The sequence below is a fragment of the Rhinatrema bivittatum genome, chromosome 2 (genome assembly GCF_901001135.1).
Source record: "Rhinatrema bivittatum chromosome 2, aRhiBiv1.1, whole genome shotgun sequence".
NCBI classification, from domain to species: domain Eukaryota; kingdom Metazoa; phylum Chordata; class Amphibia; order Gymnophiona; family Rhinatrematidae; genus Rhinatrema; species Rhinatrema bivittatum.
In genome coordinates, this window is record NC_042616.1 from 457,981,438 (window position 1) to 458,053,526 (window position 72,089).

A 72,089-nucleotide genomic window follows, 5' to 3' on the forward strand; every position below is an offset into this window, starting at 1 on the left:
GACGAAAATCGGTTGGGTTGAGCACGAGCATGGGATCCGCGAAAAAAACAAAATGGCTCCAAACCTAGCACAGGTTCAGCTCTCCACAGAGGAGGAAGGAAACAGTTAAAAAGTACTGCAAACTTCCAGTTTAACTGCCCAGGCCTTCAGAACCCCTGCCCTGAGGCCAAAAACTCCCAGGAGCTACTTCCCCGCCCCGAGGAGGCTCCGGGCACTAGGATGCTCCTCCTCCCCCAGCCGAGCACTGCCTAAAACGTCAAGCCTCAGAGAAAAGCCCCTGCAGAGAAAAAAACTGAAGGCAAGAATTTCTTCTTTTTTTAAACTCTGTAAGTAACAAAAAAATCCCCATGGGGTACTTTCCTTTAGAAAGTGCTGGAAGAGGGCTTCGGGGCGTGGAGGGAACCAGTCCCCTGGCTATCCAACTCCCCAGAATCCAAGGGCTCTATAGCCGAGGATGCCCAGCTCCACCTAAGGGATGGCCTGCGATCGGAATCTCACACCTCAGGGAGCCCTGCAGACCAGACCAGAGCTGCTGGATGCACGACCACCATCTGCTGGAGACAGAGAAATACTGAGGACCTGCAGAAGGCACTAGTGTTATAAAGCCGTGCCTCGAAGGTTTATTCTCTGCCTCCATCTGCTGGTGGGAGTGCATAACCCACTGGTCTGGACTGATCTGGGTATGTCCAGGAATCTGCAATTCCTGGACATACCCAGATCCTGGAGAGCAGAATGGGGAGAGGTATGGGGGCAACGCATCCCAGCACAAAGCCGCACCAGGGAAATTGATGATGCAGCTATGCAGGACCTATTAAACAAACTAGGCAGTCTCCTAGTATAGAGGTGCTCAAACATGTCATACCGCCCCCCCCCCCCCCCCCCAGCCAATTGGATTTTCAAGAGATCCTTAATGAATATGCATAAAATATATTTCCATACACAGGAGGTAGTGCATGCAAATAAATCTTATGCATATTATTAGGGATATCCCAAATACCCAACTGACTGCAGGGGCCATAGGACCAGTTTGAGCACCCCTGTCCTAGAACACCAACATTTTTTTTTGGGGGGGTGACAAAATCCCACCAGCATGAAGCCAGGAGGGCTGCTGTGCCACAGCCAATGTCACTAAAGAAGGATGAGAACTAAAACCACTTCCGCTGGTAAGAGGAAGTGGTTTCAGGAAGTACTTTAGGAGAGATGAGTGCATGATTAAAGGTTCACCTAAAACACTGAATATTCTTGGACCAGTCCTGCAGCTGGATAGGCGTGTCGGCTGACATCGGCCAAACAGATCACCACTCCCACAGCGGTGCAGCTACCTAGAAGCCGAGAAACACGGACGGACGTCAAGTGAGCCCAAGCCTCGACTACCTAAGCAGTGCTGCACATTCACATTCAGATAACCTTATTGTTCCTAAAATAATATTTATTTATTTCTTTATTTGTAGGGTTTTATATACCGCTATTCGGTAGAGCCATCATAACGGTTTACAAATCTGCAATTATCAGAATAATTAATTATTCAGAATAATTAAAACAAAAGGGTAGAAAAAGAAGGGGGAAATGTATAAAATGCAGACGAATGAGGTGGGATCTGTCCAAGGGAAGGGAGGATGTAACTAGACCAAAAGAAGAAGAGGTGGTTTGGAGCTTGGAGCGAAACGAGTAACGGGAAAGACTCAAATTGCACACGCCCTGCATGCCGGAAGAGCTAGGGGGCGGGAATAGGAATAAGACTTCATTAGACCGCGCCTACCTGATTTAAATACGCAGGCTTATTTAACGCCTCAGCGTGAGGACGTCTGCTTCTACGCTTACGTTTGATGTCAGAGGTTGGCGCGGTCCGTTCGAAGTTGGGTTGTGGGCGAGGCCTTTCGTTGTTTCTATCCCGCCTTCCGGAGCTTTAACGGTTCAGAAAGGCTGAAGTGAGGCTGAAAGCGAGCGAGCAAGCGAGGACGGACGCGCGCTGCGGCCACCATGTCTGTGCTGAAGCCGTTCGACAAGATGCCGATGCTGAACACGGCTACCGTGCTGGTGCGTGCCCTGGGAGATGGGTTAAGGGTGCCCAGGAATCGACGGCGAGTGTTCGGCTCCTCGTTCAGCACGTGCGCCGGATGCATTTATTTTGTTGCTTTGATTTTGGAATAGTAACGGGGGGCGGGGGGGAGACCTCGGCGTGCTCAGTTGTCACTTGGCCGCTAGGGTTGATGTTTGGCGTTCGTGACGTAAGGCTTAGTCGCTCGCGGTTGGCCGCGGTCTCCGTGGTGGCGGGTGAGATTTCGGGCCGCCTTCATGACAGGGATGGTGACACCCTAAAAAAAAAAATTCTATTGGGGGGGAAGATGAAACAGCTCTGCCAGCTTTAAATTTTGATTTTGCAGGTGTCTAAGACAAGCCTAACTTTTAGTTTCTTTTTCGCTGAATTTAGGCAATTGCTCCAGATACCCAGAAATGCCCTCAAATCATGATTGCCTTCTATTTACAGCTGTTCATTTGCATTTTCCCCTTCCATAAGGATGACCACGTATCTTGGTCTGGTGGATCCTCATTTATCCATTTAATTAATATAAAACATTAAGACACTAAGAAAGGAGTTTGAGAAGACGCTTGCCACAGATGTAAAAACGTTTAATGTATGTCAAAAGCAAGATGCCTGTTAAGGATTCAGTTGTGCCACTAGGAGAGATGATGGAGGACAAGGCTATTGCAGAAAAAATTCAATTCTTTTGCATTCTTCTTTTCTGAAAAGGATGTTAGTGAAATACCCACACTAGAAATGTTCTTTGAAAGTAATGAGTGAGAGGGACTTAAGCAAATCACTGTGAAACTGGATGTCATTTTGAAGACGTTTTGTATACAGGTGGAAGTTGAAGTTATTCTAGAGAATTGGTAGGACTCCGACTAGGAACTACTGTCCCAGAGAATATTGACGAAGAAAGTGAAGTAAACAGATTATATATTCCTGTGTATTTAACATCAGATTTACAATGACTATGGTATTCAGTGCAGCATTTGAATTGTTAATTTGGTTTCTTCCATGGCTTTTGTAGCTAGAGATGCTCTTCTGGGCTTCCATTGTGGTTGAAACTGGCATCTGTTGGGCTATGACACCAAGAGCCCTTCATTTGCAACTATATGGGTGTTCTTCCCCCCCCCCCCCCCCCTTTTTTTTTTTAAACATTTCTTCCCACCTTCATTTAGCTCTTTGCAGTGACCATACTCTTTCTGGAACCAAGTGCTTGTGCACCATGAGGCTGGACATTAGGAGTTGCCATTGTGCAATACTCAAGAGACACCTAGATAGGATTTTAGACAGTGCTGGGGAGGAGCCGGCTGTTGTGGTACATGTGGGCACCAACAACATAGGAAAATGTGGAAGGGAGGTTCTGGAAGCCAAATTTAGGCTGTTAGATAGAAAGCTGTAATACAAAACCTCCAGGGTAGCATAAGCTGAAATGCACCCTCTTCCACGCGCAGGTCCTCAGAGGCATGTAGAGCGCCGGAGTCTAAATGCGTAGACGAGATGATGGCGCAAGGAAGAGGGATTCAGTTTTGTAAGGAACTGGGGAACCTTTTGGAGAAGGCGGACTCTTTTTCGAAGGGATGGGCTCCACCTTAACCATGGTGGAACGAGGCTGCTGGTGCTAACCTTTAAAAAGGAGATAGAGCAGCTTTTAAACAAGAACAAAGAGGAAAGCAGACAGTTGCTCAACAGCGCATGATTCGGCGGGAGGTATATTCAAAGGATACTAATGACGCATTAGAATTAGGTCATCCCAACAGTGAGGTTCCAATAATAAGAAAAGTAGTCCAAGTGCCTGTAATTAAAAATTCACCTGAGTTAAATTCTGCTTTTTGATAGGGATAAACTGGAATGAAAATACAAACAAAAAAACACACTTTGAAATGTTTGTATGCTAATGCCAGAAGTCTAAAGTAAGATGGGAGAATTTGAATGTATAGCAGTGAATGATGACATAGACTTAATTGGCATCTCAGAGATATGATGGAAGGAGGATAACCAATGGGACAGTGCTATACCGGGGTATAAATTATATCGCAATGACAGAGGAGCATCTGGGAGGAGGGGTGGTGCTTTATATTTGGGATGGCATAGAGTCCAACAGGATAAAGATCCTACATGAGACTAAATGCTCAATCGAATCTTTATAGGTAGAAATCCCTTGTGTGTTGGGGAAGAGTATAGTGATAGTATACTACCGTCCACCTGGCAAAAATGGTGAGATGGACAGTGAAATGCGAACAGAAATTAGGGAAGCTAACGAAATTGGTAGTGCAGTAATGGGAGATTTCAATTACCCCATTATTGACTGGGTAAATGTGACATGCTAGAGAGAGTTCCTGGAAGGAATAAATGACAGTTTTATAGAACAGTTGGTTCAGGAACAGACGAGAGAGAGAATAATTTTAGATCTAACTTTAAGTGGAGCACATGATTTCGTGAGAGAGGTAATGGTGGGGCTGCTTGGCAAAAGTGATCATAATGTGATCAAATTTGAATTAATGACTGCAAGGGTGATAGAAAGCAAATCCATGACTTTAATGCTAAACTTTGATAAAATGAAAAATAGAAAACTGAAAGGAGCAGCTACAAAGGTAAAACGCGTGCAAGATTTGTAGACTTTAAAAAAACCCAAAACAAAACCCCCATCTTAGCACAATTCAGATGGGTTCCACACATTAAGTAAGGTGGAAGGAAGGCAACACGATTACTGGCATGGTTAAAAGGTGATGTGAAAGAGGCTATTTTAGCCAAAAGATCTTTATTCAAAAATTGAAAGAAGGATTCAACAGAAGAAAATAGGATAAAGCATAAGCGTTGGCAGGTGAAATATAAGTCCTCGATAAGACAGGCTAAGAGAGAATTTGAAAAGAAGTTGGCCGTAGAGGCAAACTCGCAGTAAAAACTTTTTGAAATATATCTGAAGCAGAAAGCCTGTGAGGGAGTCAGTTGGACCGTTAGATGATCAAGGGGTTAAAGGGGCACTTAGAGGAGATAAGGCCATTGCAGAAAGATTAAACAATTTCTTTGCTTTAGTGTTTACTGAAGAGGATGTGGGGGAGACACCTGTTCTGGAGAAGGTTTTCATGGGTAATGATTCAGGTTGACTGAACCAAATCACAGTAAAAACCTAGATGTGGTAGGACCTGATTGACGAACTGAAGAGTAGTAAATCACCTGGACTGGATGGTATACACCTGAAAACTGTAGAGTGGCTAATGTAACCCTAATATTTAAAAAGGGCGTCAGGGGCGATACAGGAAACTACAGTCCAGTTAGCCTGACTTCAGTGCCAGGAAAAATAGTAGAAAGTGTTCTAAAGATCAAAATCACAGAACATATGGTTTTAATGGAACAAAGTCAGCATGTCTTTACCCAAGGCAAGTCTGCCTCACAAATCTTCAGTTTTTTGAAGGGGTTAATAAACATGTAGATAAAGGTGAACTGGTAGATGTAGTATATTTGGATTTTCAGAAGGCATTTGACAAAGTTCCTCATGAGAGGCTTCTAAAAAGTAAAAAATCATGGGATAGGTGGTGATGTCCTTTCGTGGATTACAAACTGGTTAAAAGACAGAAAACAGAATAGGATTAAATGGACAATTTTCTCAGTGGAAGGGAGTGGGCATTGGAGTGCCTCAGGGATCTGTACTTTTCAATATATTTATAAATGATCTGGAAAGGAAGACTAGTAGGTAATCAAATTTGCAGATACAAAATTATTCAGAGTAGTTAAATCACAAGCGGATTGTGATAAATTGCAGGAGGACCTTCTGAGACTGGAAAATTGGGTATCCAAATGTCGGATGAAATTTAATGTGGATAAGTGCAAGGTGATGCATATAGGGAAAAATAACCCATGCTATAATTACACAATGTTAGGTTCCATATTAGGTGCTACCACCTAGGAAAGAGATCTAGGCTTCATAGTGGATAATACATTGAAATCATCTGCTCAGTGTGCTGTGGCAATGTTAGGAATTATTAGGAAGGGAATGGTGAATAAAATGGAAAATGTTTCTATATCGCTCCATGGTGAGACAGCACCTCAAATACTGTGTACAATTCTGGTCGTCACATCTCAGATATAGTTGCGATAGAGAAGGTACAGAGAAGGGCGACCAAAATGATAAAGGGAATGGAACACTCCCCTATGAGGAAAGACTATAGAGGTTAGGACTTTTCAGCTTGGAGAAGAGACGGTTGAGGGGGGATATGATAGAGGTGTTTAAAATCATGAGAGGTCTAGAACGGGTAGATGTGAATCGGTTATTTACTCTTTCAGATAATAGAAAGACTAGGGGGCACTCCATGAAGTTAGCATGTGGCACATTTAAGACTAATCGGAGAAAGTTCTTTTTTACTCAACGCACAACTAAACTCTGGAATTTGTTGCCAGAGGATGTGGTTAGTGCAGTTAGTGTAGCTGTGTTTAAAAAAGGATTGGATAAGTTCTTGGAGGAGAAGTCCATTACCTGCTATTAATCAAGTTGACTTAGGGAATAGCCACTGCTATTACTAGCATCAGTTATTCTCCAACCTTCACCAATACAAGGGAAAACTTGTATTGTGGTGTCTCTCCTGTACGGTGGCTCTGTTTAAGGACAACCAATTTTTAATTGTCCTTTTCATTCGCCCCGTCCATTACTCTTTATTATTGATATCTTGTATAGAACCAATTTTTATTCTTTCTTTTCTCTTTGACTATTTTCGTAAAATCCCACCTCCCTGTTTGCTGAGGCGACCCAACAGTTAATTCTTATGTTTGAATACTTATCAAGGCTGCCGTTTCTGTTCCTTCTCAGTGGGTCGCGTCTGCCTGCCCGACATGGGCCATGTTTCGGCACTAGGTGCCTGCTTCAGGGGCTACGGGAGGGAAAACTGCTGTGTCCTCTCCGGGTACACAGCGTTTGTGGTGTCTCCAACTATAAAAACCAAAGCGTTTAGCTCTTACTTAATCATTATTGTAACTCTACTCATTTGTTAATTACCACTATCAAGTCTTTAACACTTACGTTTGTTGTAGTTATTCAGTTATACGTGGACGACGCCTTACTTCCATGTCTAAGGCGCGAGTGCCTATACTGCACTTTTATACTTACCGCGGGTTTTCAAACACCTCCCCTCACTGAACCGAGGCTGACGCCGGTGTGTTTAATTAGGGTGATATCTCTAAAAAAGACCGTGCATTCATCGAGGTGTACATTCTATATACCCCAGCTCTATAGAATGAGGTGCTATCTTCTATCTGTCCTAATCGCGCCAGTCCCTTATAACAAATCCAATTAATAAATGAATCATTGCTTTGCGTGTTGTCATGCGGACCTGATGGGAGACTGAGCACTCCCACGTCCGCTTACAGTCAGGGGCTACAGTCGCGCTAACACTGGAACGTAAGGGAGGTGGGCAGATACAGCAAGACCATTAAACTAAGCAGTGACCCCGATAGGATTTATTAAGGTGTAATTAGTAGCTGATGGATCCACCCTTCATCATAGATGGAACCCCGCCCACCAAGTTGAAGACAGCAGCAGACGTCAGAAGTTCTCCACTAGGTCCGCATAACAAAGTAAAAGGTAATAATCACTAATGGAGACATGGGTCCATAGAGAACATAGAGAACGTGGTGATTTCACACCATTACTAAGTAGAGCAGTATTAAACAATATAGAGCCTGGGCAAAAATCACATGCATAATAAGATTTAAGGTAATCAGAAGGGTCGGCTCTCCCGTAGCCCCTGACTGTAAGTGGACGTGGGAGTGCTCAGTCTCCCATCAGATTTTGGAAGGAGAATTTAAAATGGAATATGGAAAGCCCTGTTCTCTTGCAGTAATACCAGATGGTCCCTTCCCTAGTTGAGAATTCCCGAGGTTATTGCCTTGGTCTGGTAGCTGGGTTTCCCAGTGTGGACTTAGCTGATTGTACAGCTTAAATGCAGTTGGTGCAGGAGGCTAAGTGCAGCAGTGATGGCACATGCCCTCTCCCTGCGCAGCTGGAGACACTCTGTACTCAGCTGATAAGGCTGCACTCTAGTAAGTTTAAAAAAAAAAAGAAAAAGTAAAGGCAGAGACAATGTAGAGGGGTTTGCAGGACTTCATCCAGTCTCCATGCTCTGTGCGCCATTCCAACGTTCATTCCTGCTCCCATGGGGCTTAGGGGAACTGGGCAGTCTGGCGGGTTGAGTGGCCGTGGTGGGCTAGGCTCTGGAGTTAGGCTTCTTTCCTGCATGCTGCGCAGTAGGCCATGGCAGCTTTTTCGAACCTTAGTGAATTATCCACCTTATACTAAGTTTCTCCATGACAGGATGGTCTTATGTACGCACTCTAAGTTCCTGCCTAAAGTGGTGATGGACTTCCATTTTAACCAGTCCATCATCCTGCTGACATTTTCTCAGACCCCATTCGCACCAAAGCAAACAAGCCCTGCACAGTTTGGACTTCAAAAGAGCCTTAGCCTTCTGTCTAGAGCAGACAGAAGCCCATAGATAGTCCACCCAATATTTTGTTTCTTTTGGTAGGAATAAGTTGGGCAATCCTGTTGCCAAGCACTCTTTCCAGTTGGCTGCTAGACTGCATCTCCTTCTGTTAGTCCCATGTGAGCCTGCATCTTGGGGACCATCTGAAGGCTCACTCTGAGCCATGGCAATGTCGGTGGCCCACTTGCAATTAGTTCCCATGGAGGAGATCTACAGAGCTGAGACATGGAGTTCTCTCCACATATTCTCATCACATTACTGTCTAGATAGGGATAGTCAACGTGACAGTAGGTTTGGCAAATCTGTCCTTCAGAACGTGTTTGAGGTATAGAACCCAACTCTGTGCTCACTTTGGGCCTGTCTGTGTTCAGGCTGCCCTCACCCTTGTTACCAACAAAGCAGGCAGAATGGCTGGAAGCTGTGGTCACCTATGGCACTGTATGACCTCATTAGGACATCCTCTAAGACAATGTCGATTGTCTTGGCCAGGAGACTTCTTTTGGTTGAGGGACTGGTCAACACATGTTTTGTCCAAGTCATTGGTCCAAGAATCATCCCGTCCCGTTGCAAGTATTGGAATTTCTGGAAGTGTGCTTCGATACCAAGTTGGGGAAAGTTTTTCTTACAGAGGAGCGTATTGTCAAGTTGCAGTCACAAGTTTGCAGGTTGGAGAGCCAGGTTCCCTGGGTCTGGGATTACCTACAGGTTCTCAGCTTCAAGGCGTCCATGTTGGAGCTCATGCCTTGGGTGTTTTGATCATATGAGATCTCTGCAAGCGGCATTACTTTCCTGGTGGGATCTGTTGTCTGTACGTTCAGCTTCTACTGCCACTTATGGAGTTAGCCAGATCCAGAGTCTCGTGGTGGCTTGGTTGGGACCACTTGTGTCAAGGGGTGGACTTGGCAGTGAACAGTGGTTACCACAGACGCCAGCCTCCTTGGTTGGGGAACCATCTGTCAAAATCAATTGGTGCAAGGCCAGTGGTTGACAGAGGAAGCGTCATGGTCTATCGCTTAGAGACAAGAGCGGTACAGTTGGCGCTGAGTGCATTTTGAGGATTTGTATTCAAACAACCAACAAGGACTGAGATGCACAGGCTGGGTAAACAAGCGTGGGAGTAGCTTGCTTAGTGGTTACTACCCCAAACCAATTAGCTAGACACTTCACTTAGATGTCGCTCCAGCACTGCTATCTACGATGGGGGTGGAAGGGAAATAAAACCAAAAATTATTTAAAGGGATAAGAGTAACAGAAAAGTATGAAAAAAAAAGTGTGAAAGCTTGCTGGGCAGACTGGATGGACTGTTTGGTCGTCTTCTGCCGTCATTTCTATGTTGTGACCATCCAGTCAGTCTTGTCCAATAATGCAACGACTGTGGTGTATATCAACAGGCAGGGTAGTACCAAGAGTCGAGCGGTGGCTGAGGAAGCTCTGGAACTAATCCAATGGGCAAAGCAGCATCTGGCACTGATAGCTTCTCACATAGCCAGGACTGGCGATGTGCAAGCAGATTTTCTCAGCTGTTAATAGCTGGATCCTGGAGAGTGGGAGCTGTCAAAGGAAGCGATGGTGCTCATCTATTGCAGGTGGGGCAAGCCCCGCATGGATTTAATGGCAACACAGAGAAATGCCAAGACACCACACTTCAGTCACAAGAGAGCATGGAGCAGAGTGAGTCGACACCTTGTTTCTTCCTTGGCTGTGGGATGTTCTGCTGTATGTGTTTCTGGCATGGATGCTGGTGGGCAAGATTTTGCGGCAGGTGGAGATTCACCCGAGATGTGATTCTGGTGGCTCTGGAGTGGCCTTGGACGCCTTGGTTTGCAGATCTGATCAATCTGGTGGTAGACAGCCTGTTGAGGCTCGCTCATCTGCCAAAGCTTCTGCACCAAGGTCCCATATTTTCAGATCAGGCGACTTGCTTCTGTCTTGCAGCTTGGCTTTTGGGAGGAAAGGTTACTCTGAGGATGGTATTGCTACTCTTACAGGCTAGAAAGTCTTCCACCTCCTTGGTGTATGTGAGGGTCTGGAGAGGTTTTGAAGATTGGTGCATGGAGCAGGGAATTGACTCTATCTGAGCTTCTGTAGCACATATTCTTACCTTCTTGCAAAGAGGTTTGAAGTTCAGGTGGCAGTCTTAGGTTGTCTTTGAGGTGAGGTCTACGGGGTGGTTGTGGATGCACATCTGGATGTAGTGCGTTTTTTTTCTCTGAGGGGTGAAGCATTTGCACCCTCCACTCCAGTTCAGAGGCTGTGTCCCCTCCTGGAGCCTTAACTTAGTCCTGAAAGACGTGTGTGGCGCTGTTTGAGCCTCTTAAAAGGGTTACTATGAAAGATCTCACTTTGAAGGTGGTTTTTTGGTGGTGGTTTGTTCCTCCAGAAGGATTTTGGAACTTCAAGCCTTGTCAAGGAGAGATCCTTTCTTGAGCACTTCAGATTTGGGAGTTTCCTTGTGGACAGTTCCAGCTTTCCTGCTGAAGATGATATTGTCTTTTCACTTAAATCAGTTGGTGGAATTCCTGGCTTTCCAGAATTTGGAGGCTATAGCACCTCATGCGAAAGAGTTATGGCTTTTGGATGTCATACCTCAACAATGTACGCATCTTAAAGTTACTAACAGCTTCCGGTTGTCTGATCACCTTTTTTGTGCTGTGGAGTGGTGCGAAAAAGGGGCATAAGGTGTCAAAAGCCACGATTGCACGGTGGTTGAAGGAAGCCATTGGCCCCATGTATATCTGTCAGAGGTGTCCGGTCCCTCAGGGCTTAAAGGCTCATTCTACTCATTCCCAGGCGGCATCCTGGGCTGAATGTCAGCAAGTGTCACCGCAAGAAATTTGCAGGGTGGCTACTTGGAAGTCTTTGCACACTTTCGCCAGACATCGTTTGGATTTCCAGGCCCCAGAAGCCATGGACTTTGGGGAGAGCATACTTTGAGCAGAACTCTCGCAGTCCCACCCCGGTTAGGGAAGTTTTGGTACATCCCAGGAGTCTGGCCTGATCTGGGTATATACAGGGAAAGGGAAAATTGGTTCTTAATTGCTAACCTTTGTTCCTGAATTACCACAGATCAGTCCAGAGTCCTGCCTGGTTGAGGTAGGAAGTTTAGGAGAGTCCACGTGATCGATTGTAATTATTCTGAAGAATGGCACAGGTTTTGTTTAATCCTTCATGTTTTTAATGTGGACAAGTTACTTCCCACTGCTCATTCAAGGGATATTAATTTGTGGTTGTTATTAGTGTTTCTACTATCTTGGCTTTGGTACAGTCAATTCTTTTTTTTTTTTTAACAGATTTTCACATTACAAAAAATAAGTTTTTTGCAAGTACAGAAATCAAGTAAATATTCATTTGTAACATTTTAAAGCAATTAATACATAAACTACTTCCATTTATATGTCCATAAATCAATATAGCAACTCTTAAAATGATCCGTAAATTTAGAGAAAAATATTCATATTAAGCAATTTATATTTAACAAAGTAATGTGCACGTAACCCATTTCATCTTTTATATATTTATGGGAGATGAAGTGGTAGGTGTGTTTGAATAAAGGATCTTAATTGTTCTACAGTAAAAAATATATATACCTCTGCCCCCTCTTTAACCTACATTTACATGGAAATTTTAACATGAAGGTAAAGCCTAAGGAAATAGTTTCTTGACATAGAGCTAAAAAAGCTCTACATCTTTCTTGGGTTAAGGAGGAGAGATCTGGAAAGTTTTACATTTTCATTCAAAAAGGAAGTTGGAAATTTCCTAAAGTAATTTTTCATGATAATTTGAACATCTAATTGAGATATTAATGAGACCAGAAGAGTTGCTCTGTCCAAAACCTCTTAAGTTTGAACTTTCTAGTATTTATTTATTTATTATTTATTTATTTTATTTAAATTCTTTTAATATACCGATGCTCAAGACCAGGTCTTATCGTACCGGTTTACAATAAACTAGGGGGTAAACCAGTTAACACTGAAAGCGAAAGTTACATTACAACAGGGAATGTGGAACAAGGCTGTTAGAAAAAAGGGATTCATTTCTAACTGGAGAGCAGTGCATGTAAGCAGAGAGTAATTGCTTACATGGTAAGAATTATATACAATTTACACAGTGGAGTCGATTAGACAAGTTATATGAGAGCGCAGTTAGCAGCAAAACAGTTCCTTTGTGCGGCGGAAAGGGGACGCAACCGTGGGGTGTTGGTCCGTGTGGATTACCATAAGGCTTCTTCAAGGATATGCTTGGGCGAACAGCCATGTTCTTAATTTTTTTCTGAATGTGATATGACAGTGTTCCTGGCGGAGATCTGGTGGGAGAGAATTCCAGTGATGCGGACCGGCAGTTGATAGCGCTCGTTTTTCAATGGCGTTGTGTATAGCGGATTTGTTCGGGGGAACCTGGAGGGAGTCTGTATGCAGATCTGGTAGGTCTTGCTGAGGAGTGTGGTTTGAGGGGTATGGTGAGTTGGAGAGAGGATTGCTGAAATATGGTTTTGTGAATGATGGTCCGTGTCTTGAAGAGAATTCTGTAGCGGATGGGTAGCCAGTGAAGTATTTTTAGAATCGGTGTGATGTGGTCCATACGGCGAGAGTTTGTGAGTATCCTGGCTGCAGTGTTTTGCAGCATTTGAAGAGGTTTGGTAGAAGAGGCCGGGAGACCAAGCAGCAGCGCATTACAGTAATCAATCTTTGAGAATAGTATGGCTTGAAGGACCGAGCGGTAGTCATGGAAGTGCTATCCGGTCCTGCGCTCCTCCCTCGGATCGGGTCGGCCCTCCCCGACCAGCGCTACTGGTCAGTGGACCGGCCAGAAATTTCAGTCAAATTTTCCTGAACGTTAATTCTGTATGATGTAGTAACAGTTCTAGGCAAAAAATAACATTTTCCTAGCGTGTAGCAGATGGACTCAAAACAAGTGGGTATAGTGTGCTCGTGCTGCAGTTGGAGACGGATCTGACGTCAGCACGGGTACATATACCCCCGCAGGAAGTGCAGCAATTCAGTAATTTCCGTCTCCAAAGCACTTTGGAGCTACCTCACGTTCGCTGAGCGTTTTCCAAATTCTAACGACTAAATTCATAGAAGAAACCTACCTGAAGATGAGCCCCGCACTCCTGTGGTGATACCATTCGGTCCCTCCCCCAGTTGAGTTTCCCAAGGCGATTTCCGTGGTCCCTCGGAGGTAAGAGCCTCTGTCCGGTGGCCGGTTCGCGGCAGGGACTTAGCCCCCGAGTGAGAAGGGCTCGGGCGCGGCATAGAGGCAGCCTCTGTCCCGGCGTGGACTTGGCCCTCGAGCGAGACTAGTTCGGGCGCGGCCTAGAGGCAGCGGGTGCACCTCTTCGAGCGCGGCGGTGACGGTACTCACCCTCTCCCTCCGCAGCCGGAGACCGCCCGGGTCGCAGCCGGGAAGCGCCGAAGACAAGGTAAGGCATACATCTTTACTTGTTGGTCTCCGAGGAAGCGAGGAGTAGCAGAGTCTGCCTACGTGGCAACCCGCCAAGGGGGTCGCCATTTTGCCTGCCTGCTCGCCGTCGCCTTCTGCCCTGGTTCGTCACCGTGCCATGGGCGCCTGTTGCTGGGCGCACGTGGATACGCGCATATTGGTAGGCGCACATCTTTCGCGCGTATTACAAAGCACAGACTCTAGCCGAGTTAACAGACGAGATGGAGCGTAAGAGAGCCCATGCGTCAGCGGAGCTGGCACCTCCAGAATCAGGCATAAGCCTCTGCTCTGCATGCAACCTCAGAGCCACACAGAGCGAGGAAGCAGACTCCCTATGTGCCCAATGAGAAGAGGCCCTGGGAGTTCCAGGCCAGGACCGGTCTCAGCCCAGCGTACTTGCCAGTTCCTCAGGGAACACCCAGGACCTAGCAGGCAGCGGTGAGCTGCCAGGGAACCCAAGAGACCTGGTGCCCCTAAGGCCAGATCCTGCTTCGCTCTCCTGGGTGGAATTATTCAAGGGGATTCATGCCTTTGTCACAATGCAGTCTGCTCCCCGAATGGGTCCATACGTACCGGATGACCCGGCCCCTGGACCTTCAAGGCCTAGGCACGGCCACTCGCCACCCGGAACCCCCACTTATGGGGATTCAGATTGCCCTGAGGAAGACGACGAGCCCCTCGAGGAGGGATAACTTCCCTCGGGGATTGAACCATATCGGACCATGAGGCGCTTCTTTCTGAAAGAGGATCTCTCAATGCCTGTTGGAACTGGCTCTCCCGGGCCATGACACCCCAGGGGAACCTAGAATGAACCCCCTGTTAGAGGGCCTGTGCCAAATGGCTCACCATTTTTCCCTCCTACAAGCAGCACAGCAGCTAATCGATCTGGAATAGAATGCGCCGGAGACCTTATTCAAAGGGGGTCGGGCCTTGTCTGGCATGTACCCCTTAGTCCCGGCAACTAAGGAGATGCTGGCGTGCCCTCAGGTAGACTCCATAGTTAGCGCAATTGTGAAGCGCACCACCATTCCTGTGGAAGGGGGGATGGCCCTCAAGGATACACACGACCGGCGCATGGACGCCATACTGAAGCAAGCCTTTGAGGTGGCAGCCATGTCCCTACGAATTGCGACCTGCTGCACCGTGGTGACGCGTTCCTGTTTATCACAGGCTAGGAACACCCCAGGAGAAGAGATGGAATCTGCTCTCTCGTTCCTCACTGACACAGCCTCCGACCTAGTCCGTACGGCAGCCAAGGGAGTGTCATCCTCAGTGGCAGCCAGGAGACAGCTCTGGCTACGTAATTGGTCGGCAGACTCCTCCTCAAAGACATGTCTCACGAGAATGCCCTTTAAGGGATCCCTCCTGTTCGGCAGCGACCTCGAGAAACTGGCCAATAAATGGGGCGCCTCTACCAGAAGACAGGCCAAGGAGGAGCCAGCGCCCTTTTCCTAGACCATCCAGAGGTAGAAACTCTCAGCGTTTCAACCCTTACAGGGCTCGCTACCAAGCACCTCGTTCTCAGGCCAGGAACCAGCCCTTTCAGACTAAGCACAACAAGAGGAGAACCGGCTCGGACTCTGGTCCCGGTCGCACCCCACAATGACAATCAGCTGACCCATCCGGGGGTAGCAGCCATAGGGGGCAGGCTAACCCTCTTCTACCGCAGGTGGGTTGAGATTACCTCGGACCAGTGGGTATTACCTGGACTTTCTTCGGCTCCCGCCGGACAAGTTTGTGGAATCTCCTTGCTCACCCCTCAAGAGGGCGGCACTAGAAGTTACCTTGCGGAGGCTCCTGTCCCTAAAAGCCATAATCCCAGTGCCTGCATGGGAGGAAAATTCTGGGCATTATTCCATTTATTTCATAGTACCCAAGAAGGAGGGCACTTTCAGGCCCGTCCTGGACCTCAAGTCAGTCAATCGACACCTACGGGTCCCCAGCTTTCGCATGGAAACCCTGCGGTCTGTCAAGAATGCAGTACAGCCAGGGGAGTTTCTCACATCCCTAGATCTGTCGGAAGCCTACTTGCATATCCCAATCCATCGGGATCACCAGCGCTATTTACGCTTCAAGGTCCTGAATCAACACTTCCAGTTCCGAGCTTTACCCTTCGGGTTAGCCACCGCGCCGCAGACCTTTACCAAGGTCATAGTAATAGTGGCGGCGTCACTCAGGAAGGAAGGAATTCTCGTCCATCCCTACCTGGACGATTGGCTGATCAGGGTAAAGTCACCGGAGGAGAGCCACCAGGCAACCAACAGTTATATCTCTTCTGGAAAGCCTAGGATGGGTAGTAAACTTGAACAAGAGTTCTCTGCAGCCTTCTCAGTCACTGGAATACCTAGGAGTCCGATTCGACACCCAGGAAGACAAGGTCAGTCTGACCGCCAAGAGGAGAGCAAAGCTCCGGAATCGTCTGCAGGCCCTGCTGAGCGCCACCCGGCCCACAGCTTGGGATTACCTACAAGTCCTCGGCCTTATGGCATCCACTCTGGAGGTGATACCATGGGCGCGGGCTCATATGAGACCATTACAACGCGCCCTCCTGTCTCTGGAGCCCACGATCACAGAACTACACCGTACACCTACCTCTACCAGCCAGAGTGCGGAATCAGCTACGGTGGTGGTTACAGCCCGGCCACATGAGCCGGGGGTCACGAATGTCCTCCCCAACCTGGACCCTGCTCACTACAGATGCCAGCCTGAACGGATGGGGAGCACTGCGAGGAACTCACCGCCCAAGGGCGGTGGAACAGAGAAGAGTCGGGTGGAACATCAACAGACTAGAGGCACGGGCAGTCAGGCTAGCGTGCCTGCGATTTGCCCACAGACTTCGCAACAGAGCGGTCAGTGATGTCGGACAACGCCACCATGGTGGCATACATCAATTGACAGGGCGGAACCAGAAGCCAACAGGTATCCCTAGAAATAGCCCCCCTGATGACTTGGGCGGAAGCAAATCTCCAGGACATCTCCGCCGTCCACATCGCCGGGAAGGGCAGCACCACAGCAGACTTCCTCAGAGAAAGCCTAAATTCAGGGGAATGGCAGCTGTCGCCCACAGCTTTCCAGATGATTGTGGATCAGTGGGGGATGCCGGGCATGGACCTACTAGCGGCAGGTCCAACGCTCAAGTACCCAGATATTTCAGCCGCAGGTGGGATCCGCTATCCCAGGGGATCGATGCCCTGGTACAGCCATGGCCTCGGGGGATCCTGCTTATATGCCTTTCCTCCATGGCCCCTGCTGGGCGCCATTATACACAAGATTCAGCGGCACAGAGGCCTAGTTCTTCTAGGCCGACATGATACGACATGATACGAACTCCGTGAATGCCGGTATAGAAAAAAACACAAATAAATAAATAGTGGCCCCGGACTGGCCAAGAAGACCCTGGTACGCAGACATGAGAAGACTACTGGCAGGGACTCCATTTCCCCTGCCTCCACACAGGGACCTGCTGCGGCAAGGTCCCATCCTCCACGAGGATCCAGCTCAATTCTCTTACGGTCTGGCCATTGAGAGGGCTAGACTGAAGAAAAGAGGATACTCGGGGCCGGTAATAGATACACTCCTCCGAGCACACAAGTTCTCCACATCACTAACATATATAAGGATCTGGAGAGTATTTGAAGCCCGGTGCGAAACTCATAGCACCAATCCACATGCCGCTAAAATCCCTATCATTTTGGATTTCCTGCAAATGGACTTCAGAAGGGTCTGTCCCTCAATTCCATCAAGGTTCAAGTGGCAGCGCTATCCTGCTACGGTCCCCGGAGTGACGGCAACAGCATCGCCACACACCCAGACGTTTCACGTTTCCTGAAAGGAGTCAAACACATTCGCCTGCCACTGAAGTGGCCAGTACCCCTGTGGAACCTCAACCTAGTTTTGGAATTTCTAGCAGGACATGCTTTCAGACCACTTCGAGGCCTGTCCCTCCGTTTGTTAACCTTGAAGATGGTGTTCCTGCTGGCTGTATGCTCAGCACGCTGCATCTCAGAGCTACAAGCACTGTCCTGCCGTGATCCGTTTCTCAGAATCACTCCAGAGGCTATCCATCTTCGCACAGTTCCTTCCTTCTTACCCAAAGTAGTCTCACACTTCCACCTCAACCAAACCATATCCTTGCCTACCACGGAAGGTTTGAAGAAGTCGGAAGAAGGTCGAATACTACGCCATCTCGACATCGGCAGGCTGCTGTCCAGATACCTGGAAATGTCAGAAGCAGTACGAAAGACGGACCACCTGTTCGTCCTTCACAGCGGGAAGAGGCAAGGGGAAGCGGCCTCCCGGGCAACCATCGCCCGCTGGATCAAAGAAGTTATCAAGGCGGCCTACGTAGAAGCGGGAAAACCACCACCTCTACGGGTCAAGGCTCACTCTATCAGAGCGCAAGCGGCCTCTTGGGCAGAAACTAGGATGCTGTCGCCTGCAGAGATATGCAAAGCGGCGACGTGGTCCTCCCTCCATACCTTCTCCAGATTCTACCGTCTGGACGTCCAGGCCAGGGAGGACACAGCATTTGCGAGGGCAATCCTGAATGGACCTCAGGCAGCCTCCTGCCCAGTCCGGGAGTAGCTTTTGTACATCCCACTTGTTTTGAGTCCATCTGCTACACGCTAGGAAATGTAGAGATTACTTACCTGATAATCTCGTTTTCCTTAGTGTATGCAGATGGACTCAGCATCCCGCCCGGCTGCCGGCATACATGGGGATTCACCGACTCACAGTAAGCCATGTTTTTTCTTATAATAGGGCATCCACCCTACCGGGTGTCGACTCCTTCCGGTTGAGAACACTGGCGGTCTCCAGCTACTATCAATCGGTCAGGGTAATCCTGTTCATTTAATCGACTGGTCAGTTACACATATATCCATAAAGCTTTTGCAAGGAAGATTACTGACTTGCTGCACTTCCTGCGGGGGTATATGTACCCGTGCTGACGTCAGATCCGTCTCCAACTGCTAGCACAAGCACACTATACCCACTTGTTTTGAGTCCATCTGCATACACTAAGGAAAACGAGATTATCAGGTAAGTAATCTCTACATTGTTTATCGTTGGTAAATTTTCTTCTTCAAAGCCCAGAACCTCGCTCAAGAATCTTTCAGGGAGACTTAAGGAGTTTCTCCTAATATTCTTGGGAAATTTTGAATTCTGATGTTTAAAGAACGAGAGGCGTTTTCGAGAGTCTCTATTCTTCTGGCCAGAAATTCTTTCTTTAACCATAGCCACCTTAACTTTTTCATTTTCCTATTGCTTCACTTCCAATGTAGAAACTTTAGTGGATATTGTTTCAACTTTCTTTTGTAAATTAGATTATTTTGTGAAGCTAAAAGTTCCACTCTTGCTCAAATTATTCACTGTGGTTGCTACCCCCACCATTAGGTCCCATAATGCAGCATTTGTGACGACCTCAGGCCGCTCAGGGATCATTAGGGGCTTAAATTCTGGGATAGTCTCTTGTAATAGCTGCAAGTCGCTTCCAATATGACTTATCCCAGTTGCCCCTTCTCCCAAACCAACTTCTGCTGCTCAATGCCGAGCTGTACTCCCGGGGCGGCTATCAAAGATGCTAGTGCCTGGAGGGCTGCGTTTGTAGTTGAATTCGCTGCAGGCAACCCGGAAGAAGTCCCCTCACTCAGCAAGTCGGGTTGAAACAGTGGCTCTGATCTTCGTGTCAGAACTACTCTCTGATCTGGACTCAGTATGGTCTCCTCTGGTGCCAGGACTTCTCTCTTCGTCCCCTGCACCAAGGGCTCCTCGACTCCTGGATGTAGAACTGATGAGGCAGGAAAGCAGGTAATTTCCTGCTGCATAGTTGTCTGTGGGGGGATTGAGGGATAAACCCTGATCTTCCCTTTCCTTTTCGAAGGCATAAAATTGAAGGAAACGGGTATATTTCAAACTTGCAGTAAGAGAGAACTCCGCTCCTACACTCGATGTGCGGCCATCTTGTATCGCCTCTCCTCGTACAGGTCAGTTCTGAGGGACTGCAAGTGGCACACTAGGTTATATGGCAGTGTGTGTAAAACTGTCTCCATCTGCTGGAAGGGAGGCAAAACCCAGGAGTCTAGACTGATCTGTGGTGTTACAGGAATGAAAATTAGCTGTTAATCAATTTTCCTATAACATACAAATATAATAATGTCTGTATTAATGAATGTTTAACATCAGATGCAGCTATAAGAATAACTTGGCTTATTACCATGGTCCTGTGTAGATGTACAGATTCTTACAGTGCTAGATTGTTCAGATACTACAATCTCATCCTATTTATATATAAAAGCAAGTTTGTTCGCGTGATGTGTATCGACACTATCTGTCAGTGCACATATGCTGGAGGACTGCATAAGTAAGTGGAATAGACTAGTCGCTCTGAGGGAGCAGAGATGCAGAACTGGAGATCACCTGCAGTGTCTGCTACACACAACAGCATGGTTGGCGGAATGCCTTGGCCGTTCTGGCTGTAGATCAATTGCTGGCACTCGGTGGTGCAGTTGGCTGAGAGCCCAGACTCTGCCAGCTGTAGAAGTTGTACAGCTGGCAGGGAGCCCAGGTCCGATCAAAGGGGGTTGCAATATTGTCTAGCATTGGCACAGCTGACAGAGTTCAGGCTCTAGTAACCAAGGGGGATGTGCATTTATTGGAACTGAGAGCTGAAGGGAATATGTAGCCAGCAAGACTTGAAGGGACTGATTAAGAGCTGCCAAGGACTGATAGGGGCTTGTTAATAAGGAATGCAAAGGAGGGGAAGGGACAGAACACTGAACAGAGTGCAAGGGACACAGTAAATCCTTGCGTTCATATTCACCACTCACATGCATACTTCCCATGCGCCCCCTTGACCTAAGCCACTTGACTGTGCAGCACCACTAGCCACTAAACTCCAGGGGAGGATGTAGTTGGAATTAGAAGTGCTATATAGTGTCTTTTGGGAAGGGGGAAGGATGTGAACAGGAGACTGGGTTTATATTCCTCCTCCTTAAGTTTCCTGTTTGTTTAATGATAGGATTTCCCACTAGAATTTATATACTATAAACAGTATATCACCAGTAATATACATCTAAAATTAGTTATAATTAAGCAATTGTTTAACATAGATTGCTCAATTTTCGATAATTGGACAATAATTGGTTTAAGAACATGCAGGATTTCAAAATTACAGCTAAGTATATCACATTTAAGGTTCAATATAGCTGCAATTGTTTGCCAGATATTTCAAAATGGCAAAATATTTACAGTAGAAAAGTGTGAGATGATCCCTGATCAGGGGTGACACAACCAGCATGGACTCATATTGACCATTCTTGATTTAAATAACTTTGGAGGAGTCCATAATGCCTGATGAACCACTAAATTCAAGGAGTGGGTCTAATTGGCAGATGACTCTTTTTAGATTTTTTTATTTATTTATTTTATTTATTGTTTTTGTTATACCGAGTTTCATGACAGGCATCACATCAACCCGGTTTTGATTAAAACTGTTCCCAAGGAATTCCTATCCCACCACATTCTAATTCTTCTTCCTAAAATGATTTGGCAGCCTCATCCATAACTTATAAAATTCCATGGTTGGCTGTCCCGAGCTATAAATTCTGTACCTCCTCTAGCTGTGTTGTGACATACTCGCCTGTACTGTAGCATAGCAGTTTGAGACTTTTGGAAACTGAAATTGCTGCCCATCAGGTTCCATTTCATAGCTCTGTACATTGTAATTTTTTGGCCTAGCACATCAGAAAAGTCTCAATGTCTGAGAGAAACTAGGGACTTGCTTTGCAGTTTAAGACCTTTCTTTACACAGTCAAGCAGTTGCTGTTGTGGAAGGAGTAGATCTACCTTGAGGCATATTTTTTTTTCTTTTCCAGTTTGTGGGAACAGAGGAGTGTCACCAGGAACAACTTGCAGAGGCCATGCTGAAGGAATCTAAAACATTTGATGTGAAAATGTAAGTTTTAGTGCATGTTTTTGTGTTTTGATGGTCTTATCTTTAATCCTCCTTGTTCATATTTCATGAGGGTCTTCAGGGGTTGTTTGTGTGATAATCCCCCAACCTACCTTCTCATCAATACGCCGAATGTTGGACACTTGCTTCCATGTAAAATTTGGGACATGAAGCTTATGAATCTTGCAGAGATCATTGGTAGTGCTGGGTGATGTCGCCACGGTCTTCTGCAAGGGCACACAAGTACATTTTTAATGTGAGCATTACTTTACAAACATGTTAAACAGGGGTCTCCATGGGATGCAAATAGAACACAAGTAAAAATAAATGCACTAAATGGTAAAATGTGAGTTAAACTGAAAAATGTATGCTAATGCAGAAACGTGCATTTAAAAAAAGTGCTTTAAAACAGGAGTAAAGAGGAAAGTGAGGTTGGAAGCAGTGTGACAAATGATCTTGCATGCAAGATTGCGCCCAAGTCAGGATGCCCAGTGCCAATCTCAGATGCAAGGCCATTTGGGCAAGGCATGCTAAGTGAAATCAAAGGATAAGCTCTAGGGAAAGCACCTACAGCCAAATAGTACACTCTTTTTTGTGTGCCTCCCTAATGGCTGTAGTTGCCCATTTGGTCATACTCCTCAACTTCGAGCATTTACCTCAATAATCCTATGTATTAAACTCCTTGGCCTGAGGTGGAGTAAAAGTTAACTCACTTTTTTGGTAGCCATGATAATCTATATTGCTGTGACCTTGAGGTAGTGTCTAGCTGTTTCTACCACACTGGGCACAGCATTAGAAAGAGTTTGGCCAGAAATGTGGGTTTACTCAACCTCAGACCAAAGAAGGAATTATATTTCCGGTGTAAGCTCTTTGGTACTTGCACCTACAGCTGAACAAAACATAAGCTCTCTGGGGAAGGCCCTTTCAGCTGAATGGTATGCACTTTGGTGTTGTGCATCCCAGCTTTGACATATTATTTAGGTGTAGGTGCTTGCCCTAGAGAGCTTAACACATTGTTTAGTTATAGGTTCCAGCTCAAGAGAACTTATGTTGGAAATTTAAGTCCTCCTTGGGTCTGAGATGGGAGTACCACCTGGGCACAGTAGATAACACTGGCCACCAGGAATGTGAGTTTACTCCATATCGGACTCAGGAGTTAAATTTTCAACATAAGCTCTCTGAGGTAGGCACCAGTCAGGATTTCTTTGTGTTCCTGAGTGTGTACTGTTAAGCTGTTGCCTCCTACCCTGACAGCCCATGCTTTGTTTATCCAGCTGTGGATGCCTTCCCAGAAAGATTATTCTTTAATTTTACTTGCCATTCCTTGTCAAAATGGCCTTAAATGAGAGAATGAGCCCACAAGTTGGGATGCACAGTACCAATCTCACATGCAATGTCATTTTGGCAAGAAAATTCAAAGCATGAGCTTTCTGGGGCATGCACTTTCAGCTAAACAGTATGCACTTTGGTGCTCTGCATCTGATTTTGGTATCCTGTTCAGCTGCAAGTGTTCCCCTGGGAAGTTTATGCTTTAAGCTAGCTGTTTGTACCTTCCATAGAGATTATGCTTGCATTTTACTTGCCATTCCTTGCAAAATGGCCTTGGATGCAAGAATCTGCTCTCCGGAGTGGGCACTTGCAGCTAGCTGAACAAAGTGCAAGCTCCTTGGAATGGGCATCTACAGTTAAACAGTGTGCCAAAGTTGGGATGCCTAGTGCCTATGTACTGTTCAACTGTAGGTGTCCACCTTGAGAGCTTACACTGGAAATGTAAACTCCTGTGTGAGGTGGAGTAAACTCACATTCTTGGTGGTCAGTTATTCTGCTGCTGCACTTAATCTGATAGTTTAATAGTGTCTAGCTGCTTCTGTGTACAGCAATAGTACAATATGGCCGCCAGAAATGTGAGGTTTTTTTTTTTACTATTGCTCTGATGCAGGAGTTAAATTTCCAGTGTTAAGTTGTGTCTTAAGCTGTCTTACCTTCAAAGCACCTTACTGCATTGCTGGGGAATAGCTAATACCTTCTTTTCCATGGGATTTGCATGACCCCATACTGATTTTTAATGGTGGTCTTACTCCTGGTTTAGTGTGCATTTTTTAGGAGTTGAAACCCTGTTAAATACCAGAGCTTACTTACTGCATAAAAATTCACACTAAGAACTTAAAGGAGAGGATAGAGGGCTTCTGGTGAGGATGTTGGCACAGAGAAACTTGGACCCTCTGACAGCCTCTAAGGAGACCATAGCAAAGTACTATGGTCCAAACCAGTTTGTTGGAGAGGAAATGTTACATAACCCCTAAGCTGTCCATAAGTACCATATATATGTCTTGCTGTAATATGCTTTGAACTATGTCAAAAGGTACCTTGTAATGGGTATGTCTATCTGTAATGATTTGACCTCCCTGGATGGAAAAGCGAGTGATAAACTATGATTCTTTAATGTAGACAGAGGTAAAAGGTGTAATACTCCTGAGATCTGTACTGGAACCAGTTTGTCCACCCTTTTTCAATATGTTCAGAAGAAGATACGTGGGAAACTTCACACACTGTGTACCTGGGGCTGGTACTAATTTTTTTTTTTTTTTTTTGCTGCCCTGTATGAACAATTATTGTACTGCTCCTTCCTCATTTAGTGTGGTGTGTTTGGTTTGAATTTTTTAATGCTTAATTTTAGTTTTCCAATAAACAGTACACAAAAAAATGGTCTGTATCTCTTCACTGGGCCCCCCCCTTCTCTGCAAAAAAGCCCAGTTCCCTCCAGCAATCCAGACTTTAAAAATTGACACCTTCTCTCCTTCCAAGCCTATCTTTACCTGTCTGCAGGTCTAAAATGGGGCAAGGGCCATTTCCCAGGTACTCTTGCCTACCTGCCAGTATGTAAAACTGGAGTCAACTGGCCCTATGGTTGGTGGCTATTTCCTCCTTAATATATCTGGCAACAGAAACCTTTGATGCCTTCTCCCGTTTGTTGCGACCACGGAAAGCATTCATGATCTTCAAATATCAAAGGAGAACCCTGCGCATATCCAAGACATGAAGCTCTCTGGAATATGAAGCTTCCAATTTCCTAAAAGCAGACAAACTCAAATGAAATGCAGAAACCACTTTCAGTAAGAAGGATGGTACTGTTTTAATCGAAATCACTTCCTTTGAAAACTGAAAGGCGGCATCTTTTCATAAAGCCTGCAGCTCCAAAAGACACCTTGCTGAGCAAATAGCCACCAAAACGATTGTCTTCAAGATGATGCCTTTCAATGTCCCCTTTCTCAATGGTTCAAAAGGGGTTTTATGCAAGGCTGTCAAAACCAAATTAAGATTACAATGCAACACTACCTGCTGAATTGGGGGGTCCCAAATGCTGTACTCTTAAGAAATCTTACCACATCCAGATGAGAGGCCAATAAAGCTTTATCTTCTTTCCCTCTGTAATGGGCCAATGCCACAACCTGTACCTCAAGAGAACTTGAGGCTAGATCTTTCTGCAATCCATTTTGCAAAAAGGAAAGTATTCGTGGAAAAGAAAGTTCAAGCTAGTTACTATTACCTCTGTAAATCCTTTTTTGAATAAAGGAGACTAGCTAAATTCCCTGGATTTGCAGGAGGTAGACAGACCACAAATACTTCTGTGACTTGGATATATCTCAAATCTGTAGTAGGGAAACACTTCCAATACCACGTACTGCCTTTTGGTCTAACATCTGCTCCATGTGTTGTCACAAAATGCTGCACTTGTGATGTTTGTATGCAAACTAGGAATTCATGTGTTTCTCTACTTAGAAATTACCTGGCAAAGAGAAAATGGTAAGCAGGGTGGACTAATCCATACAGAGTATCATTCTGGTGGTGCACTCACTGGGGTTCACAGACAACCTCAAATACAATATGAATCTTGACACCATCAATTGGAATTTATAGGGGCGCTCTCATATGCAATTCAAGCCATGGCTTCTCGTACCATCAAAATGACCTGTGATGAGTGATTTCAGCTGAAGGAGCAATTCAGTTCTTCAGATGTTAGCTTGGTTCATGTTGAGAATGTTAGGCTACATGGCATCCATGGTTCAAGTTATTCCGGGGAGGAGCCAAGATGGCCGCACAGAGAGCACACGAGTTTGACTTGCTCTGGGTTGCTATCGTTTTTGTTTTTTTTTCCTGCAACAGAGATGCCTCCTAAACGCAAAGGGAAAGTCTGGACATACCCGTCTGTTTCTTTCCCTTTGAATTTACAGCAGGAGATTACCAAATTCATGGACTCCCCAGCACAACAGAACATCCAGAGAGCCGAGGAGCCTGGTGAGCAGGCCAGTGTGGGAGAGTCTCCTCTGCCTACAGAGGAGGCATCCCTGAGCCCTAAACTGAGGTATCCACCAGTTCAAAGGGCAGATGCGGTGATCCTGGGTGCAGTATCGGCTGATTTCATAGCCTGTTTCAGCACGGAAGGAACACCATGGACTCCTGCAAATTTGGAACCTGGACCAACAACGTCGAGCCCTGTTGAAGGACAGATGCCTATGGGGATATCAGGTAGCATCGGGAGTATGGAGAGAGAACTTGAGAACAGAAATAGAAGGGCAACAACCCCTAATGTAGAGATGGTTCCTTGCAGGGAGCTGTTTAAGATTCCAACCTGCCCAGAGATGGTGACTCTCGATGCCATATGGGACTTGGTGGCTGGGTTGGGTTCAACACTGAATTCCCTAAATAAAAAAAAAAAAGGAACACTCACTCTGTGTTCACAAAAGTCTTAAGGAGCTACAAGACCAAGTTAATTCTCTAAAAATTAAAGTCTTGGGTCTAGAGGAAAGAGAAAAAAACTCTTAGGAATTTAAAATAGCAACAATTAAAGATCGGGATGTCCTATCTAGACGTATGGAGTACTTGGGGAAAACAAAGCGAGACATTTAAACCTCCGTTTGATTAATTTTCCAAGGGTTGTGGGGGATATACCATCTACAACTCTAAAACTTTTCTGTGAAAAACTGGACTTTAATGAGGAAAGTTTACCTTCAGCAAATATTTGCTTTTTCCTCCCAACCTCAAGGTCTTTGAGGAATGCTAACAGTGTTCCCTTTCAAGGAAATTTGTCTAATTTTTTGGAAAACTCAACCCTGGAGGTGATTGATACAGGGACACTACTAGTATAACTTATTGCTGTTAAAGATCTAAACTTGGTGATGAAAACATACTTTTTATGATTCTCCTATAAAAATGTTTCCAGATCTTGCCTCAAGCACACAAATCAGACGTCTTGGATTTTTAAATCTTAGACGAGGTTGTGGGGTTGGGCTTTTCCTTTAAACTCCTTTTTCCTTGAAAATGTGTTATAACAAAAGGAGAAGTGTTTCGTATTTTTCACCTCGGAACAGTTGAAATAGGTTTTCTGGCTACAACAAATTATCACTTCTACCCTGTAGTGAAAAATATATTGTGCTGTAATTTGCTTTGATTTTGTTCCTATAGTATTTTCGTATGGATAAGCTCCCTTGATTTGCGTCTCCTCCCTTCTATTCTGCTTGGTAGTGGGGAAAATTTAAACCTTGAATTGTTTGCGATATTCTGAATAGGGTAAATATAAGTATAATTGTCTATTTCTTTTTGAATTGAATATTATTTCTAATGGAATACTGGAAAAATATACAGTCCCACATTGTTTTTCTTTCTGTAAGCAAAATTTGTGTGTTTCTTAATTTGTAAAACGATATAAAGAATTAAAAAAAAAAAAAAGTTATTCCAATGGCACAGCTCCATATAATGCAAGCTCAATTGACCCTAAACTAAAGGCTTAGTGGAATCAAACAACTCGGGGACCAGAGGAGAGTATCTGTTACAGAAGAATCTAGGCACTTAATATTCATTCCTTCACTGTCTGCTGATTTGTTCCCTCCAGTGTCAGCTGTTAGTGAAAGGACCAATCCCCTTTCAGAAGTCCGTCCTTTCACTGACATGTGATAGTGGAGGAAGCCGATCAGCTGTCAGCACTGCCAGAAGGAGGTAAACTTTTTTTCTCCAGCTGGGGATGCAGATGGTGTTAGGTGGGAGTTCTGCAGGACCAATATTTAAGGTGGGAGGGGGCTAGGAAAAGGAGGACCTACACAACCTGGAGCTGACTAACTGGAATGTACTCTGCTTGGCCCGGTGGGCCAACTTTAAGGTGGAGAATGGGCATGCCAGAGAGGGAGGGAGGACTTGTTGGCCCAGTCCACTCGGCATTGGTCTTTTTGACAAGGAATTCCATTTGAGAGGTTAGACAACTGGTTTGTGGGAGGCTTTTTTTTTTTTTTTTTAAAGCACAGATTTGACATGCAAATGGACCATGAGTCAAAAGTGCTTTTTTCCACATAGTGCACTTTTATTTTTTAACACCTGGTCTATTTGCATCTCATGGGAAGCACCCTTTTGAACTGGCATGTAAAATAAACCCCATGCTAACATCTATCTCCCGTTTTAGTGTGGGTTTTATTACATCAGCCTCAAACATACAAGCTGCTTTGAAAACAGGACACTGAATAAATAGGAAAGTACCTGGGGAGACAGGATACAGACTGTCGCTGGGTTCCCCATGACTGTTCCTGGATAAAGCTCTAGCAAACAATCTTACTGAAGCAAGGCACCTGAGATTTGTGTGCAGTTTCCCAGCATAGGAAGTTTTCAGCACCAGGAGATCTGAAGGCAGGCTTGCGGCAGACTTCTTTTCATTGGATGACATGTCTTCTCTATACGTTCTCAAATGCTTCTTGTGGCAAAGTCCTTAACTCAGGGTCCAAGAAACTGTGATGCTAATGGATTCTTTTTTTGGCAAAGATCAATCTGATTTCCACTCCTATAGGACCTGTGCTTGAAGCTCATCAAGATGGGCTATTGTCCAAACAAGATAATTCAGAACAAGGGAACATTGCTGCATCCTAATATCCAGTCTTTTGCCCTCAGAGCCTGGATGTTGAGGGTGTAATAACATTCCTTGGAGTATGACGTCATTCTGGCTTCTAGAAAGGAATTCACCATAAGGTCCTATGTTTTTAAATGGAGGTTTGTAATCTGGTGTGAAAAGAAGACCATAGATCTTTGCTTGTCCTACATAAAACCTGTTTAAATACCTTCTATATCTTTCAGAGTTTGGCCTTAAAACCAGCTCACTCAGGGTGCAATTCATTGTAGTTGGTGCCTTGTCACTAACATGTAGAAGGAAATCATTTCAGTACAACTTTCATTTGTCAAATTTGACAAGCTTGCTTCAGTTGAAGCCTTCCACAGGTGTCATGGGACATTGTGGTTCTTGCTCATCCCCTTATTAAGCCCCTAGATTCTTGGGAGCTTAAGCACTTGACCTTGATGTTTTTGGTTGCAGTCATATCAGTAACAGTGTTGGGAAGCTCCAGACTTAAATTACTTTTTCATCTTATAACAGATTTCATAATCATAGTGTGATATTTCATGTTCTTCCCTAAGATGGTGGTGGATTTCCTCCTTAGTCAATTGCCTTTATATCATTTTTTTCTTAATCAACATCTCAAGGTTAAATAGGCCCATCATTGTCTGGATTGCAAGGGCTCTGGCCTGTGGGAAATTATTTTAAGGAGTTATTTGGCTTGGAGAAGAATATTGTGCCACGATAGGCTATTGAAGCAGATATTAGTGTAATTATTTGATATAAGGTCTATAAGTTCTGAGAATAAATATGCCATTTTTCTTAGCTTGCTTGCAAGAAAAGTCAATCAGGTATATTAAAGAGAAGTTATTCAGGAGGCTAACTGTATGCAGATATCAGAGGAAAACAGGACAGTAACCTCTTGGCCACACTTAACTGCTTGCTGATGTGATAAGATAGTTGAGTAGTTCAGAGAAGAAACTAGAGCAAAGGTCAGAATAATTAACTTAAAAAGAGCAACATGAGACAAGCTGCTTGAAATTGGAGAAATAATGGCTTTGGACATTAAGTGGATAATGTAGTGCCTGATGAGATGTTGATTTCCCAGATCTACAAAGAGACTCACATTGGGGAATTGAGGGGAAGTATTTTTGTGACTCTTATTTAATGCAAACCCTAATCTTGTATGCTTTTATTGTTTATTCTCAGACTTAAGTAAAATTTCTATGCTTATAAAGTGTGTTGTGAAATCTGACAAAATACTCACCAGTTTTCTTACCTACTATATCAGCTTCTATCTAGAGTAAACTAAAGCCCATTATCCAAACCCTTTTTTTTCTTTTACCTTAATAGTCCTGGCAGTATGGTGACAAAATGTATCATTCCTAATTGGATAGATTGCATCTTCTGCTGTTTTGGCCAGACTGGTCTGACCTTAGAGGGATATGTCAAGTCCTTTTGTGTTAGGCATGGCTGTCAGTCACTTGCTTATGGTGTATCTTTGAGGATAATGCCAAGGCAGAGAGATGGAGTTCAGTCCATGCATTCACATCCCATTACTGTTTGGATATGGCCTGGTGCTGGAGTAGAAGATTTGGTCTGTTCTCCACTGTCTCTTTGATTACAACCCAATTCCATCCTCACTAGGGCCCATTATATTTTGCATTGTCTTCCATGTTTAAAACCAAAATCTGTTGTCAAATCTTATGTTCTTAGTCTGAGGGCAGCCCTTAGCTAGGGTATGCCAATTGTGAGTAGGTGACCTAGCTTGCCTTCTGTGCAAGTGAAATCGATTACTTGTAAACTGTGTTCTCTGAAAATAGCAAGTTACCAGTCTCACAGTCCTTTTCTCATTCCTTTTGGAGTTTTCTTCTCCAAGCTCATCCAGTCAAAACTGGTGGTAGAAGTGGGGAGGGCTGCAAAGGCCACAATATCTTAAGAGCGAATTTAATATGGTCTGCAGCACGTACACCACCTAAGGGGAGAAAGAGACATGGTAAACATATTAAGATCTGTTTGCTTTTCAATTTTGAGACGTGTGTATAGAATTAATGTCATGGTGGGCGCGATGTCACCAGCGGAGAATGTGCTTGATCTGCGAACTCCTGGTGAATCTGCCTGAATTATTGCCATCCTTTGAGCATCGGGCACTAAATGAGAGAATAAATCATCTTGTTATGGTGGTGAAAAGGAAAAATCCGGATCTCCAACAATTCTCCTACTCAAAACCTGAGAGAGAAAAAGCGGAGAACAGATGCGAGAAGGCCCTGGGTGAGGCCTGTGAGCAGGTGTCAGACCACGCTTTCCCATTTGACTTATCAGAATTGCCCTCCCGAAAGGAACTCAGAGAATGGTTTATAGAACTGCTTGCAGACCTGAAATGACGTAAACAAGACTTAATTATCTCCATCTCTGAGGTAAGGGAGGACTTAGCCACTGTGGGAACAAGGGACGATGAGCTTGATATCTGGGTAGAGAGGCAGAAGGACTCTAAGCAGAGAATGGAGAACCTCCAGCAACAATTCAGATTAGATCAGGAGGCCCTAGCAGACAAGTTAGAAGACCTGGAGAACAGGTCAAGACAGAACAACCTTAGGATCCATGGCATCCCTCAAGAATACTCAGACTGCACCACCATTGCAGTACATCTTTTTTCAGTTTTTACTAAATTCATCAGCTGAACAGTCAGAAAATTGAGACACCGAAGGAGTTTAAAACAGAGAGCACACGATCCCTGGGGCTAAAAACAATGGGATGCCTGAGAGACATAGTGATCTGCCTACATAATTTTTAAAAGATCAAATGGTATGCTATTGCAAGGAAGCAGTGTGATTGGAATTGGGAAGGGCATAAGAACTTAATCTCAATGATCTAGCTGTGGTTACACTGTGAAAACAATATGAGCTCGGAGCAGTAACCTCAACGCTTCAGGAGCATAACGTGCGATATAGGTGGACATTTTCATTTGGCCTATCTTTCATGGTGGATGGCAAGTCTTACCGAATAAAAACTTTGGCTTGTTTCAAGGCTTCTGTAACTTCAATCTGCTGGTTAATTTTGTGGCAAGGAAAACTGATTCATCACATAAAACGAGTGCTACCCCATACTGGCAGAGAGTGGATCACCATAAGTGGCTGGAGCGCCAACATCTAATGCCCAAGTCTCCAATCAATCGATTGGATTGAGGACAGTGTTTGACGGCGAGTTTTCACATGTAATCCAACTGGCAGTTAACCGACATCATTCAGATGGCAGACAGCTTTTTTTTTTTTTCTTTTTTCACATGTGGCATTAAACAATGGTATTTGCCTGACGGATGTGCAAAGTATTTGGATTGGAACTGGATTCTGTCAGCTCTTGCGGGGGAGCGAACCTTTTTCCTGGTGCGACAAGCCCCCGGAGTAAGGGAGGTATCCAAGAGGAGGCTACAGTATAGGAGGGGGAGGTATGGGACTGAAAGGGGGGTTTAACCATGAGCTCACTGGGGATATTATGTTAGCATTTATGAAAATCATGTTTTGTGGTTATATTTAAGAGGGGATGAAGATGAAATGTTACAATGTTATCTTAATAGACATGGTTTCACTAAATGTATGGTCCCTTAATTTTAAGGGTCTAAACTCCCTTAAATTATCAGCATTCTGTCTCAATTTCTACAGACAGTAGAAAAATCAAATATTCAAACCCAACCTACCAACTTACCAACAGTTCCAGTAGTTCCTGTTACACCAGGTCCAGTACCACATTCATCCCCAATTGAATATGATACAGATACCTCTGCAGACACTTCCACGGATTATCCTTCTGATCCGGCAGAGATGCCTCCAGAACCATCTTCACCCTCAGAAACATCTCACAAAAAACTTCTACTGAAAGAAATTCAGAATCTTCTACGGAACAACTGCATTCAGAGGTTATCTTCCCAACAATCCCATCTGGGATTCTACTTGCAATATTTCCTAATTCCCAAGAAAGGGGGACTGCATCTGATACATGATTTCCGTTCCCTGAACAAACATCTCTACAGGGAGAAATTCAAAATGACTTCTCTCTAATCCATCCTTCCCTTTCTTCAACCAAAGGATTGGATGTGCTCCCTGGATTTAAAGGATGCCTATGCACACATCCCTATGCACCCCAGTTCCTGGTGCTACCTATGTTTCCAGGCAAACAATCAACATTACCAATACAAGGTTCTCCCATTCGGCACCTCCTCTGCCCCCAGAGTATTCACCAAGTTTGTGGCGGTGGCACACCTTCGTCGTCAAGGGGTGCAAATATTTCCTTATCTGGACGATTGGCTCCTAGTAGCCTCCAATCAGACCCTGTTACGGGCCAATCTCCTATGAACTATTTCTTGCCTAGACAATCTAGGCCTTCTCTAAATTACAAAAAATCACATCTGCAGCCCACTCAAACTTTACAATTCATTGGGGCCGTCATTGATACATAAGAACATGCCATACTGGGTCAGACCAAGGGTCCATCAAGCCCAGCATCCTGTTTCCAACAGTGGCCAATCCAGGCTATAAGAACCTGGCAAGTACCCCAAAACTAAGTCTATTCCATGTTACCATTGCTAGTAATAGCATTAGCTATTTTCTAAGTCAACTCAATTAATAGCAGGTAATGGACTTCTCCTCCAAGAACTTATCCAATCCTTTAAGCACAGCTATACTAACTAGAGATGTGAATCGGAACCAGAATCGGATCAGATATCGGTTCCGATTCACATCTCTAATACTAACTGCACTAACCACATCCTCTGGCAACAAATTCCAGAGTTTAATTGTGTGAGTGAAAGAACTTTCTCCGATTAGTTTTAAATGTGCCACACGCTAACTTCATGGAGTGCCCCCTAGTCTTTCGATTATCCGAAAGAGTAAATAACAGATTCACATCTACCCGTTCTAGACCTCTCATGATTTTAAACACCTCTATCATCCCCCTTCAGCCGTCTCTTCTCCAAGCTGAAAAGTCCTAACCTCTTTAGTCTTTCCTCATAGGGGAGCTGTTCCATTCCCTTTAATCATTTTGGTCGCCCCTCTCTGTACCTTCTCCATCGCAACTATATATATATATATTTTTTTTTTTTTGAGATTCGGCGACCAGAATTGTACACAGTATTCAAGGTGTGGTCTCGCCATGGAGCGATAGAGGCATTATGACATTTTCCGTCTTATTCACCATTCCTTTTCTAATAATTCCCAACCTTCTGATTGCTTTTTTGACTGCCACAGCACACTGAACAGACTATTTCAATGTGTTTTCCATTATGATGTGTAGATCTTTCTTGGGTGGTAGCACCTATTGTGTAATTATAGCATGGGTTATTTTTCCCTATATGCATCACCTTGCACTTATCCACATTAAATTTCATCTGCCATTTTGATGCCCAATTTTCCAGTCTTACAAGGTCTTCCTGCAATTTATCACAATCTGCTTGTGATTTAACTACTCTGAACAATTTTGTATCATCTGCAAATTTGATTATCTCATTCGTCGTATTTCTTTCCAGATCATTTATAAATATATTGAAAAGTAAGGGTCCCACTACAGATCCCTGAGGCACTCCACTGCCCACTCCCTTCCACTGAGAAAATTGTCCATTTAACCCTTCTCTGTTTCCTGTCTTTTAGCCAGTTTGTAATCCACGAAAGGACATCTCCACCTATCCCATGACTTTTTACTTTTTCTAGAAGCCTCTCGTGAGGAACTTTGTCAAACACCTTCTGAAAATCCAAGTACACTACATCTACCGGTTCACCTTTATCCACATGTTAACTCCTTCCAAAAAGTGAAGCAGATTTGTGAGGCAAGACTTGCCTTGGGTAAAGCCATGCTGACTTTGTTCCATTAAACCATGTCTTTCTATATGTTCTGTGATTTTGATGTCTAGAACACTTTCCATTATTTTTCCTGGCACTGAAGTCAGGCTAACCGGTCTGTAGTTTCACGGATCGCCCCTGGAGCCCTTTTTAAATATTGGGGTTACATTAGCTATCCTCCAGTCTTCAGGTACAATGGATGATTTTATTGATAGGTTACAAATTTTTACTAATAGGTCTGAAATTTCATATTTTGTAGTTCCTTCAGAACTCTGGAGTTTATACCATCCGGTCCAGGTGATTTACTACTCTTCAGTTTGTCAATCAGGTCTCCCACATCTTCTAGGTTAAGAACATAAGAAAATGCCATACTGGGTCAGACCAAGGGTCCATCAAGCCCAGCATCCTGTTTCCAACAGTGGCCAATCCAAGCCATAAGAACCTGTAAAGTACCCAAAAACTAAGTCTATTCCATGTTACCATTGCTAATGTCAGTGGCTAATAAGAACATTTGGTTCACTCCATCTGAATCATTACCCATGAAAACCCTCTCCAGTATGGGTACCTCCCCATCATCCTCTTCAGTGAACACCGAAGCAAAGAAATCATTTAATCTTTCCGCGCTGGCCTTATCTTTAAGTTCCCCTTTGACACTCGATCATCTAACGGTCCAATGATACAGGACAAGACTTTCCTTCCCCATCCGAGAGCAGTGGCTCTCTACTCTGGCCACAGATCTCCTTCAGACTTTGATAACATCAGCTCGCCATATTCTGACTCTTCTCAGCCACTTGGCAGCTTCTATTTATGTAGTCCCTCATACACGACTCCACATGCATCACCTTCAGTGGGAACTGAAAAACCAATGGAATCACTTCCTCCATCCCTTATCCACTCTCATTACCATGACAAACAGTATGAAAATAGATCTTCAGTGGTGGATTTCTCAGTCAACACTGCAGACAGGGGTGCCATTGAGACCATTACGACATCTAATACTCACCACAGATGCCTCTCCCAAGGGTTGGGGAGCTCATCTAGACCAATTGACAACTCAAGGTTTATGGTCAACATTCGAGAGGACTCAGCACATCAACCTACTAGAACTAAAAGCGGTTAAACGCCCTTCAAGCTTTCAAAGAATCTCTTCGAGGGAAGATAGTCACGATTCACACGGACAACCAAGTCACAATGTTTTACATAAACAAGGAAGGAGGGTCTGGTTCTTGGAACCTCTGCAAGGAGACTGTAGAGTTACTGGAATGTGCTCATCAAAGGTCAATATCTCTTCAAGCTACTTATCTGCCTGGAATTCAGAACTCCAGGACAGACAAACTCAGCAGGATATTTCATCCTCACGAATGGCAGTTGGACAGGGAAGTAGCTCATCGCCTATTCACGATTTGGTCACCCCTCCATCTATCTTTTTGCAACAGGAAACAACGCGCAGCTGGAAAGCTTCTGTTCAATATACCCCAGCTCAAAAAGAATCGCGTCTGCCTTTCTCATGAGTTGATCTCACAACCTACTGTATGCATTTCAATCAATACCTCATCTACTGCACCATACAGAGATGCATAGAAGGAGAGGCCGATTTGATCTTAATAGCACCAGCTTGGCCAAGACAACCATGGTACAGTTACCTAGTTCATTTATTGATATGCAACCCCATTCCCCTGGGAAACGGCCCTCCGCTTCTAACCCAGGACAACAGGTCTCTCCTACATCCTATTCATTCCTTCCTACATCTCACAGCCTAGAGGTTGAACGGATTGCATACCAACACCTAGATATTTCTCCTGATCTTCGAGAGAGCCTTCCACTTGACTCAATTACAAAAGAAAGTGGTTTCGCTATGCTTCTTGGTGTTCAACAACACAAACAGATCTGTTCACTTGCCCACCTGAACAACTTCTTTCATACCTCCATTTACTTTATAATGAAGGTCTGGCAGCTTCCTCACTCAGTCCATCTAAGTGCTATTGCAGCTTACCATACTTAATGGAGAACCCATTTCGTGTCATACTTTAGTCTCCAGATTCATGAAAGGAGTGTTACGCTTATGCCCTCCATTGCAAAAACCACCAGTACCATGGGACGTTAATGTGGTCATTGAACAGCTAATGCTTCCCCCTTTTGAACCATTGGACACTTGTCACCTTAGATACCTTTCATGGAAAGTACTTTTCCTAGTTGCGTTAACTTCAGCAACAAGAGTAAGTGAACTGCAAGCGCTAGTCCACTACCCGCTTTATCTTCAATTTCACCACAACAAGGTGACTCTTCAAACTCACCCAAAATTCCTACCAAAGGTTATTTCCAGTTTTCACATTAACCAGACCATAACCTTACCAACTTTTCATCCAAAACCTCATGCAAATGAAAATGACAGGAAGCTCCATACTTTGGACTGTAAACGTGCACTGGCATATTACAAGCAGCACACTACTTCACCTAACCGACCTTCACAACGCTTTTCTATCTTTCAACCCGAACGCACAAGGACGTCCGGTGACTAAAAGAGCGCTTTCCACGTGGATTTCGAACTGTATTCAATTTTGTTTTCGGCAACTTTCGCAGATTTTCTTCTAATCCAAAAGCGCATCAAGTTCGTGCACTAGCAGCTTCGATGGCCCATCTCCATGAAGTTCCCATCATAGATATTTGTGGATGATGCAGTAATGGGTAGGACCACCCTACAGATGAGCACATGTTCATCGCATATACAGCCTTCATAGGAACTGTCCGCCTAAAGACTTGTATTGAGAAAATTAACAATCCACATAAAAGCTCAATACTTCAGCTGAGGACTCCCAGACAACATGGCTAATTCAGCTGCTTATCTACGTGAAAAGAGCAAGTTTGCTTACTGTAAACGGTGTTTTCCGTAGATAGCAGATGAATTAGCCATGCTGATCCACCCGCCTCCCCGAACAGTTCCAGCATAACCTGCACTTGCTTTAATACTGACTGAGGAGCCTGAGGTGAATCAGAGAGGTTATGAGAGAGCACCCGGCTGAAAGACTTTTCTATACTTAGAGCTCCGCCACCTAGTGGCACGGAAGACTGTACCCAGACAGCATGGCTAATTCATCTGCTATCTATGGAAAACACCATTTACAGTAAGCAAACTTTCTCTTATGGTGGGCTAAAAAAGAGAATACTCCTCTCTTACTGTCCATAGATGCTGAAAAGGCATTTGACATGGTCCACTGGGAATTATTTGTGACAATGGAGAGGATGAGGTTTGGCTTTTTTTATGACCTGGGTGAAATCATATCAAGACCCACTAGCATGGGTTAAGGTGAATGGGGGATATGGCTCTATTTTTCCAGTGCAAAGATGTACACATCAGGGATGTCCATTGTCCCCTCTATTTGCACTCTTTCTTTAACCGTTCACTATGAGAGTAAGGGAGTCTGGGCATTTCCGGGGTACAGAAGGGAAACTTGAATTTAAAAATTTCTTTTTGCTGACTACATTTTATTAACTTTATCTACCCAGCTTGATCTTTACAAAATGTCACTGCTGAATTGCAAGCATTTAGTGTGGTATATGGATTTAAGATAAATCTAGATAAATCTGAAATTCTAAATATTAATGTTGCACAGCAGACTGTAACAGAGCTCAGATCTCGCTATCCTTTTAAATGGGCATCAACCTCTATTAAATATTTAGGGGTGCACATCTGTCCCGATGTGACAGATCTGTTTCAACTTAATTGTGTCCCGCTGATCCGCATAATAGAGAAGGATTTAAATAAATGGGACAGGGAGCAATTTTCCTGGATGGGACGCATTGCTGTAGTGAAAATGAATGTTACCTTGACTTCTATACTTATCACATTACTAATTTTTTTAAGCTCCACCATACTTTGTGTTTGGCAAAGAGAAATATTTGACTTTATTTGGCGAAGGAGGCCTTCAAGAGTATTGTGCAGTTTGCTCTATCAACCCAGAGAAAGAGGTGGTTTGGGAGTGCCAAACCTAGAATGTTGGTACGTGGCTGCCCAACTTAAAGCAATTCCAGATATGCATAGTGAAACCTCTGTAAAACTGTGGGTGACGTTTGAAGAAACTATTGTAGGAGGCATGCCTCTGCAAGCAATGCCGTGGCAACTCCATGGTACCTGGACTATTGTGGGTGAATTGCCAATCTCTTTGGAGACAACCATGAGTTTGGCTCAAATGACAAACATGCCTAGTGGGAAATATGGAATATTTTGATTTAACTCACATTTTTTTTTTTTTTTTTTTTAGTAGTCATTTCCTGGCCAGGAGACTTAATAAATAGTTCAGGGTATGGCGTATACATGGAATTTCCAGGGTAGAACATTTATTATGGGGAGGCTCTATTATGAAGTGGGATGACATATGAGATACCTACCATTTATCTAATAGTGACTTCCTGGCTGGTTATAAAGTATTGCATTTTCTGAGATCATCAGAAATGACACCTTCATAAATCAAGGGAAAGCACTATTGTGAGGATGCAGATAAGAAAAGAGGTCTAATTTCTAAAATATACGCAATCTTAAATAGACCAGTAAAACAACCTCACCCCCATATTATTGATAGGGCTATCAAATTTGAAACATTGGACCAGGTTTATGACTCTGTACGGAAATGCTCTATATAGAAATGATGGCAGACCAAATGGCCCATCCAGTCTGCCCAGCAAGCTTCCACACTTTTTTTCTCTTTCTCTCTCATACTTATCTGTTACTCTTGGCCTTTAGTAACCTTTTAGTTCTATTTCCCTTCCACCCCTGCTACAGCATTGCAGGAAAATTGCTAAAAGATACTTATCAGATAGTACCTTACGCCCCACACCCTACACCGTAGATATCCTAAATTCAGTGAACTATGCTGGAGGGCATGAGAGGACCTTCTTTCATACATGGAGCTGTGGGAAGATTTGAGTTTTGGAAGGTGGTAATACGCTGATTGGAAAAGATCCTGGGGCTTAGCAATTTACTTGATGCTGGCTTTGCACTGCTTAATATCCCCCACACGCCATTGACAGAAACAGATATTATTTTTGTCAAGTTTTTATTGCAACTAGAATGGAAGTTACTGTCTTGATAAATTCCTCTAGATCTTATTGGAGGGGGGAATGCTTTATTTCTTTCTACGAAAATGAGTCAATTGGCCCGATTCAGGATATGAATCTTTTTTTTCTTTACTGTTAATGCTATGTATCTGTTTGAATAACAATAAAAATCTTTAATTCAAAAAAAAGAATTAAAATGTCATTTTTTGCTTTCAGCCATTTGGCAAAGTCCCTGCCTCTGCCTGTGGAAAAGGATCATCTCCGGCCCCGTCTCGACCTGATTGTATTCCTGATCAACCTACAGAGTCAATTCAGGTACAGTATATAATTGGTCCACTTTAGAAATCCAGTCTCAGGAAGGTTGTGTACCATCAGGTGTGTTAGGATTTGTAATGTTATAGAAACTGGCTCTTGTCTGCCATCAATCCAGCACCATTGTCTCATGGACAGCTGTGGATAATCTCAGTTCTGTCCACAGCATGCCTAGTATCCTTGCACCCATCTCAGATGCAGGGATTTGCCCAGTTGGAAAATCTAGACTTAAAATGTCTAGTAGGAGGTTAAGTTTTTAAGAAACTGTGCTTACATGTGGGAGTGCTACAATAATACTTGATGTAGAAGTCATTTTGCTGAAGAATGGATCACTGCTAGCAGTGCACGGAGGTTCTTTGTTGCCAGACCTTGCCAATATCACTTTGGTAAAATTAGTAAAAGTGTAATCCTGATTTGAAAGCCAATTTAGGGCAAGTGTATTGACTTCAACTGGCTCTTGGAGGCACAGTGAGCAAAGCCATGTCCATTCAGTCAGTGGCCAAGGGGAGTCTTGAATTCATATCCCAGGATTTCTTCAGACTCATAGTGCAGCGATCTAACCATTAAACCACTAGTTGGGCCATTCCTTTTCATGATATAATTACTAGTACTTCCTAAAGTCATGCAGCCATCAAATATTTAGAAAAGGTTGTAAATTATACAGAATTCAGGATAAAATGGTAGAATTCTTGGTTCTCATACCACTTGACAATAGGTTTCTTGTAGGTTTTTGGCTATTTCCCCATTGGGATTTGCCAAAATAGAATTTTCTTAATTCAGTAAGCCCTATTTTTCTGGGTAATTAGCTTTCCACATTTTTCTGGTTTGGTCATTAAGAGGGCAATTTTCAAAGACCTTCCTGTTGGTAGAGTGGTATTTTACTTGCTATGAGAAGTTGAAAATTGTCCACCCCTCATCAATGTAAGCGCTTCTACCTGTGGCAATAAAGGGGGGCAGCTAGGTTAGGGGGAGACAGTGTGACTGCCCCACACGTACTTTCCACATGCTTCAGAACAAGTGCAAATGGTATGAGTGCTCATGTCTATTTTTGGTTTTGTTTTGATATTATACTTGGGACCTGAAAGAGGGAGTAATAGGATTTAAATGTGGTGAATTTTTTTTTTAATTGTAATGAAATTGAGTAGACCTGTTACCTCCCCTAATGAGTGGGGATTGGTGTAGTTTGTATTAAGCATTTTATTTTTTTAATTAAAGAATTTTATTCAAGAGCAAATATAAGCATTAATAACTCCTGTTACCATACACAGCAGTCTATACATGTTACTTGTATACAAAAGATGCATAGCTGTGTCTATTGATGCAAATGGGGCTGACAAAATTCTCAATTATACAAACCAATGAAAACATCTTGACCCCATCCAGTTAAATAATACCTTGTATACCAAAATTATCTCCCTTTTCCCATTTCAACCCCCCCTAGTCCAATTCACAGGAAACTAAGAGCCCAATAATTTGCAAATTTAACCTCCTAAACAGGTGCTATCCTTGAGCCCAATAGGATATACTTATATACTTGGCCAACATTGGTATCCTTTTATGGGTTAGATATCCATTGAATATAAGGTGTCCACACTTCTAAGAAATGTGCATGTGTTCTATTTCTAAAGGCTGTAATCTTTCCTAGGTTGTCTAGTCTGGACTAGTTGCAATGAGGGAATAGTCTTATCTTTCCATTTAAGAGCTAGTTCGCATCTAGTAGCCAGGATCACTTGTTTTACCATCTTTTGCATATACCTGTCGTCTCTGGGTATATCAATGCTCAAAAGAGCTTGAGCTGGTGTAAGTGACAACTTTACCTCTAAAAAGGGAGCTCAACCATTCTGAAACCTGTACCCATAGAAATTGTACCGAAGGGCAATCCCACCATAAATGAAGGAAGGTACCAAGCTCACCACAGCCTTTCCAATACTGGTCTGAGGATTCTGGAAAAATTCCCTTCGATTTTTCTGGGGTATAATGCCAGCGATATAAGACTTTATATCCATTCTCAATAAGACCCGCTGAAATTAAACCCTGGCCTATATTTCTGAAAATGTCTCTCCAGGTATGCTCTGGAATTTCTTTCTGCAAATTTTGTTCCCATGCTCTAATAAATGTATGTTTATGTTGGGGATCCTTGTTTAACACTAAATATATTTTGGATAAGATTTTGGTAATTTTATCGGCCTGTCTATGTAAGTTCTCAAAAAAGGTAATTCCCTTCACTAAATCTCCATGCCACCCCCTATCTCAAAGTGACGCAGATGCAGGTAGTGAAACACTTCATGAGCCAGTAACTTGAAGTGTGCACTTAACGAGGAAAATGAGATCAAATCATTAGGTTCCCAAGTATGTTCGAATCTCAAAATCCCCCTCGCTTGCCAACCCAAAAAGGCTGACATAGGGATTGTATTAAGCATTTTAATGATTATCCTTGTCTGAAATGTTTCTTTTGTGATGTAAACTATTTTGGATCCCCATCTTTGGGGAAGGGATTTCTAAATATGAAATAGAAATGTACACAAGAATTAAGTACCCACTGTGTTCTGCTGCTTCAGTTTCCAAAGGGAAACTCCACAGGGGTAAGGGGTTATTCCCTTTGAAAATGAAGCTTGCAAATCCTGTTTAGTTTAAATCTTGCATGGGGCAAATGTTTAAGTGCCTAAGTAGCTTGGACTTGTAAATAAGGTGTTCAAAGGCAAAATTCCCTATGGCGTTTCCCTTTGAAAATTCAGGCCTATAAAGCTGAGCAGATGTGACTGGGCCATGTGGTTTTAACCTGCTACCGTGTTCTGTTTCTATGGTGGGGGCAGGTGCAAAAGTACTCACTTTGCACCTGCATTTTCTGGAAGACCAATAGGGAGCTTGAGGTTACATCAGAAGGGACCTTTCATGGTCATAGCTCATGCAACACAACTCTTTATTTGTCTAATTAAAAGCTCTCTCAACCTATAAGATTTCAGTTTTCATCCAGGGTCTGTACAGCTACCAGAACTCTACAAAGAAAATCATGGAAGTGAATCTAGTAGGACTGCAGGCAGTATCTGCCAGGCTTCTCATACACATGTAGAGGTTAGGCACTGCTATATGACCAGTATCCATCTGAAGAGCTTTCACCACCACCATGGATGGAAGTTTTACTTGGACAATGATTTTGAAGCTGAGGGCTAATTGCCAGTACTGGAAATTAAGGAAGTTTTAGTCTCTTCACTTTGTACTGAGTTTCTAAGGTGTTATTGGGCTTCCCTTAGGTTGGATGGGTTGTAGTTCCAGTAAACATGATAGGCATACCCCATCAGCCCTTCTGGCAGCTCATTGGCAGAGATTTTTTCCCTTTGTTGGCATTTCGTTCTGAAATTTAAAATGTTTGTGCTGCTGCTAGTTGTAGCTGCCCTAGATGCTGCTTTTATTCTAGGGTGTCTCTATCCTAGTGCTTAATGATAGCAGTTAATCATGATTATAGTGTTGTATTTGGTGGTCTGCGAGCTGTTACCCTGGACAGTCTCGCTTGTATCATCCAGGAGGTGTCTCTGGATGATATCTTCTCAGGCCTATATAAGGCCTTGGGCTGATACGTCACCAATGCCTCAGCAACAGGTCTCCCTTCTGTTAGTAGTGTGAGTTGCTTCAGTGTTCATCATCAGTTCCTGTGATCCTTGTCTTCAGTTCTTAAATTCCAGCATCCTTGTCTTCAGTTCGTCTTTGTTTTCAGTTCTAATGTCTCCAGTCCTTTGTCTCCTGTCACCCACCTGTTCATCTCCTCGTTCTGCCCTGCCTATTCTTCCTTCCTTCCCTTCAGACAGATACTCAGTATTGACCTTGGCCTGACTTCTGGATCCTCTTGACTGCTGCCTGCCACTGACTTCAGCCTGATATAGGATCCGCCTGCCCTATGTCATCTCTGACCCAGCAACCTCAACTGATATTTCCATAAGCAGAGGCCCCCACCTAAGAGCTGTCTGCCCCGTCACTCAAAGGCTCAAACTGAGGGAAATGTGGGCTGGTAAAGGTGAAGCTCCAGTTGGGCCTCTGCCTCATCCTGGTCCTCCTGCTGACAATGGGGACCTGCAGCACTCCTTCCTGCAGGTTGCGCCAGCTCCACCTCAGCCCCCAAGAGTCCATGAACTCAGCATATAGCAAGATGGAAAAACCCCAGCTCTTTTCTCAAAATTTTTCAGCTGCTAAGATTAGGAACATTTTAATAAAGGAGAAGCTAACCATGCTCAAGAGCAACACATGCAGGAAATACTTTTCAAGTTGGCTGTTTTTATAGTTCCTGTGAATAAACATCCTCTTCTAGCCTGCATCACTCCAGTTTCCCTTGCTGCTCTCTCCTTTGTTTGCAACTTCCTGTCTTTCTCCTTTTCATTTCTTCTCTTCCTTTTCTCCTGCTTTATTTTTCAGTGCTGTGTACAGCTGCTTTGGTATTTGAGTTCTCTTTTCACATACCTTGTAATCTGTGTGTGTTTTATTCTTTACAGAAAAAATAAGCTTGGAAGAAATATTGGAAGGGAGCACAAATGTACATGAAATTTTCTATAAACTTTTCTCAGGTCATTTTTCAGGTACTGAAGACATGTTGTCCAGCACTGAGCACTCAAATATACTTGCATGACTTGAGGCACCTATATTCAGAGTATGGGTACCTAAAACATTTCTTTGAATTTGGATGACTCACGTTAAGGGCACATATAGTTTAGGCTAGGTATAGGAATGCCTTGACTTTAGACACTCTGTGCTGAGCATCTAAGTTCAGTCCCCTGCCTTGCCTTCTGTGGCCCCGGAAGGCTCATCTGCATACCTTTACCCAGCAGCCCCTGGGAAAGGACTCCAGAGGTTACCATGAACTATCTAAGTTTCAGGCTCCACAGCACCAGCTTCCAGAGGCCCTGCACACCTTGCAGCAGAAGAGGACCAGAAGTGCGTGCTGCACCTCTAAAGTTCCTTCTTATAAATGTACTACAGATTTTGTATAGAAAAATTTAATTCAAAAATAGTCAATAAGATTGGTAACTAGATAGATATAACTAGTTTAATTGTAGAGTTGAGGGTCATTTTCAGATAACCTAAAGTACTTTGTCAATTTATTTTATATTTAACTTTACATCCTTACTCCCTTAGAAATTTTAACTCTAACAAATCAAGAAAATTAAGATGCAGAAAGCAGTCTAGCAGAGAGGTGCTTTGCAGTCTTTGCACCAAGTGCCACGTGTATGATTATTTCCTGGCTGGTGAGAGGTTGTATATGTGCACTAGGTGCAAAGAGCTCCTGGCTGTCAGAACGAGTCTGAACCCTGGAGGCTAAAGTGGAAGACCTGGAGGAGCTAAGGGAGACTAGACATATAAAGGAGACCTTCAGGGACATAACAGAAGTCCCATCTCCAATCTGGCAGCCCCTGGAAGGAGAGCATCGCCTTGAGGCAGGAAGCAATCCTGTAGCTAGGACCTGCACTCAAGATGTAATATCTTCTCGTACCAAGGATATGTCTCCAGCGGCACATGCCCAGGAGGGAAGGACTAGGATGGCTCTTGTAGCTTATTTATTAGGAAAGTTGATAGCTGGGTGGCTGGTGGACGTGAGGATCATTTTAGTAACTTGCCTGCCTGGTGCGGAGGTGGCAGACCTTACACGTCAGATAGGATTTTAGATAGTGCTGGGGAGGAACTGGCTATCTTGATATATGTAGGTACCAGTGACATTGGAAAGTGTAGGAGGGAGGTTCTGGAAGCCAAATTTAGGTTTTTAGGTAGAAAGTTGAAATCGAGAACCTCCAGGGTAGCATCCCCAGACATGCTTCCCATTGCACATGCAGGATCCCAGAGACAGGCAAAGTTCCAGAGTCTCAATGCATGGATGAGACAATGGTACAGGGAAGAGGGTTTTGGGTTTGTTAGGAACATCATTTTGGAGAAGTGGGATGCCTTTTCTGAAAGGATGGGCTCTACCTTGGGAGGGAGAAAAAAAGGGGGGGGGGGGGGGGAATGGATAAACTGCGTAGCTTGCTGGGCAGACTGGATGGGCCGTTGGTCTTCTTCTGCCGTCACTTCTATGTTTCTATGGAACCAGGCTGCTGGCATTAACCTTTTAAAAAGGCGAGAAAACAGCTTTTAAAGTAGATGAGAAGGAAAGCAGACAGTCGCTCTGAAGATTTGAAATGATGCATCTTTGAAAGATACTAAGAGAACGGGAAATTAGGGCATTCCTGTAGAGAGGTGGCAATAAATGCTAAAATGGATCCAGGTGCCTTTAAGTAAAGAGCTGACAGAGCAGAAAGATTCCAAATTACCCCTGTCAACTGATAAGCAGGTTGCTAATACAAACTAGAAATCTTTGCTAGAAGTCTAAAAAATAAGATGGGAGAGTTAGAATGCATAGCACTGAATGAAGAAGTAGGTATAATTGGCATCTGAGAGCTGGTGGAATGGGACACTGTGATATCGAAATAGGATGGATAAAATTGATGAAGCGGTGGCACTATATATTAGAGGGAATTGAGTTGAGTCAAACAGGATAAAGGTTCTGCTGGAAACAAAATGCAATGTTGAATCTTTATGAATAGAAATTCCAGGTGAAAATAATGAAATAACAGGGGGGGTTACCATCTATATGGCTAGAATGAACTAGCAGACAATGAAATGCTAAAAAATATTAATGAAGCTAACAAAATCAGCAGCACAATAATGGGTGATTTCACTTACCCCAGTATTGACTGGGTGAATGTCATATCAGGACATTCTAGAATAGTAAAGTTCCTAGATTTAAAAAAAGGCTGGTTCAAGAATGAACACAAGGGGAAACTATTTGTGACCTAGTCCTTAATGAAACCCAGGATTTGGTGTGAGGTAAGGGTTGTATCACTTTTGCCAGGTGTTTCCAACATGATCAAGTTTGACTTAATTGGAGGGAAGACACTAAAGAAATCTACTGTGACAGCATTTAACTTTCAAAAAGGTGACTGATAAAATGAGGAAAATAGTCAGGAAAAAAACCCGAAAGAAGCAACTGCAAAGGTTAAGAGTTTAGATCAGGCACGAATGTTTAAAAATACTATCTTGGAAGCTCAGGCCAAATATATTCCATGTATTGGAAAAATTGGAAGGAAGGCTAAACTACCAGCATGGTTAAAAGGTGAGGTGAGAGGCTATAAATAGCTAAAAATATCTTTCAAGAAATGGAAAAGATCTGAATGAAGAAAATGGGGAAACAGCATAAGCACTGGCAAGTTAGTTGTAAAGCATTGATAAGGAATGCAAAAAGAATTTGAAAAGAAGCTTGCTTTATGAGCAAAAACTGAGACTTTTACAGGTACATTAGAAGTAAAAAGCCTGCAAGAGTCAGTTGGACCAAGGGGTAAAAAGGGCACTTAGGGATGACAGTCATAGCAGAGAGTAAATGAATTCTTTCCTAGTGTGTAGCCAAATGGACTCGGGACCGATGGGCTGTTCTCCCCTGCCAGCAGATGGAGACTGTCAGGTTTCAAAACTGACATCACCTTAGATACACCCCTGCAGTGGCATCGGCCCTTTAGTATTTCAGTCTCCAGCAGATGTAGACATGCTTTCCCTATGGGGATCGTTGTACCTTTTGGAAGAAGAAATTCTACATTTCAATTGGAGAAAAGATTGAGCCCTGCTATCTGGTGATACCTAAAGGTCCCTCCCCGAGTTAAGAATTCCTGAGGTGATTTCAGCAATCCCTCAAAGGTGTGCCTTGGTCCAGTTCCTTGGCCAGTGTGGTGTGCCTTGGCCAGTTCCCGGCATGGACTTTGCTGCTCAAGCAGCTGAAAGGCAATGGATGCAGGAAGCCAAGCGAGGCGGTGACGGCCAAAACCCTCTCTCCCTGCAGCCGGAGACAGTCTCTGAACTCAGCTGATAAGCGTTTAGCTCAGGTAAGTTTAAAAAAAAAAAAGGAAGATTTATCTTCAGAGAAAAGGAGTTTTCAGTAAGACTTCCTCTGGTCTATTTACTTGGCATGCAGTACCAATGTCGTTCCCGATCCTGTTGGGGCATAGGAAACTGGGCTTATGAGTGGGTTAAGGGCCCCCCCCCCCCAGGTGGGCTAGGCCCTGTTTTAAACTTGGTTGGCACACCGCATGGTAGGCTGTGGCGGTGCCATCTTGCATGCATCTTTGTGCATCACATATTGCCCTCCATAGGATGGCTGTATGCACAGTATGTTGGCTCTGCGCACGTGCCACATGCATAACATCGTGCGCGTACTTAAAACGCATAACAAAGTAAGCACAGGATACAGGAAAAACATGGGGCACAGGCTGTGCGTTCTCCTCCCTGCGCCCCGCCTAGGCGCTCAAAATGTGCGCGCATAAATTTTTAAACACGAGCCGATTTGAACACAGTTACCACCACCAATGGCGTTGGCAGCCAAGAAACATAAGTGCCTTGCTCTCTGCGTTGCTGGTCATATTATGGCTCCTCAATCTGACCTGGATTCCAACTTAACATAAGAACATAAGATATGCCATACTGGGTCAGACCAAGGTTCCATCAAGCCCAGTATCCTGTTTCCAACAGTGGCCAATCCAAGTCACAAGTACCTGACAGTACCCAAACATTAAATAAATCTTGCTACTATTGCTTATTAATTAATAGCAGTTTATGGATTTTTCCTCTAGGAACTTATCAAAACCTTTTGTAAACCCAGCTATACTAACTGCTGTAACCATATCTTCTGGCAATGAATTCCAGAGCTTAACTATGCGCTGAGTGAGAGAATATTGTTCGATTTGTTTTAAATGAGCTACTTGCTAACGTCATGTAGTGGCCCCCCAATCCTATTATCTGAGAGATTAAATAATCAATTTATATTAACTTGTTCAAGCCCTTTCATGATTTTGTAGACCTCTATTATATTCCCCACTCAGTCGTCTCTTCTGTAAACTGAACAGCCCTAACTTCCTTAGCCTTTCCTCATAGGGCAGCTGTTCCATGCCTCTTATTTTGGTTGCCCTTCTCTGCACTAACTCCAGTGCAACTATCTTTTTTTTAGATGCAGCGACCAGAACTGCACACAGTATTCAAGCTGTGGTCTCCCAATGGAGGTGAGCAAGGAGGAGAGGGAAATGAAAGACAAGAGAAAGTGGGGGAGAGAAGAAAGCATTAGTGAAGGGCGGCAGGGAATGAAGCATTTTAGAAAAGTGAGAGAGAAGAGGCTGGTGACGTCACGGGCTGTGATGGCTGCTTGAACAGGGAGCTCCTGAGTACCCACAACTAATACCTGTGAGAATCACCTCCCATCCTCATTACACTGCACAGTTGGAGAACTCTGTGACAGTCCTCAGTGCAAACCTATATGGCTTCCAAGAGAAAAGGCACCGATCTCAGCCAATATTCTTATTTTAAAAGCGGGGCGGACCCGGAGGGCCTACTGGAGCGGGAAGAACCAAGATGGCAGGCAAACAGAACAGTGATGCTGTAACAAACGCCGACTCGATCCTTCAGCCGACAAGTGCCCACCAGGGACGAATTCTGCCAGTGTTTCACTGACCTCCGAAAAGACGTAAAAGCAAACAAACACGAAATGATGGAAAAACTGTCAAATCCACGAGGAAATGGCCAAGATAGGCCGCAGAGTAGACGACTGCGATACAAGATTGGATGCCCAAGCGGACAAAATAGACAAACTGCAATCCCAATGCGATAAACAGGCTAATACAGAAATCAATGTTTCTTAAGCTGGAAGACTTAGAAAACTGGAACCATAGATGTAACCTACGACTCCAGGGCGGGCCCCGAGACGGAGATGTATGACTGCCATGCTGTGGTCCCGGCCCTCTGTACCTTTTTCCTGACGCAATCCGGGGAGAGAGAGAATGCTGACAATAATACGCAGATTCCAGTACAGCTGGAATTTGTGTGGTGATCTGAAGGTAGTTGCAATTCTACTGGGTCTGCAGCTTGGTTACACCAAGTATTATTGCTTCCTTTGTGAGTGGGACAGTCAAGCAAGAGAGTCTCATTACATCAGAAAAGACTGGCGCCTCCGCAAGAAGTTGGTTCCAGGGCAGAAGAACGTTGCGCACGACCCATTGGTGGATCCAAGTAAGAGATTTCTTCCACCTTTGCACGTCAAACTTGGGCTGATGAAAAACTTTAAGGCAGTGAACAAGCAAAGTAAAGCCTTTGATTATTTGCGGCAAATGTTTCCATGCATAAGTGGCGCCAAGATTAAAGGTGTTTTCGTTGGCCCACAAATCCGAGCTGTGATAAAGGACAGCCACTTTGGTCTTCTGCAAGGTACAGAAACATGTTGCATGGACAGCCTTCAAGAATGTCATTTGTAACTTTCTAGGCAACTATAAGGCAGCAGACTGTCGAACAGGTTGAAAATCTGCTTCAGGCATACAAATTGAAGTGCAACATGTCATTGAAGATACATTTTCTTCATTCCCACTTGGACTTCTTCCCAGACAACCTTGGCGCTGTGAGTGACAAACATGGTGAAAGGTTTCATCAAGACATTGACAAAATGGAGAAACTGTATCAAGGCAAGTGGAACCCCTCCATGCTGGGTGATTGTCGGACAGCGATTACAAACGAAAATCTGCGGCAAAACATTTTTAGTTTTGTTTTCTTTTTTTTTTTTAATTTACAATTTTTTATTGCTGTAAGCATGAACACTACAAAAAGTAAACAGAGAATACAGCAGTAATCAATACAAAGTAACAATTACCCCACCCTCCCACCCCCCGGTCATGCTACTCTAAAAGGAAATAAATTGTGAAGAAATAAATAATAAAAATGTTAAATATGAAGGTTGCATTATATGAATGTAAGCAATAAAAACAAAGCAATATAACCACCATCCAACCCTGCCATAAGGTTATGGAAGGGGTGGTAACGATAAATGTCTCCATAAGATGTAGGGATTCCAGATGTGATAGAATTTAGGTAATCGATGGTATTTAAATGCAGTGAGTCGATATAGCGTACATGTCCTGTCTAGACGAGCCATTTAGTTTTGTTTTCTGGTGCCAACATTGCCATTAAAGCTTATGCTGCTACAGACACAACAATGCTTAATGTATATTGCACTTTTCTGGCAAACTGTACATGATACAGAAATAATAAATGCACATTTGTGTTCAGCTTGTTAAAATCTACTTGTTTCAACGAAGGTGTTCCCATAAATTTGTTTAGCAGTGTTACGGGTAAGCTGTCATCCAGTCCCTAGATCAGGGCATCTATAATCTTATTGGGGTTCACGGTTTGTTTGGTTGAGTACAGTTATGGTTATCTGTTAATCATTTTTTAATCAAGTTTTTTCAATAGTATATCCACAGTGGCTTTTGAAGAGAATACTAAAGGGCTGAGGTCACTGCAGGGGTGTATCTAGGGTTATGTCAGATTTGAAACCTGACTCTGTCTCCATCTGCTGGCAGAGGAGCACAACCCATTGGTCCTGAGTCCATCTGGCTACACTAAGGAAAGCAAAATTATCAGGTAAGTAATTTCTCCATTTGCTTCAGTTCTTACTAAGGAAGATATGAGATACCCATGCTAGAAATGATTTTCAAATATAATTCAGAGGAACTGAAATATTAGTGAACCTGAAAGATGTCCTAGGATAAATTGACAAACTAAAGAGTAGCAAATCACCTGGACCAGAGTGCTGAAAGAACTGAAAAATGAAAATTTGGACCTGCTATTGGAAATTTGTAAACTAATAGCATTAAAAAAAAAAAATCTTATGGTGCTCCAATTTTTAAAAAGCGATCAAGGAGTGATCCAGGAAACCACAGACCAGTGAGTCTGACATCTATGCCAGGCAAAATGGTGGAAACTATCATAAAGAACAAAATTGCTGAACGTACAAATAGACAGTTTAATGGGACAAAGCCAACATGGATTTAGTCAGGGAAGTCTTGCCTCACCAATCTGCTACATTTTTTTTTAAGTCATAAACATGTGGATAAAGATGAGCCATTTGATATGATGTATCTTGATTTCCAGAAAACATTTGAGTTTCCCATGAGACAATTTAGGACAAGTCATGGGACAGGAGGCAGTGTCCTATTGTGGATTACAAACTAGCTAAGATAGAAAAATAAAAAGGGTAGGGCTAAATGGTAAACTTTCCCATTGGAGAATGGTGAATAATGGAGTGCCCCAAGGATCTGTTCTGGGACCACTGCATTTTAATATACTTTATAAATGATCTGGAAATGGGAACAACAAATGAGGTGATCAGATTTGCTGATGAGACAATTATTCAAATCACTAGAGGACTGTGAGAAATTGCAAGAGGGAGGACCTTGCAAAACTGGGAGACTGGACATACAAATTGAAAATGAAATTTAATGTGGACAAGTGCAAAGTGATGCACTTAGGGAAGAGTATGCCAAATTATAGCTACAAAATGCAAGGTTCCACATTAGGATTCATCACTTGGGGGGGGAAAAGGATCTAGGTATCATCATTGATACGCTGAAAATTTCTGCTCTGTGTGCAACAGAAGCCAAGAAAGCAAATAGAATGCTGGGGATTATTAGGAAAGGAATTGGCAGTTCTTTTGTCTGTCATCTGTACCACTCCTTCCTCCATTCAGTTCTCTTCCATGGAAACATGTATTGTCTTTTGTGTTCTTTTCCTTTGCCAGCTATTCCACAGTGGTGTCATCACTGTCACATGTGGATGCCAGCTTCTTCCTGGGAAAAGTGTGCTTTCTTGCTACAGGAGGTAAGTGAACAGGCAGCGACACTGAAGAGCATACCCAAACATTGCTTCCAGACTGCCTTTCTGCTCTGTGGGGCCATGGGTGACAAGTGTTTGAAATCCCTATGTGTTCTAGCACTGTGGGAGTGACTTGAGTTGAGACTTCTAAACTTTGGATGGATTTCCAAGTCCTCGATCTCAAACACATGTCTATTTTTTGTCCACTTTCTCTGTTTTAATGCTCCTCTCTTCTACTGCTCCTTCATACTCCATCCTCTCCCCCCCCCCCACCCCCCCCCCCCCCCCCCCCCACACCCACATAATTCATTCCTGCATGCACACATTTGCATCTGCTCCTTCCTCCCAATTTTCCTTGGTGTTCGACCAGGATAACCTCACCATTTTCTTACTGCTCAGGTGATGAAATGAAACATGCTATTGTTGAGATGTCCACAGTTAAGAAGCTGGCAGACTCCTACCTCAGCATCCTGCTGTTTTCTAAACTAAATGTAAGGACATATTTAAATATTTTGTGAAAAATGTCTGATCGTCAGCACTAGAAACTGAGCCCCTTTCAATACTATCACTTGTGACTTTATTTCTGCCAGATTCTTTGTAGCTTTTTGGTTTTTCCCATCTAGAAGAGTGAGCATCAGTGTGTTGCTTTGGTGGCCTGCTCCAGCAGTGAAAAGCCTTTCAGCTCCAGCTGATTGTTATAGACCCAGCCATTGGTGGCAGTCATTACCATATAACAGCTGTTTGGTGCTCCTCCAGCTCCAACTGAATAGGTCAGATCAGTTACCCTAGTTCACTGGTTCCTGACTGTTTGAGTACCCCCTCACCCTTTTATGGTTTTCAGTGCATGGTTATCTGCAATGAATATGTATGATTGTGTGTGTTTTTTTTGTAGAATCTACCTGTAACCTATTGAAGGAAATCAGGAGCTTTGCTCATAAACATTCATTTTTAGGTACACTGTAAACAACCCTTGTTTATCCATTTACTTGCAATTTTAAATTTTGTTGTATACTTTTTTCTTTTTGCAGTCTGAAGGAGATTGCTGCCATACTGCACAGCGTCTTCTCCAGCTGTTACGCGTCTGTGCTGGGCATGTGCCAGGGGTTTCTGCTCTGTATCTGGGTTCCATGATGAGATGGACAGGCCACATTTCCGAGGTTGTATAGTGACTTATCAAATCATTCTCCCTAGAGCTCTAGGAGTGAGATTAATTTGGTTCTGGTTTCCTTACCAAATGTATAGATCAAAGGACACTACTTTTTAAAAAATTTTTTTTTGTTTACCTGCACATTGTTTGTCAAATGAACAAAGTGATCCTTCTAAAGATTTTTGCCAGAGATGCAGAGCGTGAAGTCAGTTTTTTGAAAACTGGAAGTTATGTAGAAGAACCAGGAAATGTTTCTTTTACTAGTCAGAATGTGTAATTCTATAGGTTGTACTGTTACTGCAGATAAACAATGAAAGGTTTCTGCTCTGAGTAGGAATGGATGAACATCAAGAATTTGAGTGATTTGCTTCGTGATCCGGTGGGATTTCAACTTTATTGGCATCATGATTTCACTGGACTATACTACCAGCTCCTTTTCAGAAACACTCCATAATACCATTTCTCTGATTTCTACGCAACAAAAAATAAAATCTTCAGCTGAATGTGGTGCTCGGAGGATAGGCTACTGTAGACTGTCCATATTCAGGTTATCTGGAAGAAACTGAGCTAGTTCAGATTTTGTCCCATTGTGTTTGGCACATTGTAAATATGATTTCCCCTTTAAAGAAATGAAAGGGCTACAAATACATTGAGGTGAGCTGAAAACTAGGGCTGCTCCTCTTCATGAGCTAAAACAACCTGGGTAACCCTTGTTTAAACTATTTTTTGAGTAGATTTGCTGCTGAAGATGAGGTCATGCAAGTTAAACCTGCACTAAATCAAACAAAATAATTAAAAACAAAAATACACCCTAGCTATGCTGGAAGCGTAAAACAACTTTTTGTTGAGGTTTCTTGCAAGATCATGTCTTAATAGCCCATTGGTTAGAATCCTATTTGTTTTTACACACTGTTGCTGTGTAGTAAGTGCAAGTTAAGATGCTCACACTGCAATCTCTTCTATTCTGATGACTTCTGATAATGTGTGAATAACTATTTGATGTCAGGTGAGGAAATAAAGCACCTTGTGTTTTACAAAAAGTAAGTGAGATGCCTGTTTGTTCCTGCTTTAGAAATCTTGGCATTTTGTTGCTATGGTTTTAGTGACCACAAACGTAGCATAAATGAGATTTCTAGTAGTCTTGGAGTTCGTGAATATTTATATCTGTAGCCTAAATTTTTTTCGATTGGCACAGTCTGCATACTGTATTAGCAAATGCTAAATGCATTGACTCAATCAGATTGTATGAATGTATTTATTTAATGTTGATGGCAGTCCTCAATGTACAAAGCAAATACTAATCTTAGCCTTTACAAATAAACTTTTCTTCCCTTTGTCTTAAACTGTCCTTTTTTTCCCATTTCAAATTGGAGTACTATTAAGTCATCTATAACCAATGAATTTCTGTATTTGCTGTTAACTGTATGATTTATGAAATTTTATCATGCAGTTTACCCAGGTTTTCAATTTTATCTTTACAGTTTTATTTCTTAAGAATAAAATCGCATGTGTTTAACTCATTATACTGGCTCTTTTATCCAGTCTCCTAATACTGTTCAAATCCCTTTTTCCTTAAAGCAGTTCACTTTAGTCACATGTAGGTGATGTTGTCCAGTGCTGACCACAGAACATTCTTCCAGAGCACTGTAGGAAGGAAAATATGAAGGGCCTTTTTTCAGCATGCACAGCAATTCCTTTGATATGCAGTGTGCTTGAGTTCATTTCCTGCTGCCAGTTGGTTTTCACTGCAATTTTTGCTGTTTTGGCTCATTTGATATTTCTAGCATGCCTTAATTTTATTTTCTGTTTTACTCTAAATTTTTTGTTGACTTCAGTGTACAATTTTTTTTGGTCATCACTTTTTTGTTCAAGCCTTCTGATAAGCCTTTTGTGCATGGCCCTCTTGTTCATTTTTCTGTCTTTTTTTTTCAGTGCCAGGCAAAATGGTAGAAGCTGTTCTTAAAAACAAAAGTACTGGCCAAATAGACATGGCTTAATGGGGAAGTCAATATGGCTTTAGCATGAGGAAGTCTTGTATTGGCAATCTTTTAGAATGTTTTGAAGGTGTAAATAAACATGTTGATATAGTATATTTGGGCTTTCAGAGGGCAATTGACAAGTCCCTCATAAGAGACTCCTCAGGAAACTACAAATCATGGGATAGGAGGCAGTGTCCTATTGAGAACTGATAACTGGTTAAAAAGCCAGAAACAAGAGGGTAGGACTAAATGATCAGTTTTCCAAATGGTTTGGTGTTTGGACGTGTGATGTTTGACATATTCATAACTGATCTGGAAAAGAGTGGTGAGTGAGGTGATCAAATTTGCAGATGACACAATTCAAATTTGTTAAAACAGCAGTGGATTGTGAGGAACTGCAGAAGAACCTTGTGAAATTAGGAGACTGTGAAAAAATGCAAAGTGAGGCACATAGAGAAAAATCGAAACAAGTACACAATGCTGGGTTCTGTATTGGGAGTCACTACTTAGGAAAAGGACATTGGAGTCCTTGTGGACAAAAGATGAATCCTCTGCTCAGTGTGCTGCAGTGATCAAAAAAGAGAATAAAAGGAATGATCCAAAAAGAAATGGAAAATATTGTATTTCTCTGGAGCCATGGTGTGACTGCACCTTGAGCACTATGTGCAGTTCTGGACACACACATTTCAGGAAAGACATAGCAAAACTAGAAAAGGTGCAGAAGACAGCAACAAAAATCAGAGGATGAAACATCTCTCCTATGATAGGCTATGCAGGATAGATCTCTTCATCTTGGAAAAGAGATGGCAGAGATGGGACATGAAGTTTTTATAAAATCATGAATAGGGTGGAATGGGTAAATGAAGGACAGTTATTTATATTTTCAAATACTAAAACCAGGGGACATTCAATGAAACTAATCACCACAAATTGAAAACATATAGTGCGTCGAATGAAAAAGTAAGTTTACTATCAAATTGTGGAATCTAGTGGTTTAAGAGGTTTGGACAAGTTCCTAGAAGAAAGGTCCATAACATTAACCAGGTAGATTAATGAAAGCTATTGCTATCTCTGGGAGTGGGAAATAAATACATCTACTCTGAGATCTGTCAAGTGCTTGTGACCTAGATTGGCCACTGTCAGACAGGATGCTGGGCTCAATGCACCTTGACCTAACCCAGCATGGCAATTATATTATCTTATTCATTTGGTTTTGTATTGTCTGCTTTTTCTGACAATAGCAGAGAAGGCAGCCAGTGGCTTCAAGTTTTGGCTGGACAGCAAACAGATGTCAATCACTGCATCACAAGACCACTTACAAATATTTGGGTGAGGATAATGTTGCCCTTTGCAGCAGCAGTTTGTGTATGTTACCAAGTGCTATCAAGATCTGCAAGATGAGACTGATGCTTCTTGAAAACTGAAGAAGGCCAGACATTTTGATTTGAATCCAAAATCCATGGAGCCACACTGACCACTGGAAGCAGGTAATTGCTGTGAATGGCATTTGAGCTCTGGTGCCAGTCTGATAGGCCCAAAGATAGATCAAGATATGTTGCTTTTAGCTCATGCTGCGTGAGCATGGAACAGAGGAGAAATGGTGCCAAGAGCTCAAAGTCACAGTCCAGCTCTCCTTTGCATAATTCTAATAGGGACCTTCTAAAGTGTGCTATTTGACCTGGAAGCAACTATATGTGGAGGGAAGCTCTGCCTTCTGTTTTACATGCTGCTTTGTTAGTCTCTGAAAGTCCAACTTCAAACTTTTGGCTCCCCTCAGGATGGCTGAAGGGAGGCTGTCCTGTTTAGATTGACGTCTTGGTACAGAAATCTTTTTGAGGAAGAACTCAGAAGGCAAATAAGTGGATAGATAGCATTGAATAGTTCAGTTCTACCTACTGTCTAGTGATCTGCCTACTGAAGCATATTTGTATTGAAGTCTATTGTTGAACACCAAGGGTTGAACTTGTAGTTATGCACAGAGTTGAAGCTGGATGGCCTATGAGAAGGAAACCTTTTTAGACCATTGGCAATACTTAACTTTAAGGCCCAAAAAGTCAGTTTTCATTGTGCAAAGGTGGTTCATTCATGGTTTTATATACTTAGATGGTACTTTGTAAGTGACTTTGAGTATTTTATTTGGGGGTGGGGGGCCCCAGCCCATTATGGATCAGAGGAGCTATTTTCTGACTAGTACAGAGTACTTCAGATACTTGCCAGTACCACCTCAAAACAAGCCTTCACCTCTAGGAGGCATGAGTCCATTCAGGAAACACTTTCTTCCTGCAAAGAAGTTATCAGGATTTATCTACTGTAATGTCTTATATCCAAGTTGCACTAAAATAGCAGTTAAGTGCATCCAGTTGATTCAAAACATTGTGAGAATGGGAGAAAGATTGCATCATCTCACCCCCTCTTTTAATGGAGCATTCATTGGCTCCCTGTTTTGAGTGAAATTGAAAGTTTTTGCTTTCATTTTAAATAACTAGATGGGACCAGACAAACAAACAGATTTATTACCATATTGTCTTTCCTGTACTTTGTTCTCCTCAACTTGAATTGCTCATCATCCTTCCACCAACTATTGGACTAGAATCTACATGCAAATGCTTTTTCTGTCAAGTAGGGTGAATTAGCCATTACAGGACGGTGATGTCATCCAGTGGCACTGAAAGGACTTGTCTCTCTCCCATCTACTAGAGCTTTTACTCTATTGGGCATGTGTAAGTTCCCCACACAAGCATTGGCTTGTGAGTCTTCAGTCATTTTTGTCTGAGCACAGCAAAGATGTGATCTGTTTCTCCTACGCTTTTCTATAACAATCCTAAAAATTCCCATATAGCACCAAAAAAAAAATCTTAGTGTATGGCCTTCTCTAGTTCCTTGTCTAGGTAGAAAAAGAAATCAACTATAGGGAGCAGTTTCAAGAGTTGTATTTGTGAGAAGATTGTCTTGCACCGATAGCCACAAATTTGAATACCTTGAACCAGATCACAACCAAAAGAACTGCTATAGTTGTGGACTGCTGTCCCTGCACTTGCAAATGGTCAGGGTGCTTTGAATCTAGGCACTGTGAATGTTGCTGGAGTTGCAGTAGGTCCTCATCCTTGCACTAAAACCGCCTCTGCCTCGCCAAGAGAGATGAGCAGCAGCTCCTCAGACTTCCCCTGTGTGCTCAAGCCGAAACCATGAGGGTTGAGTTCCTCCACCCATCCTGCATTGAAGGTGAGGCAGCATCAGTCACTGGACCTATCTTAGCCTGTATCAAAGCATAAGCATAGACTTGCCTGCTGCAATTTCACCAATGCCAGTGGCACACAGTGCATAGAGGGAGGGTTGTGGATGCCTGGAACGCCCTTCCAGAAGAAGTGGTGAGGACCAAAACTGTGAAGGATTTCAAAAGGGCATGGGATAAACACTGTGGATCCCTAAACTCTTGAGGATGTGAATGAAATGAAGAGAAGAGGCATGGGGGTGGCTTACGGGAATGATGGCTACTACCCTTATTCAATAAACATACACGCTGTTAATGTTACTCCAATATTGCTCTATGCTTCAACAGCAAGAGGAAATGTGGGAAAAAGGATCTGCATTCACAAATAAGCATGGAAGTAGCTTGCTTGTTACGGCGGTTACTACCTCAAACCAAATTAGCCTGATACTTCACTTTCAATGCATATCCAAGCAGCTCTCTGCATAATGGCAGGGGGAATGAAGAAAAGAGGATTTATATTCAGACAACAACCAGCAAGGACTAAATTGCACAGGCTGGGCAAACAAATAATCGTGGGAGTAGCTTACTTATTGCGGCGGCTACTACCCCCTAACCAATTAGGCTTGATACTTCACATTGATGCAGCTCCAGCATTGCTCTCTACATCAATTGGCGGGGGTTGAAGGAAATTAGAACCAAAACGTTATCAATAAGGGTGTCACCCAGATGAAAAATAAGTATGAAAGCTTGCTGGGCAGACTGGATGGGCCATTTGGTCTTCTGCCATCATTTCTATGTTTCTATGACACATCTCTGCTGCACTTATTGCTCTGATGCCACACAGGTGTGAGGCTTCCATGCAAGATCCAACAATGAACAATGCAAGAACCCACAATGCAACTCTGATGCAACATCGATGACATGTGCCAGATTCCTTGACATGCATCTCTTAAAGACCCATTAAAGCATGCTAAGGCATCCAAGGTGTCCAAACACTCCACTCTATCAATGTATCCACCTCTGACTTTGTTTTATCAAGCTGCTTTGCCCACATAGCTCTATAGAACCTATCCTAAATTGTTAGAGGGAGTTGACTACTCCTGCCACTGCCAATAACCAGGGCACTTGCCCTGCCTAGATTAGTGCCAGCGAACCTTCAACTGTAGACCCAGTAACCTCTCTGCCGCCAATTACTTTTAACAGGCTGCCTGTCCTCATACAGGAGCATATCCTGATCTTGAAAGAGGATGCACCACCTGTTGTGCCAGGCCATAGGACAATAGTCATGCAACCACATTGCAGATTTGATTGTTTCTTTATCTCTGTGACCAAAGAGATGGAAGGTTCCACCCTCTCTTCTCCACAATTGCTATGGCGATACTACAGACTGGTATGGGGTGAACTCCTCAGAACCCTTGCTTGGGCATTCTTCATCTATTTCAGCAGATTTGAGCAGATCAGAGGTATTAGACCAGGCTGCTGCTCCTCCAAGTCAACTAAAGTCCCTCCCAGTTCCCCAGCTTCATTATTGGAGTCCTTGGTAAGCAACCCTTTGCCTTTTAGGCTAGATGACTACTCTACCGGTATACCCTCCAATCCTCTTCCAGATAGCTCAGATCCTCTGGTATATCTTCATGCAAAAGATGAGTACTGCACTGGGTGTCTTATGTCCATAATAAGATGCCTGAGCTGAGCTTCTTTGCATATTGGACACTCCAGCCAAACCAGCAGTCCTTCCAATTCATAGCAGTGTTAATGCTCTACAAATGAAAATGTGGGGAAAAACTCATTTCAGTCACTCCAACTGTGGGAAAGTTAGACTTCAAAATTCATAGTCCAGCAAGCAGCAGACTTCGGTGTCATCTAGCTCCCTCATCAGTCCTTAGTAGTTGATCCTGCTATGAAAAAAATGAAACAGACATGCATACACTCAAATTTTCCTGGAAAAGACCACAAACTTCTAAATAACTTTTGTCAAAAGTTTTCAAAGTGCAATGGTATCTGCTTGCAAAATCACCCATCAGTTCTGTATTGTGCAGTTCATATATAACCGTATTCTGCCATACAGCAAGGCAGTTACTATCCACAACCATTCCTAGATGTAGAAGAGGGCATGCACCATCTTCTACGGTTAGTATATGAATCCTTTTGATTCTGTTTCATGTAATTCATCCGCCTCTATTAGGGCTAGGTATATGGCATGTCTTTAAGTGAATAGCTTCTGAGAGGACATCCATGAAAAACTAGCAGACCTCTCTTGCTTAGGGAACTGTCTTTTGCATGAAAAGCTTTGAGCGTCACCCAGATGAAAGACCAGAATGTGGCTGTTCAATCACTCTTCATAGCTCCTGAACAGCCCTCCACAGCATGATGTCACTTCTGTCCATACAAACAACCATACTTCCACAGGAGGCCTTTACCAATCTTTTCATTAATAGAGTCTATCAATCCAGCAGCAATAGACATTTCTGGCTAGGCCTTGCCAAAGAAAAGTGGCACCAGAAACCTATGAAACAAGTCTTACTGAAACCAGGGCCTAGTTTTTGGTACATCTGAACAAGCTGTTGCCAACTCCTCCACTAAGGGAAAGAATCCAACATCTCATGGAGGAGTGGCATCAGAACACCAAGGACCTCTGCGTCCTTCAAATTGTGCCCTCTGAGAACCGCTTGCATTTTTCCTGGCCTCCATGCTGCCCACATTTTCTGCAGCTTCGACAGGAAGTCTAATTGCTTTTCTAATAGTTCCATCATCTTTGCATGCCCTGGGGTTCTATCCCTGATACTTTCTTATCCCCATGAAAAGAGGGAGTCTATGGTCCATTCTTGAGTTGAGACACCTGAACAAACACACATGTGAGAGAAATTCAGAATGAACTCCCTTAGCATAATCCTGCTTTTATCTAAAGGACAAATGCATGTAGGCCTTGGAAATGAAGGATGCATATGCTTGCATCCCTATCCACCCTTTGAAGTGGCACTATCTCTGCTTCCAGTTGGATTCTTCTCACTACTCGTACAAATTCCAGTGGGAACACTGAGAGGAGAGGATCACCTTGCTGGTGGCTGAAAAGAATCAGTAAGCTTTTGCTTGGGATGTTGTGTTTTTTGTTTTTTTTTTAAAGTATTGGGGCAAAATTAACTATTTGGGAATATTATTTAGTGTGTTTGTGCTTTTAATAGTCAGGCAGTGAATAAACAGGTTAGACTGTATTTTTAAATAGTCAATAAGGTAGCTAGTAAGCAATAGGTAGTGTGTTTATTTTTAAAAGTCTGCAGAACTGAGTATTCTGCAGACTTTTAAAGAATTGAGTGTTTGTATTAACAAAAAAAAAAAACCCCACAAACCCCCCCCCCCCCCCCCCCCCCCCAAAAAGTAGCCAGAAGCTAGAAATAAGCTAGGAGCAGTGTATACCTAAGTAAAAAGATTGAATAGTTCAGCTCAGTTACTCACCTTGGAAAGGTGAGTAACTGAGCTGACTGAAAGGTGAGTCACTCTGGCTGACTAACTGAAGTTAGACTGTTTTGTATTTCCCAACCCTAGCTCATCCCTTAATTTATAGGCAGGTGCCACTTTCACAAAAAAAAAACAAAAAAACCATCAACAAAAACTTTATTGAGAATTCGATCAGACCCCCGTTAGGCCACTACCAGACACACAGGGATAGATTTTTTTTAAAAAGCACGTTCGTGTACTTTTGTTCGTGCACCAGGCGCAAACAAAAGTACGCTGGATTTTATAAGATACGCGCGTATCTTCTAAAATCCTGGATCGGCGCGCGCAAGGCTGCCGATTTTGGGCAGCCGGCGCACGCCGAGCCGCACAGCCTGTCTCCGTTCCCTCCGAGGCCGCTCCGAAATCGGAGCGGCCTCGGAGGGAACTCTCTTTCGCCCCCCCCACCTTTATCCACGGATTTACGCCTCCCGGAGGGAGACGTAAATCCACGTGCGCCAGCGGGCTGCTGGCGCGCCGAGACCCGACCCGGGGGCGGTTCTGGAGGGTGCGGCCACGCCCCGGAACGCCGCGCCCCGCCCCCAAAACGCGTAAATCCGGGCGGATTTACGCGAGCAGGGCTTTTAAAATCCGCCCGACAGTGAATTCACTAATACATTTAAAGGACGTTAGACACATTCCTTCTCCTATAGCAACCTAAAACTTAACTGGGAACTGATCAAAATTGAGATGAAGGCAGCAGTCCAGCAGCAAGAGGGGGCTTCCCAGTCTTTTTGCATTGAGTGTCACATGTATGATTTTTTACCCACCGGTGAGAAGTTGTACATGTTAATGCGATGCAAAGAGCTCCTGGCTCTGAGAACGAGTTCGATAGCTGGAAGCTAGAGTGGCAGACCTGGAGGAGCTGAGGCAGAGAGGTATATAGATGAGACCTTCAGGGACATAGTCGTCAAATCCCAACTTCAGACTGGCAGCCCTGGTGCTGCCTTGGAGGAAGAGGGTCTCATAATGGGAGAGCATCAACCAGGTGCAGCAGGAAAGGATCCTGTAGCAAGGACCTGCTCTCCAGGTGATGCATTGTCCTTTCGCTCTGAGGATATCTCCACAAGTTCTACTGCCCAGGAGGGAAGGATTAGGTCGGCCGTCATAGTTGGTGATTCGATTATTAGGAATGTAGATAGCTGGGTGGCTGGTGGGCGTGAGGATCGCCTGGTAACATGCCTACCTGGTGCGAAGGTGGCGGACCTCACGCGTCACCTAGATGGGATTTTAGACTGCTGGGGAGAAGCCGGCTGTCGTGGTACATGTGGGCACCAACGACATAGGAAAATGTGGGAGGGAGGTTCTGGAAGCCAAATTTAGGCTCTTAGGTAGAAACCTTAAATCCAGAACCTCCAGGGTAGCATTCTCTGAAATGCTCCCTGTTCCACGCGCAGGTCCCCAGAGGCAGGCAGAGCTCCGGAGTCTCAATGCGTGGATGAGACGATGGTGCAAGAAAGAGGGATTCAGTTTTGTTAGGAACTGGGGAACCTTTTGGGGAAGGGAGAGTCTCTTCCGAAGGGATGGACTCCACCTTAACCAGGGTGGAACCAGATTGCTGGTGCTAACCTTTAAAAAGGAGATAGAGCAGCTTTTAAACTAGAACAAAGGGGAAAGCCGACAGCGCATGGTTCGGAGGGAGGTATCTTCAAAGGATACTAATGATGCATTAGAATTAGGGCATCCCGACAGTGAGGTTCCAATAATTAGAAAAATAGTCCAAGTGCATGTAACTAAAAACTCACCCGAGCAAAAAAATTCTAATTTATCCCTATCAATTAAAAAGCAGAATGGAAATACAAACAAAAAACAAACTTTGAAATGTTTCTATGCTAATGCCAGAAGTCTAAGAAGTAAGATGGGAGAATTAGAATGTATAGCAGTGAATGATGACATAGACTTAATTGTTATCTCAGAGACATGGTGGAAAGAGGCTAACCAATGGGACAGTGCTATACTGGGGTACAAATTATATCGCAATGACAGAGAGGAGCACCCAGGAGGAGGTGTGGCACTTTGTCTGGGATGGCATAGAGTCCAACAGGATAAACATCCTGCATGAGACTAAATACAAAATTGAATCTTTATGGGTAGAAATCCCTTGTATGTTGGGGAAGACTGTAGTGATAGGAGTATACTACCGTCCACCTGGTCAAGATGGTGAGATGGATAGTGAAATGCTAAGAGAAATTAGGGAAGCTAACCAAATTGGTAGTGCAGTAATAATGGGAGACTTCAATTACCCCAAAACACAAAGTGCAGAAAAAATGTTTAATCCCGAAGCATACTCCAAAGTGGTTAAGTTAAAGATTTTATTCGTTCAATATGGCAACTCCACTGTCTTATACAACGCACATCTTAGAGGCATCCCCCGACACGGTCCCGTGTTTCGCCTCGGGCTGCATCGGGAGGGCACGCCAACAGGAATTCAAAGCAGACAGCCCTCCCGATGCAGCTGCTTTGAATTCCTGTTGGCGTGCCCTCCCGATGCAGCTGCTTTGAATTCCTGTTGGCGTGCCCTCCCGATGCAGCCCGAGGCGAAACACGGGACCGTGTCGGGGGACGCCTCTAAGATGTGTGTTGTATAAGACAGTGGAGTTGCCATATTGAACGAATAAAATCCTTAACTTAACCACTTTGGAGTATGCTTCGGGATTAAACATTCTTTCTGCACTTTGTGTTTTGGTGACATTGTCTTAAGTGCAGCATTGCTCTGTTGTGATTTCAGACTTCAATTACCCCAATATTGACTGGATAAATGTATCATCGGGACACGCTAGAGAGATAACATTCCTGGATGGAATAAATGATTGATTGATTGAGTTTTATATACCGTTATTCGGTGAAGCCATCATAACGGTTTACATAGTGAACAAATATATGTTTGTGGAGCAATTGGTTCAGGAACCAACGAGAGAGGGAGCAATTTTAGATCTAATTCTCAGTGGAGCACAGGACTTGGTGAGAGAGGTAACGGTAGTGGGGCCGCTTGGCAATAGTGATCATAATATGATCAAATTTGATTTAATGACTGAAAGAGGAACAGTGTGCAAATCCACGGCTCTCGTGCTAAACTTTCAAAAGGGAAACTTTGATAAAATGAGAAAAATTGTTAGAAAAAAACTGAAAGGAGCAGCTACCAAAGTAAAAAAAAAAAAATGTCCGAGAGGTGTGGTCATTGTTTAAAAAAAAAATAAAATAAAATACCATTCTAAAGCACAGACCAGATGTATTCCACACATTAAGAAAGATGGAAAGAAGGCAAAACGATTACCAGCATGGTTAAAAGGGGAGGTGAAAGAAGCTATTTTAGCCAAAAGATCTTCATTCAAAAATTGGAAGAAGGATCCAACAGAAGAAAACAGGATAAAGCATAAACATTGGCAAGTTAAATGTAAGACATTGATAAGACAGACTAAGAAAGAATTTGAAAAGAAGTTGGCTGTAGAGGCAAAAACTCACAGTAAAAACATTTTTAAATATATCCGAAGCAGAAAGCCTGTGAGGGAGTCGGTTGGAACGTTAGATGATTGAGGGGGTTAAAGGGGCACTTAGAGAAGAAAAGGCCATTGCAGAAAGATTAAATGATTTCTTTGCTTCTGTGTTTACTGAAGAGGATGTTGGGGAGTTACCCATAATGGAGAAGGTTTTCATGGGTAATGATTCAGATGGATGGAACCAAATCATGGTGAACCTAGAAGATGTGGTAGACCTGATTGACAAACTGGAGAGTAGTAAATCACCTGGACCGGATGGTATACACCCCAGAGTTCTGAAGGAACTAAAAAATGAAATTTCAGACCTATTAGTAAAAATTTGTAACCTATTATTAAAATCATCCATTGTCCCTGAAGACTGGAGGATAGCAAATGTAACCCCAATATTAAAAAAGGGCTCCTGGGGCGATCCGGGAAACTACAGCCCAGTTAGCCTGACTTCAGTGCCAGGAAAAATAGTGGAAGTGTTCTAAACATCAAAATCACAGAACATATAGAAAGACATGGTTTAATGGAACAAAGTCAGCATGGCTTTACCCAAGGCAAGTCTTGCCTCACAAATCTGCTTCGATTTTTTTTGAAGGAGTTAATAAACATGTGGATAAAGGTGAACCGGTAGATGTAGTATACTTGGATTTTCAGAAGGTGTTTGACAACGTTCCTCATGAGAGGCTTCTAGGAAAAGTAAAAAATCATGGGATAGGTGGTGATGTCCTTTCATGGATTGCAAACTGGCTAAAAGACAGGAAACAGAGTAGGATTAAATGGACAATTTTCTAAGTGGAAGGGAGTGGACAGTGGATCTGTATTGGGACCCTTACTTTTCAATATATTTATAAATGATCTGGAAAGAAATACGACGAGTGAGATAATCAAATTTGTAGATGACACAAAATTGTTCAGAGTAGTTAAATCACAAGCAGATTGTGATAAATTGCAGGAAGACCTTGTGAGACTGGAAAATTGGGCATCCAAATGGCAAATGAAATTTAATGTGGATAAGTGCAAAGTGATGCATATAGGGAAAAATAACCCATGCTATAATTACACAGTGTTGGGTTCCATATTAGGTGCTACAACCCAAGAAAGAGATCTAGGCGTCATAGTAGATAACACATTGAAATCGTCTGTTCAGTGTGCTGCAGCAGTCAAAAAAAGCAAACAGAATGTTGGGAATTATTAGAAAGGGAATGGTGAATAAAACTGAAAATATCATATTGCCTCTGTATCGCTTCATGGTGAGACTGCACCTTGAATACTGTGTACAATTCTGGTCACTGCATCTCCAGAAAGATATAATTGTGATGGAGAAGGTACAGAGAAGGGCTACCAAAATGATAAGGGAATGGAACAGTTCCCCTATGAGGAAAGACTAAAGAGATTAGGACTTTTCAGCCTGGAGAAGAGACGGCTAAGGGGGGATATGATAGAGATGTTTAAAATCATGAGAGGTCTAGAACGGGTAGATGTGAATCGGTTATTTACTCTTTCGGATAATAGACTAGGGGGCACTCCATGAAGTTAGCATGGGCCACATTTAAAACTAATCGGAGAAAGTTCTTTTTTACTTCACGCACAATTAAACTTTGGAATTTGTTGCCAGAGGATGTGGTTAGTGCAGTTATTATAGCTGTGTTTAAAAAAGGATTGGATAAGTTCTTGGAGGAGAAGTCCATTACCTGCTATTAAGTTCACTTAGAGAATAGCCACTGCCATTAGCAATGGTAACATGGAATAGTCTTAGTTTTTGGGTACTTGCCAGGTTCTTGTGGCCTGGATTGGCCACTGTTGGAAACAGGATGCTGGGCTTGATGGACCCTTGGTCTGACCCAGTATGGCATTTTCTTATGTTCTTATGTTCTTAAATTATTCTCCTTAGCTGTGTAAGTCTTTAACTACCACTATCATAAGGCATTTCATAATCTCCATCACGAAGGAATACAAGCCTGCCTGTACCTGAATGAGTACCTTATCACAGTGCACTCAAGCGACAAAGTGCTATATTCTCTCTGAGCTACTGCCTACAGTAGTGTAAGCAAGCTAGAATTAGCACAGCCTAGCCTTTAAGGATTTTGGATCTTTTGGCCTTAATAGTCTGCATCATTCTTATGGCACATCTCCATATGAAATGTGCTTAATGGACTTTGAAGTCACAATGGCATTAAGCTACTCTGTAAATGTGTATGTGCTAGAGAAGCTGAGACTGTCCTAGTAACTTTCCCATTTCAGTTTGACTGAGGTTCTACCTTTCCAAATTCAACCATACTCCATTGAATTGGAGTGATGCATCTAATCTAAGCTGAATCATTTATCTAAATGAACTTCATAACTAGCATTCCTAGTGCCTCCAGGGGCAAAGTTTCCACGTATTAACGTTCTGGATTTGAGGGCAGTTCACTAAATTCTAAATGTTTACGTAAGTGATAGGTTTGGCTAGGCCAAGGTCCAATGGGCCAGCATCCTCTCTCCAACAGTGATTAGTTTTCATTTTCTTGATTATAAACAGACAAGCAGATGGCCATGTACTATTTGAATAAGCAAGGAGGAACAGGATCCTTTGTCCTAGGGTGGGAAGCTGTTAGAATGTGTGGACTTCAACCATCTTAAATTGGGTGATGCTAGGAGTGACATATCTACTAGGATCAGACAATCTTCTGTTAAACCTCAATTTCCTGGCGTGTAGCCAGATGGACTCAGAACCAATGGGATAGTATCCGCGTGCTAGCAGTTGGAGACGGATCTGACGTCAGCACGGGGTATATAGCCCCACAGGAAGCGCAGCGATTCAGTAATTTCCGTCTCCAAAGCAGTTTGGAGTGCCTACACGCTGGTTCAGCGTGCTTTCCAAGCCTACTTTAATTTTTTTTTCTTTTTCTCATTCTAGATTCTACTTTTCTTCTCTACAAACGACTATCGAGCCCCACGCTCCTCAGGGGACGTTTCTGTCACTCCCCCCAGTTGAGCTTCCCGGGGCGCTTACCGTGGCCCCCCGGTGGGAAAGTCCTCGGTCCGGCCGAACCGCGGCAGGGACACAGCCTCCCGGGGGAGACTCGGGTGTGGCTCCGAGGCCCTCGGTCCCGGCGTGGACGAGGTAGCGGGTGCAGTTCCTCCAATCGCGGCGGTGAAAGGTACCGGCCCTTTCCCCCCGCAGCCGGAGACCGCCTGTGTTCCAGCCTAGAAGCTCCGAAGATCGGGTAAGGCGTACATCTCTTCGCCCAGGTCTCCGAAGTCTCGAGGATCGGCGGCGTGGCGAGCCGTGGAGGACGCCATTTTGTGGCCCTATTCAGGTATTCCGCGCCCGTAATGGGCGCGGCTTTCTTCCTCCTTGTGCGTATATTGTATTGTTTTCGCATATTGGCTGCCACTGTGAGTATATGCCGCATATTATTGAAAGCCTAATGCATGCCATAGAGCGTATATTGCTAACGGCTTAACTGCTGATTGCCTATTGAATGCCATTACGCGTATATTGCTCCCTGCTTAGTGTTGTGTACCTATTGCTATTTGTGCGCCTGTTGTCTTACGCGCCTATTGACGCCGCGTATTATTGCTATTGTGCGCCTGTTGTTTTGAGCGCCTATTGCTGCCGCATATTCTTCCTATTGTGCGCCTGTTGTATTCAGCGCCTATTGCTGCCGCATATTATTACTATTGTGCGCTGCTTGTATTGAGCGCCTACTGCTGCCGCATATTCTTCCTATTGTGCGCCTGTTGTATTAAGCGCCTATTGCTGCCGCATATTATTATTATTATTGTGCGCCTGTGCTATTACGCGCCTCTTGCTGCCGCATATTATTAGTATTGTGCGCCTGTTGTATTGAGCGCCTATTGCTGCCGCATATTATTGCGCGCTTGTGCTATTTGGTATGGATCAGCCAGCAGCCGCATCCTCAGCGGCGCGGCCGCTTGTCTCAGGCATTTCAGCCCTGGGCCTCTGCTCTGCATGCCACCTTAGAGCCACACGCAGTACTGAGCCAGACTCACTATGTGCCCAATGTGAGGCGGCAGGGGGACCCTCCGGCCAGGACCAGTCTCAGCCGCAGTTTCTTGACAGTTCCCCTGGGGCTACCCCGGATTTGGGGGGCAGTCTTGACCATTCGGGAATCCCGGGGGATCTTGTACCCCGGCGATTAGAGGCTGCTTCCATTTCCTGGGTGGATCTCTTTAAGGGGATTCATGCCTTCGTCCAGATGCAGACGGCTTCCCATCCCGGCCCTACTGTCCCTGCTGCTCCGGTGGTTCCTGCTGTTGCTGCGGTTCCTGCGCTGGCTGCATCTGCGGCGCCTGCTGCGGCCGCCGCTACGATGGCAGCACCTAGGGATCCTGTGCCTGGACCCTCATAGCCTTATCGGGAGCGGGACCTCCCGCCACTGGACAGTCCAGATCAATCGGACCAGGAGGTTTCGCCGGACGAGTCCGACATCCCGGGTGAGGGGGACCTCCCCCCGGGGATTGAGCCATATAGAACCATGAGGCGGTTCTTCCCTAAGGAGGACCTCTTGGACCTCGTGACTCAGTGTCTGGCGGAGTTGGATATCACCGGTCCCAGTGCTTCGGTACCTTCTGCGCAGAACCCCCTGCTGGAAGGTCTTCGTCCTACAGCTCGCCATTTTCCTTTCTTGCTGGCGGCTCAGCAACTCATAGATTTGGAATGGGCGGCGCCGGCGGCTTCCTTCAAAGGGGGCCGGGCCCTGAAAGGCATGTACCCGTTGCCACCGGCTCTCCAGGACCTGCTGGCATGTCCTCAGGTGAACGCCTTAATTAGCGCTGTGGTCAAGCGCACTACTATTCCAGTGGAAGGGGGGACGGCCCTCAGGGAGCCCCATGACAGACGAATGGACACCATTCTGAAACAAACTTTTGAGGTGGCAGCTCTTTCTTTGCGGATTGCGGCCTGCTGCACCGTGGTGACACGTGCCTTCTTGTCTCAGGTCAGGAACAACGCTCCAGCGGCTGACATGGAGTCCGCTCTTTCCTTCCTCACCGATGCCGCATCGGATTTGGTTCGCACTACAGCTAAGGGGATTTCATCCTCCGTAGCCGCCAGGAGGCAGCTCTGGATCCGGCCATGGTCAGCTGATGCGCCTTCGAAGTCTTGTCTCACCTGGTTACCCTTTCAGGGCTCGTTTCTGTTTGGCAGTGACCTTGATAAGCTAGCCACTACCTGGGGTGCCTCTCCTGTGCCTAGACTTCCGGAAGATCGATCCAGGAGGGGACAGCGCTCCTTTCCACGGCCCTACAGGGGCAGGAGTTCCCAGCGCTTTGTTCCGTATAGAGAGCGCTATCAGGCAACTCGTCCTCCGGCCAGGAATCAGTCCTTTCGGACCAAGCAGCGCAAGCGTGGGGCTGGCCCGGGCTCGGGCCCTGGTCGCGCTCCGCAATGAGAATTTGCCGATTCATCTGGGGAACGAAGCCATAGGGGGCAGGTTGACCCTCTTCTACCCCAGATGGGTCGAGATTATGTCGGACCAGTGGGTCCTCGCCGTTATCCGGGAAGGATATTATCTGGATTTTCATCTTCTTCCTCCGGACAAGTTTGTGGAATCTTCATGTCCCCGGCACAAGCAGGCAGCGTTAGAAGCTACCCTGGCGAGGCTCCTGTCCTTGAACGCCATCCTCCCAGTACCTGCCTGGGAAGTGAATTCTGGACACTATTCCATTTATTTCATGGTACCCAAGAAAGGGGGCACTTTTCGGCCTGTGCTGGACCTCAAGTCAGTCAATCGCTACTTACGGGTACCGAGGTTTCGCATGGAAACTCTGCGCTCCGTCAAAGCCGCAGTCCAGCCCGGAGAATTCCTCACGGCATTAGACCTGTCAGAAGCATATCTTCATATTCCGATCCATCCGGATCATCAGCGCTACCTGCGCTTCAAGGTTCTGGGCCGCCACTTCCAGTTTCGGGCCCTACCCTTCGGGTTGGCCACGTCCCCACGAACATTCACCAAAGTGGTAGTAGTGGTGGCAGCGGCACTCAGGTGGGAAGGGATTCTGGTCCAGCCCTACCTAGACGACTGGCTGATCAGGGCGAAATCTCGAGAGGAGAGCCTGCGGACAACCGACAGAGTAATCGCCCTTCTGGAAAGCTTGGGCTGGGTAATCAACCTCAGCAAGAGCTGCC

The 72,089-nt window shown here is 44.0% G+C and overlaps 1 protein-coding gene across 2 annotated transcripts; it reads left to right on the plus strand.

Annotated features, from left to right (window-relative positions):
• Window positions 1-1,219: 1,219 nt before the first annotated feature.
• LOC115084964 (centromere protein M-like) lies at window positions 1,220-55,132 on the plus strand. Of its 2 annotated transcripts, none has more exons than XM_029590435.1 (7): window positions 1,220-1,353; window positions 21,816-21,895; window positions 39,857-39,955; window positions 52,569-52,648; window positions 53,042-53,133; window positions 53,671-53,799; window positions 54,124-55,132. In XM_029590435.1, exons 2-7 carry the CDS (start codon window positions 21,861-21,863, stop codon window positions 54,241-54,243), a joined length of 555 nt encoding a protein of 184 aa, XP_029446295.1. In that variant the 5' UTR covers window positions 1,220-1,353; window positions 21,816-21,860; the 3' UTR covers window positions 54,244-55,132. The 2 variants fall into 2 exon arrangements, with proteins under 2 accessions (XP_029446295.1, XP_029446294.1); XM_029590434.1 differs by lacking the exon at window positions 1,220-1,353 and adding an exon at window positions 1,805-2,037.
• Window positions 55,133-72,089: the final 16,957 nt, after the last annotated feature.

Excerpts from the sequence above, each read along its gene's own strand:
- LOC115084964 (XM_029590434.1), top strand. The coding sequence starts at position 1,981 with ATGTCTGTGCTGAAGCCGTTCGACAAGATGCCGATGCTGAACACGGCT. Across the intron at positions 2,038-21,815 it reads TGAACACGGCTACCGTGCTG|TTTGTGGGAACAGAGGAGTG; the intron begins GTGCGTGCCCTG and ends TTTCTTTTCCAG. Across the intron at positions 21,896-39,856 it reads AAAACATTTGATGTGAAAAT|CCATTTGGCAAAGTCCCTGC; the intron begins GTAAGTTTTAGT and ends TTTTGCTTTCAG.